Source organism: Narcine bancroftii, chromosome 3 (genome assembly GCF_036971445.1).
Source record: "Narcine bancroftii isolate sNarBan1 chromosome 3, sNarBan1.hap1, whole genome shotgun sequence".
Classification (NCBI taxonomy): domain Eukaryota; kingdom Metazoa; phylum Chordata; class Chondrichthyes; order Torpediniformes; family Narcinidae; genus Narcine; species Narcine bancroftii.
In genome coordinates this window covers 179,658,113-179,730,201 of record NC_091471.1, presented here as the reverse complement: position 1 = coordinate 179,730,201, position 72,089 = coordinate 179,658,113, and the positions used below count along the sequence as shown (strand labels likewise).

The 72,089-nt window shown below is 41.5% G+C and overlaps 1 protein-coding gene across 7 annotated transcripts; it reads left to right on the top strand.

Moving 5' to 3' along the window:
* The first annotated feature begins 20,775 nt into the window (after positions 1-20,775).
* LOC138757902 (heparan sulfate glucosamine 3-O-sulfotransferase 1-like) lies at positions 20,776-68,677 on the top strand. 7 transcript variants are annotated; one of them, XR_011353959.1, is made up of 3 exons: positions 20,822-21,302; positions 54,046-54,181; positions 65,724-68,677. XR_011353959.1 is itself a non-coding variant. In XM_069925995.1 (2 exons), exon 2 carries the CDS (start codon positions 24,044-24,046, stop codon positions 24,977-24,979), a length of 936 nt encoding a protein of 311 aa, XP_069782096.1. In that variant the 5' UTR covers positions 21,021-21,302; positions 23,926-24,043; the 3' UTR covers positions 24,980-25,987. The 7 variants fall into 7 exon arrangements, 4 of the variants coding, with proteins under 4 accessions (XP_069782096.1, XP_069782095.1, XP_069782097.1 ...); XR_011353960.1 differs by lacking the exon at positions 54,046-54,181 and having other exon boundaries at positions 20,776-21,302; XR_011353958.1 differs by lacking the exon at positions 65,724-68,677 and having other exon boundaries at positions 20,776-21,302; positions 54,046-56,664.
* Positions 68,678-72,089: the final 3,412 nt, after the last annotated feature.

Here is a 72,089-nt window from a genome sequence, read left to right as displayed (position 1 = left end):
CACCCTATTTTTTTTTAGCCAAATCTTTAATAAAGGTTTCAGTATGGCATATCATATTGCTGTAACAAATTCAAATTCCAACAAAATATAAATTCATGTATTTCAACCCTGGGAATACACACCATCTGCACTTTATCCCAGCTAGGAGGCTGATCTAAATCCATCAATCTACTGATGAACTTCAAGAGGGCCGCTTCATAATAATTTTTAAAATGTGGTAATTGTAATTCACCCAATGTATACTTCCATGTAAGTCTATGCAATGCCATTCGAGCTCATTTACATTTCCATAAAAAAACTCTCTCACTGCTTTATTCAAATCTTGAAAAAAACTCTTAGAAAGTAAACAAGGTAGTGACTGGAATAAATATTGAATTCGTGGAAAAATATTCATTTTAATACAATTAATGGAAAATCCTTCCACTTAATCAAATCTGCTTTAATCCGTCTTAATATAGGTACATAATTTAAATGATATTATGATTGATAATTTGTATCCATAAACACACCTAAATATTTAATTTTACTTGTCCACCTTAATTTTGTAATTGTTTTAAATTCAGAATAATCTCCCACTCCAACTGGTAAAAATTCACTTTTATCCAAATTAACTTTATATCCCAATAATTCTCCAAATTTCAACAAACACTCTTGCAATTGTTTCAACGACTATTCTGTGCCATCAAATATACCAACACTTCATCTGCAAATAAATTAATTTTATATTCTTCATGCTTAACCCACATCCCTCTAATTTCTTCATTTTGTCTAGTAGCCTGAGCTAACGCTTCAATAACCAATGCAAATAAGGCTGGTGACAATGAGCAGCCCTGTCGAGTTGAACAAGTCAATTTAAATTGTAAAGAAATCTGTCCATTCATCACCACCCTAGCAATCGGGTTTGTATATAAAGCCTTAACCCAACCAATAAGAAAAAGGGCTGAATTTAAATTTCTCTAACAACTTATATAAAAAATCCCACTCAACCCTATCAAAAGCTTTTTCTGCATCGAATGCAACCATGATAGGATGGTTAGATTGCTTTTGATATACATTGACCAAAGTAATTAATCGAAATATATTGTCTGATGCATTTCTATTTTTAATAAAACCTGTTTGATCAATATGTACCAATTTAGGCAAATATTTAGCAAGTCTATTAGCTAATAATTTGCTATAAATTTATAATCCACATTTAATAAAGAAATAGGTCTATACAAAGACACTTTGAATGGATCTCTATCTTTTTTTGGAATAACAGTTATTAAACCACTAGAACATGATTCTGGTAGCTTCTGATCTTCAGTAACTTGATTCAACACCTCTCCAAATTCATTAGCTTTTTCTCGCACATATGATAATCGTAGATTTTGCAGTTAGGATATAATTCATTAGATAAATCCATCGTCCCCTGGAGACTTTCCATTTGGCATTTCCTGAATAGCTTCCTTAATTTCAAAATCCGTAAATGGAGATTCCAATTCCTGAACATAAATTCCATCTAATACCGGTAACTTTAGTTTAGATAAGTAAGAATCAATAAAACCATTTTCCTGCTTCCCTTCAGAAGTATATAATTTTTGATAAAATGAATAAAATTGGTCATTAGTTTCCTGAGGCTTATGTTATTATTGAATTCTTCTTAACAGCATTAATAGTTCAAGATGTCTGTTCAGCTTTCAATTGCCAAGCAAGTAACTTATGAGCTCTTTCCCCAACTCATAATAACATTGATTATATCAATTAATTAAGTGCTCAAACTGATAAGTTTGTAAAGTATTATAACGCAACTTCAACCTCTCCAATGCAAGTTATTTTATCTCTGTTAACCCTTTCTTAAAGTCCTTCTCTAACTCAGCAATCTTACTTTCTAACTCTAAACTTTCTACCATATATTGTTTCTTAACTTTCGTAGAATAACTAATGATCTGCCCACTCAAATAAGCTTTTAAAGCATCCCATATTACAAAATTCCAATTCAAAATGTAATTTTTTATGAATCAAAATCACTACTCCTCTTGCCTTACAATTAAAAGAAGAAGAGAAAACATGACCAACCCAATCCTTTTTCAATTTCAAATGTTCTTTCTCAGTCAAATGTGTTTCTTGTAAAAAAGCATTATCAACTTTATTTTTTTTTATATAGGCCAATATTCTCTTTCTCTTGATTGGATTATTTAACCCCTGCACATTAAAACTTGCAAAGTTCAATTGAGACATCTTTTTTTAAAACTACTAATATAATTATACACTATAAAATAATCCTCCCCTCTATAATTCTTCCAAAATAGAAAAACTCCCTCAAAAAAGAAAAAAAAAAACAAAACAACAAAAAAAAAATACAAAAATAAACCACCCAAAGCTAGTCATACCCTAAAAAACTGGGTATGGTAAACCCACTAGTGGGAAATGACTGTCAAAGTTCTCAGTATCATCCACCCCCCCTCCCCCAGCCAGATACATATTGATGATTTAATCAAACACAATCAAATATATTCCATATATTCAACCCAATGATTCCAAGCCCAATGACTGCTCGGGATCTTCAACATCAAGAAGATTCTGTGTCATCTCTTCTTTCCTTCCATTCTTTCTATACTTTCCATTCTTTCCATTCCCATGTCCATTTCCATTTCCATTCACTCTCCTCTTAGGAGATAACGGAGGAGAAGATCCATTTCTTCACAATTCCGGCAAAGATATGGCAAAAACCAAAGCATCATGATCATTCTTAAAAAATTGAAATTGAAAATTTCCATAGAAAACTTTCAAAATTGCAGGATAACGAAAAGCAAACTTGTAACCTTTTTGCCACAAAACATCTTTAGCTGTATTAAATTCTCGTGATCTTCTAATAACATCTTGACTTAAATCAGCATAAAAGAACACCCTATTATGTTGAGCCATTAATGGAGATCGATTCTGTCTTGCGTTCTGTACTTCCATACGTAAAATCATTTCACGATCTTGATATTTTAAACAACGAATCAAAACTGCTCTCAGTGTTTGTCCTGGAAGTGGTCTTCTTCTCAAAGCTCAATGTGTCCTATCCAATTCCAACCCTTCAGGGAAAAACTCCTTACCCAGCAACTCTGGGATCCGGTGCTTAAAATATTTTATAAGGTCAGCACTTTCCATATCCTCTGGAAAACCAACTATTTTCACATTATTCCTCTGACTTTGATTTTCCAACGAATCAATCTTCTTCATTAAATCTCTTTTCTGAATCCCCCAATCTACAAAAGAGCCTTCCACTTTTTCCATTTTGTCTCTATTATGTTCTACCTGAGTTTGACACTCAGAAAAAGCTGTTTCAATTTTCTTAAAATTATCTTGCACACTGTCTACTGATTGTATACATTTATTAATATCACTTTTAACTAGAGTCATTTCCTGTTTCACAGTTGACATTTCATCACACAAAGTATTCATTTTTATTTTCATCTCCATAAATCCTTGAGTCATTTGAGTTGATACTTGTTTTGACATATTATGCATTTGCTGTATTTGACCAGCAATCCCTTCCAAAACAATAAATACTCAATCCAGTCCAGATTCCACTTCCACTTTTTGAGATTCACCCTCTTTAACAGCAAGCTCCTCCTCCTGGACGTATTCCAATAAGGTAAGTTCCTCTTCCTCAGTCAGCACAGTTCCTTTAACTGAAAGACTGCAAGTCTGGACACCTGACACCGGCACTCCGACCTCTTCGGGACGCCGGTGCTCAGACTCCCCCACAGCTCTAATTTTATCCAGCAGCTCCTGGGCCCACGATGCCACACGCAGGCCAGGCGAAGCCATTGGACATGCAGAGATGTCTTCCAACGCTACCCTGCATGCCACCGGGCTGCCCAGCAAGACCGCGGGCTTGTGGGTCCCCTTATCGGCCATGCCGTCCGCGCGCACGACTTCACGTGGACGGGGGTTGGCAACGGCTGAACTCACTGATGTGCTGGCGCCATCTTGCGGATACAGGATCGGCGCCGGAGTCAAAGTCGGATGGGCTGGAGTCCTCTGAGGCTTGGAGACTCCCAGCGACAACTCCGTGGATTCAGCAATGCAGATAGGCCTCAATTCTTCCGTACTTTTATATGGTAGTTTTTTTCTGAAGCTAAGGTTTGAGCTTTTTCACATTAAATGCCATCATAAAGCACTGTTATTTAAATAACTGTAAATCTTATTTTTAATCACTTTTATACTATTAAAAAACTGGGTATTTAATGATCCAGCTGGGGAGAGGTGGAACACACGTCTTCCTTCTACACCATCTTGCCATGCCCCCTTGATGGTGATGTTATCGAGGTAGGGAAAGGTAGTCTTCAACCCATACTCATTAACCATTCTGTCCATTTTCCTCTGGAAGATAGAAACTCCAATAGTGATACTGAAAGGGACCCTCCGGAATTGATAGAGATGACCGTTATCCCCAAATGCTGTATATGGATGGTCCTCGGAATGGATTGGCAGCTGGTGATAAGCAGCTTCCAGGACAATGGTCGAATAGATCCGATACTGCTCAATATCACTCACCATGTCTGAAATTCGAGGGAGGGGGTATGTGTCCAGGAATATGTACCAATTAACAGTTTGACTATAGTTAATTACTAGCCTGGACTTGTTTTCCCCTTTTACCACTGCCACTGCACTCTCCATGGGCTGGTAGTAGGTTTGATGATAGATGTGTCTCAGAATTTATGAAGTCTCGGTCTGCTCGGTTTGCAGTCTGGGCACAAATTCGGGAAGAGAGGTGGGATCGATATTCAGTGTGGAGAGGCTGCATGTGGGTTCTGATTTTAGAGGCCCTCTGTTCTGAACCACTATAGGGGGGAGGGATCCAGAATATTCCAAGGTGACACAGGAAGTCCAGACCCAAAAGTACTGGAGCACACAATTGGTTAAGTACATACAGGCGTATTTTACAAAATACACCCCCCAAATGACAAATGTACTGTACAATGTTTTTGAAAATAGGTAGAGTACAAATGAGACACAAGGAATAGGCAATAATTAGAAGGATACATCTTTAGGTTGTACTTTTGCACAGTCAGTGAGTCTCTGAAGCTTTCACTAGAGTCTGCGTCGATTAAGCATTTAGTGGTGTGTCCTTTTACCTTCATAGTCACTATGGAATTACTAAGCTGCTGAGGTCAGTCCTTGATCTAGAACTATTGAGGCTAGGACTCCAGAGACTCCATACTCCTCACATGAGTGGTCCCCACCATCCTGGGTTGCCCACAGGTAAAATGGTGTCAGCCTCATGGTGCAGCAAGATAGATGCCCTCATTTCTCCTCTGACAATGAAGGCGCAAATTTGAATTTGTGTCGTGGCAAGATGGCCGCTGAGCGTTTTTGCGTCGTTTTCTCAAAGCCACCCTCCTTTGGCATGTAACACAGCAAGTGGTTTCAGGTGAATTCAGAGCAGATTGCTTGGGACTGGAATTGGATCCATTGATGACTCTAGTCACACTGTGCAGACACAGGTCTTGCCATCACTCTTCATTGATTGTTGGGCCCAAGTCTGACTTCCCCGGGCTTCCCCTCGTGTGGCAAACCCTCGCCCAATGTCCTTTTTGCCACAGCTGGAGAAAACTGACTCTTTAGCCGGTCAACGAGATCGGGGATGTCTCTTGTCACAGAAAAAGCATTCTAGCACAGGAAGAGGCAGCCATTAGAGCTGGGGTAGCAGGAGCAGCCAGTCCTTGGAGGGAGTCACCTGGGTGAGTGAGCTCGCTGGCTTTGTGGTTGTCGTTCTCGAGCTTGGCCTGTTTCAGTGACTTAGCCAGTTCATCATGGCTAGCCCAGGTCCTTCTTACCCAATTCGAGCAGTCGTTGCCTCATGTACCTTGACCAGATTTCCAGTCCATAGCCATTTTGTACCTGCACTCCTTGGCACAGATCCAGCAGGTAGTCATCGATGGTCTCCCCTGGCCGTTGATGATGTAGAGCGAGTCGTTGCCTTACTCGTTTTGCAACTTCATGTACATAACCTTCAAAGCCTCGATGGCAGTGTCACATGTAGTGCAGTCCTACCCTGGAAATGAGTGCAGACCTCTTGAGTTCATTGGTGTGAAGACATCTCTGGTTGCATTCAGGTAGGCCTGGAAGCAGTCTAGCCAGTACTGAGGAGTTCAGCCACACCGGGGAACAGAAGGTCTATCAGAAGCATACCTGGCTTGAGCAGGGCTTCCATCTTTTAGGGAATAAGCTAATAAAATTGTAATGCAAATAAAAGCTCTCACAACTAGAGGGAGAACATATGCTTTTATTAGCTTGAAACTGTGGGTAGAATCCCACAGTGGTCTTCAGAAGGCCTCAGGGTTTAGGCGGGAAACGAGGGGGTGGAGCCAGGAGGTGGAGCCAGCCATCAGTATAACACACTACGAGTGAATCTCAGTTCATTGCACCCTGTGAGAAAAAAAATTGGTTCCTGGGGAGACAAGTGGGCTGCCTAGTTACCATAGAGGTTAATGCAATGCTATAACAGCGCCGGGTTTGAATCTAGCACTGTATGTATGGAAATTGTATCCTCACGTCAGCATGGGTTTCCTCCGGATCCTCTGGTTTCTTCCCACCCTTCAAAAACGTATAGGGATTGGATGATAATTGGTGTCTTTGGGGAACACAGGGTCTTTGGCCGAAAAGGCCTGTTACTGTGCTCTATGTCTAAAGCAATTCAGAGCTGAGTGGCCATGTTGCTGCATTGCCATCCATCTTCCCTTCTAAGTCACTCACTCCAGCAGAAATTTAAGAGCTCTTCATGTAAAGAATCACAGGCGTGAAATCCTGTTTGCATCCTCCCACTTTGTGTGCTCTATGGCAATCCACCATCTGTTTTGTATTACAGGTGCAGGCGTGTAGATTACATGCTCGGTGTTGCTATACACTCATTCTGAGAAGGAACAAATGACTAAATTTATAGCTCTGAAGTCATCAATATGGTCTTATTACCTATAATATATGCTATGTTGTGGAGGAAAATATTTCTATTCCTGTTCTTATTTCATTGGACACCTGGAGCCACCAGCACCTAAGTGAATTTACCAGAATATGTCATCTCCTGGATCATATTCTGCAGTTGATGATGCTTTAAATAATGGATTTGTCTTGTCATTGTAGCTATAACGAATTAGGATGCATTTAGATCTTGATGTATGGGGAAATATGAGTTTATTCATTTTTGTCCGAAGAATGGAAAAGCAAAATATTTATTAAATCTTGAGAAAAGAGTAAATGTTTGGGTATTGAAGAATACTGATAGGCAACTTAAGAAAGCACAAGTAAGCTAGTAAGCAAGTGCACAAGGAAAGTATGGTAATAACATGCTCTTCATTTTAATTTTCATTGACTTGTAATATTCAAACAAACCATTTAATCTATTTTTTTACATTCATGTAACATACAGAGTTTGTATTTATCCCCGTCCCACCGCCCCATCCCCCCCACCTTCATACAACTGAAAGTACAGTCAATTAAATTATATTAAAAAGTTTTTTAAAAACTTAAAACAAAACTGAAATAAACATGTCACCTGCGTCATGTCCCACTTCTTTGATCACATTCATTTCACAGCTGGGCAGGATTGCTACAATATCCCTATTACAGAGAAGGGCAGGGAACTAATCAATCTGAGTGCCAATATATTTCAAGTAAGGTTACCACACCTTAACGAATCTATTGTATTTCTTCTTTACATTGTTCGTGATTTTCTCCAGGGGTCATAAGTTAAGGGTTAGGAGGCAAAAGTTTAGAAGTAACATGAGAGGGTGCTTCTTCACTCAGAAAGTGGAATGACCTTCTGGAAGAGGTGGTTGCAGCAAGGTCATTTTTATCATTTAAGAAAAGGTTGGACAAGTGCATGGATGTGAGGGGATTGGAGGGTTATGGACAGGGAGCAGGTAAGTGGCACTTAAATTGGTATGGAATAGAGGGGCCGAAATGGGCTGTTTCCATACTGTAATTGTAATATGTTTGTATGGTTATATGGAATGCAATTCTGCATTTCCATATTGCATAGTGTGGTATTTATTTGGGAGGCGGACTTCCACGAAATTGCTATACACTTCCTGGCTACTGTCAAGGCAACCTTTACAAACAAAATTTGGTATTTGGACATTCTAACTCTCATGTCCCCAATGTCTCCCAGAAGATACACCTGATTCCTTTGGAAAATCCACTTCCCAGAAATATCTTACCTTTGTACATGGCCAAGTGGAGGTGAGAAATGTTCCCACCTCCATGCCACACCTAAAGCACCATTCTGTAATTTCTGGCTTCGATTTATGTAATTTTTGTGGTGTGAGGTACAACTGGCGCAAGAAATTGTATTGCACAATCCTGTATCTGGCATTGATGACTCCAGTCACACTGTGAAGACATGGGCCTTGCCGTCACTCTTCATTGATTGTTGGGCCCAAGTCTGACTCCCATCTCTCCCCTGACCTGTGTAAGCCTGGTTTTGGGCCTCACTTTGGAATATGTAATACATCTTAGAATTAAATTTATGCAATTATGCAATTCTCGAATTAGAACCTCCATGCTACTACATCTAAGTAGGGTCATAGATGGATCAAATTTTTCACTTATGAAATATATTATTTGCAGATAGCAGAAGAATGTTCTATTAGATAAATCATATTTGTCCCTCAACTGCTAAAATGACATGATCTATCTTAGTTTGTAACAATTCTTGGTACACCTGATCCCCTTCTGGCACCAGGTGTCCAAGATTTTATTCCCCAGAGTCAAAGGAATTAAGTTGTTCTGGGTCGAAGGCATTTTAGTAGATAACCCCACCTTCTATTCAAAGCACTGATTTATTCTTTGCCACATCTGAAGTATAGGATTATCTATTTTCTCTGAAATTAATTTAGTGTCCCATTTGCATACAAACTCACTTGTTATCTTTTCACCTACGGCATGTAGTCCAATTGTGCCCAGGAGGGGGGGCCCATCCCTCAAAGAATGAGGCAATAAACCTTGCCTGGGCTGCCCAGTAAGATGTCAAAGGCCTTTACTGCATCCAAAGCTATGGCTACTCCTGGATCCACGCCAAACTGTGCCAGATGTACTATATTAAGCAATCTACCTATGTGGCTTGCTGATTTTCTCCTTTTTACAAATCCATCTTACACTGGATTTGTTATTTTCGGCAAATGTTCTGCCAACCTATTGGCCAATGCTTTTGCAATAATAATCTGTGTTTAATAATGGGATGGTTCTATATGAGGTGGGATTCAAGGCATCTCTGTCTTTTTTTTTTGGAATCACCATGATGATTGCTGTGGAGAAAGACTCCAGGAGGGTATGTGGCTCTGTCCTTCATAAGAAGGGGCATTAGAAGATCTTTGAACTCTTTATAAAATTTGTTGGGTAAACCATCCTCCGCCGATGATTTAACCACCTGCATAGAGCTCAGAGTCCATGCAATCTCCTGTTTAGAAAAAGGTGCACTCAGCCCTTCTTGCTCTTCCTGATCCAAATTTGGTAGTTCCAATGAAAGCAAGATATCATCTACTTTGGTAGGATCATCCCCAGACTCAAATTTATACAATTTCTTATTAAACCTTCCAAATGTTTAATTTATTTCTTTTGGTTTATATGAGATCTTGCCTACCCCTGTCTGAATTGCATTGATTGTTCTTGAGGCCTCTTCTGCCCTCATCTGCCAGGGCAAGACTTTTGTCACTTTCAGGTGTTCCCACGAAGATCATGCACCAGCAGTCGCAGCTGAGGGAGTGCAGCTGGTATAAGTCCACAGAGTGGACGCCTTTCTGGCACTTGAACATACCAGCTGACTGATAGTCGTCTACCAGTGAATGCCAGCTCCTCGGGAGAGTGGCCTAGTCCCGCCCACACTGCCTTGATGTCATGGCAGTGCATCGGGCTGAAGCGGAACACAGAATCGGGAGCATGGAGGACAGAGGGGAAATGTTTATGGGGATGTTGTCAGCCTGTGTCTGCGTCCAGGATGAGATACGCAAATTCCTTGGCAAGGGCATGAAATATTTTGAGGTTCTTATCAGCTCCATGCGATCTGAACAGCGCTTAAGTGAGATTAGAGGACGATTCCTGCAAAGATCGTTGGCCAGCAGGCAGCAGATGGAAGTGTAAAGGCTTGCAGAGTGTAGGCACTGCAGACTGATGCAGATGCAAATGCTGCCTTTCAGTCAACTGGCTGAATGGAGGTTGAACAGATCCCAGGGGGCTGGATTCTGGAGTAATGTCCTCACCAATTTTGATGATGATGAGTGGAGGAGACACTTCCATATGACGCAGGGCACCTTCAACTTCGTGCTGGAACTCATTGAATTTCACCTGCAGCCTCATAGACCAGATGCGCAGCATCCATTGGTGCTGGGAATTTGACTGGCTGTGGCCCTGTGGAGGTATGCAACCCCTTGTGAGTATCAATCCATCAGTGCCATCTTCGGGCTAGGTGTCCACACTGTGTGCATGGTGGTACGGCAGGTGACAGGAGCCTTGAAGGGCATCCTCGGTAAGTGTTTCATCTCCCTGCCAAGTGGAACAAGCCTCCAGGAGACAATTGACGGCTTTGTGGAAAGGGGTTCCCAATGTGGGCTGGCGCCATTGATGGGTCGCATATTCCCATTATCACCCCCAGCATGGCCTACTACAATCGTGAAGGGTGGCACTCCGTGGTTCTGCAGGTGGTTGTTGACCACAATTTCTGGTGAGTTAGAGCCCTGACTTTTTGGTTTTTTTGGCATCTTGCTTGCCCATCTTCACAGGTACAGGCTACTTTATTCATTATGTTGCAGTTTCTCAGTAACTGTAACATGCATGATGCATGCGTGCTTGCCAACTCCCCACTGTGCAGAAAGGCGGAGGAGCAGGCTGGATATCTCTTTGCAGGTGACGTGAGTGATAACCCTTACATGCTCCTCACAGTGATGTTGTTTATGCCTCATGGGTAAACAGGCAGGTCGGTGAACTAACAGCATCTCTGCACTTTTGTGCCCACAGGTGTCCAAAAATGTTGATGCAGAGGAGGTCCTAGCTCATCTTGTGGCCAATGCAGCATATCTCCTTAGACCCTGGCTGATGAAGGGCTTCATACAGCATTGAGTACTGAATGCAGACCAACAAAAATTTAACAAGGCATTGAATTCCACTAGGATAGTGGTGGAGCATCCCTTTGGCCGTCTAAAAGGCCGCTTGATGTTGCAACTGCCTTTGTCCCAGATGTTGTCTTTGCCTGCTGTGTGCTGCACAATATATGTGGGCTCAACAAGGAGAACTTTTTGCATTGGTTCGAGTAGATTCCCCTGCACCCAATACCCAGAACTGTAATGATCCCCAACCCCCTGGAGTACAGGTCATACGTTCAGCGATTACGATTATGTCCATCCTGTAGGGGAGTGGATCTTAGGGGTTGCCCGTGCAATGCAGGTATGTCCCTCACACCCACCAACCCCCACCCCTCACCTCCAACCCTTGCCCAAAGGCTGTGACGGGAGCCAGCTGCATGGCCCCAGATTACAGGCTTGGATTATTGCGTGATCAGAACAGTGACAAAGTAGATGAGACTTTTATGTTTTTTTGAAACTTAAATTTAAAAAAACTTGTTCAATAACACTTGTACAGATTCATATATACCTGAGGTAGATAACGCGCCTTAAACGTTAAACTTATTGCAACAGACTTATTTTGTTGAATGGAATGGAGAAAAGACAGCGCGTGGGTTGAGAGTTGATGGGCAAAAGTTTAGGAGTAACATGAGGGGGACTTCTTTACTCAGAGAGTGGTTACTGTGTGGAATGGGCTTCCGAGAAAGGTGGTGGAGGCAGGGTCAATTTTGTCATTTAAGAAAGAGTTGGATAAGTATATGGATGGGAGGGGGGAAGGAGGAATATGGGCAGAGTGCTGGTAAGTGGCATTAGAGGAAGGGGGTATCTGGGTGATGAGGGCAGTAATAATGCATGAGACAGTGGTCTGATGCTTCCTGATATAGTCCTGCTCAAGGGATAAGTAAGAGGTGTCTGAAGACTTCTTTCTATTCCTGATGAATAATTTCAGCCTGAAATGTTAACTAACCATTGTCATCCATGGATACAACCTGAACAATTGAGTTCCTTCAGTTTTTGGGGTGTTGCTGGTAAATTTAAACCCCATTACCCAGAATTATTTACAGGTTCTTCCTGATTTAATGATGCTGAAATATGGATGCCCCATACATATGAACAAACATTTGGGAAACCGAATTAATGAAGGTTCATTGTCAAGTACAAACATATAGCGTGCAGATCCACCAATTGGTCTGGATCGAGCTGAGCAGAACTGGAAGTGCTAAGCAGACTCATTCACACTTCCCAAACCTGCTCACTCTCAACTCATTCTGTGATTTTTCTTCCACACTCTCTTTTTATTTTATTCCTGACTTGCGAGAAGGTTGAGTTACAAACTTTTCTCAGCATCATAATCTTGTCTTAATCTGGGGATTTCCCATAAATGTTAAATGTTTGTTCAAACGAGCATTTTATTTCTGCAAATTAAGTCACCTCAGCTCGGGTGCTTCCATTGCCTGCCTCATTAGGCCAGCACACAGATATCGGTGTCATTGGTCAATATCACTGTCCATGGTCCATGGTCCTGTCCAACTTTTCCATGCAGCTTGATCACCATCACCTTCTCTCTCTCTCTGGTTGCCTCTGATCATCAATATATTGGTGGAGTTTTTCTCAATTCCTTCGTGTTTTAAGGGCCTTTACATGCTGAATCATTTTATTTCAATAAGCTCCTGGTTCATCACAACCTTGCAATGACTCCAGAAGGGAGTTGCATTGCTCACCCCATCAGAAGCTGAGGCCACTTAAGGTCTTATCGAGAGTGTGAACAGTATGTCAACCCAAGTTTTTCTTGTCTCTCTTTTGACCTTAGCTGAGGAGGTTTTAATGATCTGGTTGATTTTCCTGGCATTTTCTGAACTTTTAGAGCTGGTAAGTTACATAGAATCTCTGCCAGATCCCTAGCAATTTAAAGATTTTCTTCATCACCTTGCCTGCACAGTGTTCTCCCTGATCCGAATCTACCTGGGCTGGAATGACAGGGAGGATTTCCTGACCGAGAACTTGTGCCACTCTTCCAGTTGCACATTCTCTTATTGGGAATGCCTCTAGCCAGCAGGGGAAGGGATCCATGATCACTTATCTGTAGCTTCTCCCTATTATATAGGCAGGCAATGCTAGGCATAACTTTTTCCATTTAAAGGCACATTTCCACATGCCAACTTTGAGGTCCAGAGCTTACCAATCTACCTCATCATTTTTCACTGAAGTTCTTCCCATTCCCAATGAGTGCCACCCCCTGACCCCCCACATTGGACATCATCCCATTTACCCCTGAACCTGCCCCAGATTTCTGACTAATTCATCATGTACTGCTTTCATTAATCTTTCAGTTTCCCACACATATCTTTCTGTAATTGCCGCAGCTGTTCCTTGTATCTATCATTCTGCTTACATGCCATCTTGCTGCTCTCTCTATTTGTCCCTTCAGTAGCTCTGCTATTTGTGCACTATTTACCTCTTGTTGTGCCACACAACTAGTTCCCTCATGCAAATTCAGGTCATACAATGATGAGCACCTCATCTTCCCTGCTCTTCAATTCCCATTTCCATTGCTGCAAATGTTGCTCAGCCCAATTCTATTCTCCTTCTCCTATTCAACCTTCTCTTTATGTAGTATGTATTCAATGAGTTATTGCCTTTGCATAACTGAGTTCATTATACTGTTATATTCCTTTTTGTGTAGAAAGTTAAATATTCCTGCACTATTATCCCTGTGGCACCTTGACTCAATGGGTTTCTCTTACACGCACATGCGCAAACACACACGCGCGCAAACACACACACACACACACACAGAAGTTCATATGAAGACCACAGTCAGTACAAATTGGAAATAACGTCACCTCCTCACTCACCATCAACATAGGTGCACCTTAAGGATGCGTACTTAGCCCACTACCCCCCTACTCACTCTATACCTATGATTCTATGGGTAGGCACAATTCACATTGTATCCACAAATGTCATCAGGATCACCGATGGCAATGAGGAAGTGTACAGGAGGGAGGTAGAACAGCTCATTTGATTAGAGTCACAACAATGTGAGCAAAACTAAGGAGATAATTGTGGACTTCAGGAGGAAATCAGGAGAACATGAGCCAGTCCTGATCAAGAGATCAACAGTGGAGAAGGTTAAGAACCAAATTCCTGGGTGCCAACTTCTCTAAGGATCTCTCTTGGAGCCTCCATGTCGATGCAATCCCGAAGAAGGGAGGAGTTTGAGCAGATCTGTTTTGTCACCAAAGACTCTCGAAAATTCTATAGGTGCTCTATGGAGAACATTCTGTCTGGTTGCATCACTGTCTGGTATGGAGGTGCCAACTCTCAGTACAGGAAACAAAAACCATTGTTGGCTTGACCTGTGACATCATGGGCATCAGTCTTTACTCTATCAAAAACGTCTACAAGAGGCAGTGTCTTTAGCAACAGCCTCTATTCTCATGGACCCACACCAGCCTGGCCATGACCTCTTTACTCTGCTACCATCAGGAAAAAGGTACAGCAGTCAGAAGACTAAGACTTAGCGGCACAAGGAAAGCTTCTTCCCCACTGCCATCAGGTTTCTGAATGATCAATGGACCACAAACATTACCTTACTTTGCTTTTTTCTTTTTCTTGCACGTTTTGTTAATTTATTTTGCAATATGGTTTATATAAAAGCTTGCACTGCGAGGCTGCCCCAAAAGAACAAATTTCGAGACATGTTCATGGCTATAAATTCTAATTCTGATTCTACTATTACACTATATATTGGATGCCTCTAATGAGAAATAAATTTCTTTATGTATCATTCAATGGGTGGTATAATAAATAATTCTTGATAAATGGTTTGATGCTTTCTTATACATTAACCATAGTAGAAATTTCCTCTAAATTTATCTCACTATAGGTTCAAAGTAACAGTTCTATCTCATATATCATTCCCCAGTCTGCTGGAAGAACTCTATAGGTTGAGTGGCATCAGTCAGAGAAAAAAGATTTGTCAATGCTTCATGAAGTTGTAAAATCTTTTTTCTCCCTCTGATGCTTCCCAAGCCATTGATTTCCTCCAGCAGATATTTTTTTTGACCAGATTCCAGCATCTGTGGTCTCTTATGTCTCTAGTACATAGAATATGCGAGCACACTCCACAACAAAGTCATTTTCCCTGCCTCTTACCCATAACCCTCTATTTTTATTGCATTCACCTGCCTACCTTTAGAGTCTTTTGAATGTCCCAATTCTACCAGCCTCAATACTACCCCTTCCAACGCATTCCAGGCACCCACCACTCTCAGTGTAAAGAAAATTTACATCTGACATCTTCCCTAAACTTTCCTTCACTCACTTCAAACAGATTCAGATTAACACTTGCAGATTAAAATATCTTCTGCTGTAGTTACTGTCCTAGTTGCTGTTCAATCTATACTTGCAAATGGAGTGTTTAGTATGACATTTTAGACCCTATATTGGTACAGTTATTTGAAATGGAAAGTCTAGCTCCAATATTGATAAAGGTTTGAATATCCAGAAGCAATATCAAGGTGATAATCACATCTTTGATCATTTTTATTTTTGATCTTGTCATGAATGTGTGCTTATTCCAAGTGGCATTTGAATCATATGTAGGCCGTGACCTTGAAGGACCTTGATAAAAGTGTTTGATTTTGTGCAACAATTCCACCAGCTGTAAAACTCATATTTCTGGAACTAATGTAAAGATGATCAGCTTAATTGTGTTTCACAATTTACAATGGAGAAATCTGAATTTGGAACCAGTAGTTTATTAATCTCCAACCATAATCAATGCACCATATCATTCTGATGGTATAAAAGATGTGAGCACCACTTTGTGGCTTCCAGCTGTTCATGTAGTGCTTGAGCTGTTAGTGTTCCTGGCACAGATATCACAGAGAAGCAGCATTATATTTTGAATAGGAACTTCAAATGAAAGCTGGAAATGCTCTGTAGATCAGGAAGAACCTGTAAAGGAAGAACAGAAGTAACATATAAAAAAAGTTATTTACAACACTGTAGAAGCCGATTCCAGCCATTAAAACCTGTGCAATTTTGGAGGATGGGAGGAAACCGGAGCAATTGGGGAAAGGCCAGGCAGGTCTCAAAAAAAATGTACAAACTCCTTTCCGACAACACCAGATTCGAACCCGTCTCATTGGCCTGTATTAGAATCACACTAACCACTTGATTAACCATTCCGATCCTTCATCTGTTCTTATGAAGGTCATTCATCTGAAACATTGATTCTATACCTCTCTCCATGCATGCTGCCTCACCTGTTAAGTCTTTCCATCATTTTCAAGTTTTGCATCAATTTCTATCATCTCTAGTTTATTTTCACTCTTTGAACAGAAACATGCTGACTAGCATCTTGGTATTCCAGTAAGCAAACGGTAGAGTATCTGCTGACTAGACAGGTTTCTGTGGGAACTGACAAAAACACAGCACAAAAACACAGCTGCTTTGTGACATCTTTAAAACCCTCAAGATGATTCCAACATAGTGATCATATTCCAACATTATGTACAGACTGTGGGCTCCTAGATTATGTTTAATAATATTATGAACATTACAAGCACCAGTTATATTTCTCCACTGGTCCTTCACCAGCCAGATTCATCTGGAGAGCAAGCACATGGCACAGTGAATAGATCTGCTGCCCCACAGGTCCAGTGATTCAATTTCAAGTTCAAGTTCAAATTTATTGTCAGAGTACAAACGTGACATCTCACACAACCCAGAGATTCTTTCTTCCTGTGGGCCATACAGAATTTCTACTTATTGGTAATGTAAACTGCACTCAAATAAAAGATACATAAAAAAAAGCGAAATGTAAACTAAGGAAATGTAAACATACTGACTGCAATACAGAAAACAATATATATGTTCAGTCATAAATAATGTGGAATGTAAAGGTGCTTAAATGAGTCTCTGATTGTCTATTGTTTAAGGGTATAATGGAGGAAGGGAACCTGGTGATACAGGTTTTGAGGCACCTATACCATTTCCTCAGATTTTAGATTTATTTATTTATTTATTGTCAGAGAATATTCATGATACACTACAACCCTGAAATTCCTTTTTCCTGCGAGTGCAACAGAATTACCATTAATTGGTAGTGCAAAAAAATGAACTGTACACAGTGTAAAATGTAAAAAAAGAACTGTAAACAAACTGTGAAATACAGAGAGAACAAAAATAATGAATAAAGTGCACAAGTAAGAGTCCTTAAATTAGTCTCTGATCGAGTTTGTTGTTGAGGACTCTGATGGTGGAGGGTTAGCAGCAGTTCTTGAACCTGGTGGTACAAGTTTTGTGGCATCTATACCTCTTTCCTGAAGGCAGCAGCGAGAAAAATTCTTGTGCTGGGTGGTGAGGGTCTTTGATGATTGCTGCTGCTCTCTGATGGCAGCACTCCCTATAGATTTGGTCCATAGTGTGGAGGATTTTGCCTGTGATATCCTGAGCTGAAGGCAGGTCTTTCCCATACCAGACCATGATACAGCCAGTCAGTGCACTTTCCACTACATCTCTAGAAATTTTCTAGGGATTCTGATGTCATACCAAACCCCTGCAATCTCTTGACGAGGTAGAGGTGCTGACATGGTTTCTTCACGATGCCATTGGTGTGTTGAGTCCAGGAATGATCCTCTGAAATAGTGACTCCCAAGAACTTGAATTTGCACACCCTCTTCATCTCTAATTCCCCAAAGATCACTGGATTGTATACCTCTGTCTTTCCTTGCTGGAATTTAACAATCAGCTCCTTCATTTTGGTGACATTAAGTGCAAGGTTGTTGTTGGTGCACCATCAGTCAAGTTTTCAACCTCCATCCTTTATGCTGACTCATTCCCTTCCTTTATACAACCCACTACCGTGGTATCATCAGCAAATTTGTAGATGCTGCTATTGTTGTACAGAGCCACACAGTCGTAGGTGTAAATTGAGTAGATTAGGGGGCTAAGAACACAGGCCTATGGTGCTCCGGTACTTATGGAGATTGTGGAGGAGAAGTTCTTATCAATTTTCACAGATTTGGTTTAGAGATGAGGAGATCCATGATCCAATTACACTGTGGGGTGTTAACTCCCAGGTCTTGGAGTTTGCTGATCAGTTTTGAGGGGATGATGGTATTAAATACCAACTGAGGTATACATCTTTGCTCTCCAGGTGTTCTAGGGATTTGTGTAGAGCTTCTTTGGCTTGGCTTTGTGGATGAAGATTTATGGAGGGGGTAAATGTCCATGTCAGCTGCAGGCTCGTTTGTGGCTGACAAGTCCAATGCGGGACAGGCAGACACGTTTGCAGCAGTTGCAGGGGAAAATTGGTTGGTTGGGGTTGGGTGTTGGAGTTTTTCCTCCTTTGTCTTTTGTCAGTGAGGTGGGCTCTGCGGTCTTCTTCAAAGGAGGTTGCTGCCTGCCGAACTGTGAGGCGCCAAGATGTACGGTTTGAGGTGACATCAGCCCACTGGTGGTGGTCAATGTGGCAGGCACCAAGAGATTTCTTTAGGCAGTCCTTGTACCTCTTCTTTGGTGCACCTCTGTAACGGTGGCCAATGGAGAGCTCGCCATATAACACGATCTTGGGAAGGTGATGGTCCTCCATTCTGGAGACGAGACCCACCCAGCGCAGTTGGATCTTCAGCAGCGTGGACTCGATGCTGTCGACCTCTGCCATCTCGAGTACTTCGATGTTAGGGATGAAGTCGCTCCAATGAATGTTGAGGATGGAGCGGAGACAACGCTGGTGGAAGCGTTCTAGGAGCCGTAGGTGATGCCGGTAGAGGACACATGATTCGGAGCCGAACAGGAGTGTGGGTATGACAACGGCTCTGTATACGCTTATCTTTGTGAGGTTTTTCAGTTGGTTGTTTTTCCAGACTCTTTTGTGTAGTCTTCCAAAGGCGCTATTTGCTGGCATTTGCCATAGACCTGTTACTGCAGTAGGCGAGCTGGAATGTATCCATGTCACTGCTTAGACAGGAGCTGATATACTTCATCACCAAAACTCTTTCAAAACTCTTCATCACTGTTGATATGTGTTGTTGGTTGACAGTCATTAAGGCAGGTTACTAATGGTAGTAGTAGGAACAAAGCATGTCCTACAGGGTGTGGATCCTTGATAATTGCTGCTCTCTGACAACAATGTTGCACATAGATTTCCTCGATGGTTGAGAGAGTTTTGCCTGTGATGTACTGGGCTGCATCCATCACCTTCTGCAGGGCTTTCTGCCCAAAATATTGGTAACCCCGTTCAGCTGTCACCATACTTTCCACTACTCATCTATGGAAATTTGCCAAGGTTTCCAATGTCATAACAAACCTCTGCAAACTCCTGAGGAAGAAGAGGCATTCTAGTGTTTTCTTCACAATTACATTAGTGTGATGGGTCCAGGAAAGATCCTCCAAGATAGTGATTCCCACAGAGTTAAATTTGCTCACCCTCTCCACCTCTCTTCCCCCAATGATCACTGGATCTTACAGCCTTGGTTTTCCTTTCCTAAAATCTACAATCCAATGAGGTAAGGAAATATTTGGCAGCAAATCTAACACTCCTTGGAAAGACAGACCCAGGCCTCTACTGATTTAGGGCCATGTACATTCCTTTCCTGGAAACCATTGTGTTAATAGCAACAGAGTGGGCAAAAGCATCTGTTTCTGATAACATTTAAAAACCTCTGTTGCAGTCTTACAAAGATCTCTGGTTTAACCACTTTGTTCTGACCTCTTCGGGGTTATACTTAAGTGCCAACTCCATGTGGTGCGAGTTGATTTATTTTAAAAAAGACTTTCACGTGATCCGAATTTACATTGGTTGAGGTTAAGGTACAAAATATAAACAACGCTGCAGATGCTGAAAATCCGAAATAAAGGAAAGACGGGTGCTGGGTTCCCAGGTGAAATGTTGACTATTCCTTTCTCCCACAGACGCTGGTTTCCTCCACGCTTTGTTGTTTTGTTTTTTTTGCTGACACACTCAACAGCTCAGGCAGCATCTGCAGAGAAAGAAACAATTCATGTTTCATGTCGATGTCTTTTCATTCGAACGAGAGTTGGATCTGCTTCATGTATTTGTCCCAGTGCAAAACGTCAATAGCGGGCGAGTGAGCACCGATGAGATGAGCTGGTGGGTTTGGCGGGGGGGGGGGGGGGTGCGCAGGGGGTCCGCTGAGGCTGGGGTTTAAGCTGAAGACGCACGGGAGAATGCGAATGCTGGAATCGAAGCCAAGCACTGGAACTCTGAAGCCTTTCATCTGGATAAGTTCCTCCAGCAGGTTGAATTTGGGTTTTAAGATTTTTTTTTCGGGGTGGGGGGCGGTTGATGAATAGAATCACTCTTTACTGCAATTTTGCTGCGAATAATTCTGCGAACTGACAGGGGAGACGTGAACTGCCAGACATCCCACGGCCAAGTCTGCAGCCAGCAAAGGTGAGACAGGGATGAGAAATCCAGAGGGTGTAGTCCCGTAGAACGGTACAAATGCACCTTTTATAGGTTGGGAGAGCTGGCCGGGTTGGGGGGGGGGGGGGGGGGAGGGAAATATCCTATCAACAGCCCTCTTAAAGCAGGGACAATCGCAAGAATTGCAACTTGGGCGACCCCACGAACGGGCGCAGCTGGTACAGGAAAGCCTTGACCACAGATTTGTGCGAGGGAGTGCGCTCCTGTAGTTTGCGTTGAAGTCAACAACTCCCGCCACGAGCTTGTCGGCCCGAATCTCACGGCTGATTCGGCCGAAGATTGGAGCTGGGGGGCGCAAGCCTCCAGCGAGAGGGTGGGAACGGCAAGGAGTGAACTGGAGCGGGACCGGGAGGGGAGGAGTGTCCGGCTGACGCAAGGAAGGAGTGTCGGTGAGAATCTACGGGCGGAACCTGCCGAGTTGCAACCCGCCAATGAGAGAGCGCAAGCGTTGGCTGCCTGTCTTATTAATACGGCAGGCTTCTTGGCCGTCCTTACAGCGAGCTGTTCCAGTGTACGTCGTGGTTGTGCCTGAGTTCTTGGTGTGATCGCGTCGTTCCTGCTCCCCCCGCCCCCCTCCAAGAGAATTGGAGAATAAGGGAGAAAGAGCGCACGGGGGAGTAGATTGCACTTCAACACCATACGTCGGGAACGATAGTCGTAAGGGAACGACTGCAGCCAGTAGGACACATCTTAATGCCCACGGGTATAAAAGACTCGATTTAGGATCGTGGCGTTTGAAGTAGACTTCTTCACAGGTAATATTGGAGGAAAATTGTTTCCCCTTTTCCGTCCCTGCTATGCGTTATTTTCTCTTAAATTAGGCCATTTCGTGATTTGTGGAAAGGAAACCAGCAGGTGACAAGAGTTGTTTCGAGTTTGCTCTGCGAAGTATTGCTTGGTTTCGATATTTTCTCTTTTTCACAGCAAAGGCATGTTCAAAGGGTTTTGATTAATTCGAATCTAACCAATCGGATATGTTAACCACTTTAAGTCTGCAGTTTCATGTTGCTCCAACATGAAGGGGAACTTGATTCGTCCCACCTTAAAACGGGGCAAATGCGCGTTTTTGCTTTTCAAAACACAGATAATGCTGGAAATACTCAACGTCCGTTGGAATAGGAGTCGGGCCAGATTCATCTCGCCACCGTGCTCAGCCTCATATGAGCCGTCCTTGCGATAGAGGTGTTTCTGTCCAATCTTTGAAAGAGTTGCCTGTAGGGTTTCTGGATCCCAGAAATGACCGATTAATTTTTGCTACTTAAATGACTCTTCTTAAATGCATTTATAGCATCAGTTTGTACCAAAGTAAGATAGGGTTTTCACAAAATTTTATGAAGCTATCTTAACTTTTAACGTGCTATCAACTTGACCTGCATCGATGCATCTTGGGGGGGGGGGGGGGGGGGGAGAGAAACAAATCCGAAGTACTACTTCCTCTTAAGTTTATTTTTAAAAAGTGTGTGGTTATAAGTTTTCTCTTATATCCTACACCTGCGACCAGCAGGTGTCCAAGTTTGTTGGGGAGGGTGGCCAGTTGCCATGACCCCTTGTCATAATGGTCTTACGTTTGATGGAGGGATATGGGGGCGTCCAAGCTCAGTTCGTGACCAATCCGCCAGAATGAGGAGGATTTTTACGTTCACAGCAGAATCGGGAAAGCAGAATCAGCGGGCCTCCTCGTTCTTATCGATTGCAGCAGTGCATGTGAAATCGCAATGAAAACAAGGCGACATTCTTTAGTTAACTGTGGCCGTTTCGGCTCTGTCGTGAATATTGCGTTGATGTCTGAAGTGGTGTGCAGAGTTGCAAGAACTTGGTCAGATTACCGTATTGAGCGGGGATTGAGATTGATCCCCTGCTATCTCGTCTTTCAACTGTACACAAAGACTCTCCGAAACATTGTCACTGTACTTAAAACTCCTGAGTCGATTACGTTGCACTTTCCTTCCGTAAATAACCAAATAAACCGAACTGCATTCACTCTTCGTGACTTGCTTGCATTCTCTAGAATGCTTAGAAGTCGAAGTTTAAAACCGACACTCTACAAGGTGTGTGACAGAGCGCGTCTATCCACTCGCCGCCACCAATAAATCCCAGAACAGGCAGAGATATGCCTAATTTATCTCATGAGAGGACACGGTCGCTTTATTTCCTTGAGCACCTTGCCACTCATTTCCCCTCGAGGCTGCAGGATCTGTCGCCGTCCACTTACATTAGTTCGCCCACATATATTTTACACGGACGTTTGCCGTCGGTGGTTCTTAACATGGAGCAGACTTTAAAACGCACTCGGCGTGACATGTCGTGCCTTCTGCGTTTGGAATCACAATGGATCGCTCGTCTCGATTTCAGTGAAGCTGATGACAGATGCACATCAATTGGCATAAAGGTCTGAAGAGGTTGGTACTGTAAGCAGTCCGTTTTCCCGTTACTTTGTTCTGTTAGCCCGACCTGTCTTCTGTTCGATTCTCTCTTGCTGGGAATCCCGTTTCTGGTCCCATTTAAATTTTAAAAAAAGGAAATACTAATTTACCAGCGCCGTATTCCGAATTTGTTCCTTGAGCATAAATCAAGATTTTATCGTTCACCACCTCTCTGGATTAAGTACAATGAAAGGGAGATGATTTTTTAAAAAAATGACTTTCTTCCGAAGTGTGAAGCGTGTGTCAATACAAAGGATCTTTCGGTGGGCGATATGCCTCGGAATTGCAAGTGTTTTGGGGTTGCGAGGGAGGGGGCACAAAATATTGTCGTTTTTAGCTTGTCTTTGAATAGAGGGTCTAAAACCAAACGTAAGAGGATCGACTCAGCTTTTTGTACGTGGCTCCGCCTTCTGCACCCCAAAATCAAATTGGTTGTGAATTGAACAATAGCCCTGTCGTTGCACAGGAGGCATTTTTACTTTTAATGCATGGTTTATATTGAGGGAGGGGGGGGGGGGTGCTGATATATTCCGCCAGTATTCGCGTTTCTGGGGAAGGCTTTCGGTTTGGAAGGACACAGCGAATCACTCGGTATCCCGCCAGGCTGAGTCTGAGGAAGGGTCCGCAACCGAAAGCCCACGGGTGACTGGAGTTGTTTTGCATTTTCACAGCGGATGGTTTCTGTATCTCCAGCATTTCTCCTTTCGATTTCCATTTGGAGTCACGTGCTCGCCTGCTCAATTTGTTTCCGCCCTGCGGAGCTGTTCAATTGCCCGTTGGAAGTCGCGCCCGGTTGAAAGGACGGGAGCTTTATGGTGCAAAAAGAGCAAGCAAGTTACTTTTTGCAGGTGGCGGGAGTGGTGCAGGCGATCGAGAACGGTTAACCTGTTAAAATGGTTCGTATGGCCCATTAACCGCGAGAGACGTATAAACCCACATTTGTTTCTCTTTTTAGTGAACATTGGCTCCAGAAGATTCTCAGTATACTGCGAAGGCTCTCTGTGCAGTCCAATGTGGAGCTTACTCCCTACTACCTCCGCTGGTGTAATAAATCCAGACTGAAGTCTTCCGTTATGGCTACATTATGCCTCGGGCTCTTTCTGTTCCTGTTCCATCCAGCGGTTGTGCCCCCGAGACCAGCTTTTGACTTTAACCGCGCACTGGAGTCCGACTCTCGACGCTACGTGTTCCAAAGTCATCACATCTTTGAGCCAAATGGATTTCCCAATGGCACGATGCAGCGACTCCCCCAGACCGTAATTATCGGCGTGCGGAAAGGTGGCACCCGGGCGTTACTGGAAATGTTGAACCTCCATCCGGAGGTCACCGCGGCCCAGAGTGAGATCCACTTCTTCGACTGGGAAGGGAATTACCAGAAGGGTCTCCAGTGGTACAGCAAACAGATGCCATTCTCTTACCCCAACCAGACCACGGTTGAAAAGACGCCGGCCTATTTCACTTCACCCAAAGTGCCTGAAAGAATCTACAACATGAACTCATCCATTCGACTCCTCCTCATTCTGCGGGATCCGTCCGAGAGGGTTATATCGGACTACACTCAGGTATTACATAATCGGATACAAAAGCACAAGCCGTTTAAACCGGTGGAGGAGATGCTCATCAGAGATGGCCAGATCAATCTTGACTACAAGGCAATCGACCGAAGCTTATACTATATCCATATTCAAAACTGGCTGAAATATTTCCCCCTCAGCCAAATACACATCGTGGACGGCGACAAGTTGATCAGAAACCCTTTTTCTGAATTAGAAAAAGTGGAGAAATTCCTGAGACTCTCCCCGCGGATTAACATCTCCAATTTTTACTTCAACAAAACGAAAGGGTTTTACTGCCTCCGAGATGGCGAGAAGGAGAAGTGTTTGCACGAGTCGAAAGGGAGAACCCATCCTCAAGTCGATCCTGTTGTGCTCGATAAGTTGTACTCCTTCTTTAGTGAACCGAATCAGAAATTCTTCAACTTGGTCGGCAGGACATTCGATTGGCACTGAATGAATACGTGCGCAGATTTCAGTTGAACATTGGGGATTTTTTTCTAAACTTAATTATATGTAATGTACAAAATGATAATGAAACGGTAATTTAAGTGCGTTTCCTTAGAGTAAGTAACTAGACATGTAAGTATATCGATCTTCATTCAGAGCTAGCTCTATTTTTCTACATTGTCGCAACAATGCTCCAGTTTCTGACACGAGTCATCGTTGTTTTCTCGGGTGTAACTCTAACAGAGATATCAATATGTTCAGTGAAGTTGGGGAAACGAAGGAGAATTGTGTATATTCTTTATTCGGCGAAAATGTATCGATCTATAGTCGTTCGGCGGAATGCCAGATGGTCATAGAGGCACGTGAAGGGCGATGACAGGGTAGGTAGGTGTCTCCTCGAATAGGAAGCACTCAAGCCAGGGGACAGAATTACAATTACAGAATATAACCTTGGAACCTGGCACAGAAGAGGAGAAGAAGCCTGAGACAGATGAGCAAAGATCAGATGGTAGGGGAGGCTTGAAGTCCTGTTTGACCCATACATGTTCTTGTGTTCTATGAAAAACAAAGCCCTGACTATGATGTATAACGTTGCAATACCATAAATATATATAGTCCATGTTTATACTTTACAAATATATCTGTATCCCCAAAGAGTGCAATACTTGAGTTATTATTCAAAAAGTGGTGCATATTTGCTGCTATTGTCTGCGGCATGAAGCACCACCTACAAATGGATAGTAAAAGTTGCAATGGTGAGAGTGTGGCAAGTACATTAATAAACTGAGAGCAGCATTTATATATTTGCTACTAGTTCCAACATTGTTTCATTTTTAATTTTATTTTTAATTTATTTTCTGCAGGAAGGGGATAACTATATGAAAGTTTTGTATTTGAATATTCATGCTATCTTGTTTTTGGATACTGTCAGTTTTTTGTAAACTACGGATTTTTCTGCTAATATTGTACTAACTAGACCTAATGCTATAAAATAAAGCAGCAGTGTTTGTTACATTGATATCTCACATTTTATTTATCTTCAGGTGTTTTGGCCAGTTATTCTCAAATTAGACAAAATTCAATGTAAGTTAGAGCTGAGTTAAATTGCAAGTAAACCATGGTTGGAAATTGTGACTACTTTCATCAAAGAGCAGCTTTCATAAAACACTAAAATTATATCCAATCCTTCATCCTGCCCAATCATGTTTTTTTTTAAATATCTTTGCTTTAAAACATTCTACTATTTAATTAGCAACTTCCAACTCACTTCAGGACCCAGCTGCATTTTAGATATCTTCCATCTCCTCCTTCCTCGGTCATAATCACCACATCTCCAACTAATGCAATAATTCTCTTGTACAATAACATGTCTGGAACTTGGAAAAAAAGAGCTAGATTTTAAGTTGAAAAGTGTTCAGACACACTCGAATCATGATGGACAAAATGGACCAGATCATTCAAGCTCACTCCAAGTTCCTTAAACATACCTATTGCCATGATGCGGAGTGAACACCTTTCTCCTCACAACTATCTGGAAGGTAGCAATTTGATATCATTATCCAGGAATCCTGGACAAATCCCAGGTCAATCATTGAAGTCTTATTAAAGTGTATGTTTTTGCACATTTCTTTGAGTTCCCCTTGGGAAGTTTTTCCATTCCAACCTTTTGATTGCTCTCCTAAGGTAAACTAGTTCAGCTCATCTGTATGTGGGAAATATCCCGATCTAAAGAAAGATTCAAGGCTTGGTTTAATCCTGGAACAAAAGACATCATTAATGTCGTAGGATCTTCTGAATGTTCCCTGGTACACCATGTCATCACTAATAACCTACCGTGACATCCTGAACAAGCCACAGCAGGCATTTAATTTCTACTGTTAAATATGTAAACAAATAGTAATCCAGTCCACTAATGTGTCCAATTTAAGAAACGGAAAGTGACATTTTTTTCTGTTTTCAAACTAAATATAAACCTAAACAATTGTAGGTTTTTATTGGAACAAGGCTTATCATTAAACATTTGTGTGCAATTTTACTTGTCCAGGTGATTTACAGTATAAAATTCATATTTATGAAATCTCACATCAAATAAATATATTCTCTTTTGCTTTTTCCCCATTATATGCTTATTTTACAATGCATGAATATGAAGTTGCATGTGATCTAGATTACAAGCAGTCACAGGAAAAGGATATCACTGAGACAAGCATTGACCATCTCCATTTGCTTTATGAATTCAGTGCTTTGCTGAACCATTTCAAACACATCCACATTATTGTTCTGGAAGTCACAAATATGCTAGATGAGGTTTCCCTCTTGGACTACAGTATTGTGGATAGGTTTTGAACAGCAATCCAGTAGTTTCACATCACCATTATTGATGACAGGTTTTAATACAAGTGACACAGCATTTTAAATTTAGATTTAATTATTTAAATTTAAATGCTCCAGCTGGGATGGTGGGATTCAAATTTGTGTTTAGATCAGTATAACTCAGCTATTATGCTCGTATACATATCAGAGTTTAAGTACTCTTTTAACTCATGTCACCGTTTAATTAGATCTCAGAAGAAAATTTCAATTAATTACTATATTTTTAACATATGGAGTAGAATATTGCTTCCAAATATATCCTTTTATTCCATATTTAATATAAATTTTAATCCCTAAAGCTTCACATAAAAGTGGGGTATCTTTAACATCCCAACCATGTCTAAAAACAAGCTTAGTCAGGCTTCACTATATCAGACCATTAGAAGATCCACTTGATACATATATCCATAAATGCCAGAGTCTGCTGTAACTAAGTCCTTCATGTTATTTCTGTTATCATCTTATTTTTATCGTTGTTAAATTACTGATACAATTATTGAAGAATAATCCATTGAGGCTGCACTCCAATTATCAGGAATAGTTAAAAAATTATTTTCCTGCTAATTACATTGAATTCTGCTTTCAAGAAATACTATCTTGATGCATTCTATCAATAAATTATAAAATAATATTTAATCAGTTGCATTTTTACATTTTTCTAAACCTATTGTATAGAAAAAGTAATGCTCTGTTTTGCAAATATTATGGAAAGGCCTTGTACAATATCTAAATTGCAATGCTTTGATCAGTTGGATCATGTAAAAAAAATTCTGTTTTACAAATAATATGGAGAGAACATTTCAATATCCAAATTGCAAAGTTCACTGCTCAATGAGCACAGCCCTTTTAACTTTTCACATTTTGTATTTTAATTGAAGACTTAAATGCATTGAGATATGCCACCATATCAAATATACTACATAAATGCAATAAAATTACAAAATATGAGACCACTCCATTGGTCATAAAGCATCCGTGGAGCAATAAATACATTCAATGTTTTGGAGAAATGATATTTTATTAGTCCTGAAAATATCTAAAAACAGGAGATTAAATGGATAGGCAGGGGGAAAAGACAGACCCAAGAGAAATAAATGAAAGGAAAAGTTTGTATTGGGATCAAAGGCAGGGGTAACTAAAATACATAAATGAATCAGGATGCATGACAAGATCAGCATATAAACAGAGCATAGGTCCAGGGGAGATGTGGGAGGACAGAAGCATCAAATTCTGAAATTGAGTCGAGTTAATAATTTGCAGAGTAGTTCCACACTATTTTCCAGATACAATTTGCAAGAAGTTCCACACCTTTTGCTACATTTGCATTAGGAATTCATCTCTGTGGGTAATTTCTAAAATTGAGGTGTCGCATAAAAGGATACGTCATTCTGAAACATCAGCAAGAAAGGAAATGGTGTTGAAAGATGTTCCGTGTGCACAAACCGATTACATAATACCCCAGGCTCATGTGCCACAGTGCAGGAGGGTGAGGTGAGGGCAGAGGGAGCAAAGTGAGGGTGGAGTGAAAAATTAAATGGTCAACCCATGCTTGTAGAGTAAACTGAATGTTTCATGTGTGATTGTTGAATCTGCATTTAGCTTCCTTATGAGTAGGAAACATGAAAGAGGTGTCTGGGATCTGGAATAGGAGGTTAAAAAGTCAGATGTTCTATGTACTATACATGGAAATATTACGTGAAAAGTAGAGGCTGTTGAATTATGTTGACATGTTTTCTTTTTAGAAAACTGCAAGGGAAAGGGGTTGAGATGTTTGGTGGTAATAATACACTGGATGTGACAGAAATGGTGGATGATAAAAATCTGCTGAATTTTGACAGTGGTGGAATTTAAAAAGAGGGCTGGAGGAATATTGTGGCTCTTTGAAGGTCCAGCGAGAAAAGGTAAAAGAAGCGAGACAAATATATTTAGGGGCATTATCAGGCTAATTCTCAGCTGAAGATACATGAAGGCTCAATATGAAAAATTTCATAGATAGATATGGACAATCATGCAGAACAAAAATGAATTCTTGCAAAAAGTCGAGTAGATTTTGTGCAGATAGTGAGGGAGTTTCTGGGCTTACTGAACAGAAGACCATAAGACACAAGAGCAGAAATATCCATTCAGCCCATTGAGTTTGCCCCAGTATTTATTCATGAGTTGATCCAGTTTCAACTCAGCCCCACTGCCCAGCCTTCTTCCCATAACCTTTGATGCCCTGGCATATTAAAAAAAAACCTCTGCCTTGAATAGACCCAATTACCCAGCCACCACAACTCCCTGTGGCAACATATGCCACAGATTTACCACCCCCTGGCTCAAAAGATTCCTATGCATTTCAGTTCTAAGTGGACACCCTTCAATCCTGAAGTTGTGCCCCCTTGTCCTGGACATTCTCACTATGGGAAACAACCTATGTAAATCTACTCTGCCCATGCCTTTCAGTATTTGAAATGTTTCAATGCAATTCTCCCCTCATTCTCCTAAATTCAAATGAATCCAGACCAAGAGGTGTCAAATGCTCCTCATATGATAACCTGGGGTATAACCAGGTTTCCAAAGATAGGTTAAGCGAGCACATAGCACAACAATGCATACCAAATAACTTTAAATTCATTATACATTATTATTTTGTATTTAATATCAAAACACAAGGAAGATACAATTTTAAAGGAAGTGCATGATTGTTACTTTGTATTTAAAATCAAAACATAATAAAAACATGCATATTGTTTAATTATTTTACATTTTAAAAGTAAAATTAAAACAAGATGAAGCAATGTGAAAAATGTATGAAGCAACTACAATAGCCTTGGCTTCATTCTAGTAAAGTTATATATTACTTTATTGTAATCTACCTCAGTAACCAAATGTCTTTCAATGGAGACCAAAACGAATCCAACCAATCCATCCTCACCCATTGTAGTAGAATGAAGTTTTGACTTTAAGTGTTTGAGCCGGCTAAAGGATCGTCCGCAACTGTGCTAGTTATTGGTAAGATCTGAAAAATCTGGTACAATATGGACAGGTTAGGATAAATGGAACATATCGTTGGCAATCATGAATTTTACTACGTTAGTTATAGCCTGGTTCTCGACACTTGAATTTGCCTTACTGCAAGTGCTCATTCTCTCTTTGTACATGCCTAACTATAATTTGATGTTCTGTCCATGCTATATTATTTTTATCGCATTTACACCTTTTATCACTAACCTCATTTTGAAAGCCAAGGAGAAAGTAAAATCTCTCCGGAGCTATTCCTCCCAACCATGCTCAACATTCCTTCAAATTCTTAGAATATTAGGCTATATTATATATTTACAAAGGTGTAGCTGGCCCACGGTCAAGTAACACCACAGACAGAGGGAAATTTGCAGTTTTACACAACAAATTTTCTGTCAACAAAAATATGTTTTTCCCATAGTTTAGACAGTTCTAAAACACCTTTCTTTGATAGCCTTTTCAGCGGAAATGCTTCCTTTTCAAATTATAACCAGCTTTAAATACAAGCGTCTCATAAAAATTATAATGGACGGTAGCCTACTACTAGATGATTGTAAATTCTATGCAGGTGCTTTATGAGGTGGCTGTGTTGTACCAGAAGTTCATGAAGCAATTATATGTTTTGTTTATGTCACAGCAGACAGTATCAGTGTGTGACAAGAATATATTATATTTTGATTTGGGGCAATGACCCTTGGTTCATCTTTGACTTTCGGTTATCTACAAACGAGCTGCGTAAATGCACGCTCATTTCTCTTTCCTCACGCAAAATATTTCATTACCTAGCTATGATATACATAATTATATTCTACATTCATTAATTTCAAGTTTCAGGAAGAGTGCCATTATGTATGAAGCACACATATATCTGGGGTTGTGACTTGTCACGTGAATAAAGATGAGGTTCCACGGGATCATCCAGCGTTAGAGAGGAGATGATGACGTAACGGTTTGTTTTAGTTTCCCAGATGCCGGGCTGCCAGCGGCCACCAGAGCATCACAGGAGACTGAGCACACAGTTCAAAACACCAGGAAGTTGGTCGAATAAAGAATGAATCCAGAAAGTTCCCCCAAGGCCTTGCAATAAAGTTATAAAAAAAGAGGTTTAACTTTCATCACACAAGGGAAGTAAAGATTTAAAAATTGTTGAAAAGGTGCCACTTTTGAAGAATACTCTCGGGGGAGCAGTTGCTCCCCGTGCTTCCCCTCTAGCCACGCCACTGACGATAACGCTTTTGTTCTAGGAATCATCCCAGTGAACCTCCTTTGAATTCTCTCCAACATCAGCATATCCTTTCTTAAATGAGAAGGCCAGAACTGCTCACAATACTCTAAATGAGGTCTCACCAGTGCCTTGTAAAGCCTCAACATCACATTCCTGCCCTTATATTCTATTCCTCTTGAAATGAGCGTCAGCATTGCATTTGCCTTCTTCACCACTACCTCAACATGCAAGTTTACCTTCAGGCTATCCTGCACGAAGATTCCCAGGTCCCTTCGTGCCTGGATATTTTTAATTTTCTCCCCTTTAAAAAAAATAGTCTGCCTGTTTATTTTTTCTGCCAAAGTGCATGACTATACACTTTCCAACACTATATTTCATTTCCTGTTTTTCTGCCCATTCTCATGTCTCAGTCCTTCAGCAGCTTCTGTGTTTCCTCAACACTACCTGCTCCTCTACCTGCTTTCTTATTATCTGAAAACTTGGGCACAAATCCATACATTCCATAATTAATATACAACATATAAAGAAGTGGTCCAAACACTGATCGAACATCATTAGTAACCAGCAGCCAATCAGAATATGATACTTGTTTTTCAATTCTCAGCTTCCTTCCAATGAGCCAAAGCTCTACCTGTGCGAGTATGTTTCCCATCATTCCATGGGCTCATATCTTGTTGAGTAGCCTCATGTGCCATACCTTGTCAAAGGCCTTCTGAAAATCCAAATACACAACATCCATTGCAACTTCTTGCAATGTCATTTCTTCGAAGAATTCCGATAGGTTTGACAAGCACGATTTTCCCTAAAGGATTTTCCCTAAAGCCTATCCTGTCATGTGCCTCTAAGGGCTCCTTAACCTTATTCTTTACAATCAATGCCAACATCTTCCCAACCACTGATGTCTGGCTAACTGGTCTATTATATCCTTTCTGCTGGCTCATTCCCTTTTTGAGTTGAGGGGTGAAATTTTAAGATTTTCCAGTCCTCCAGAACCATGCCAGAATTTATTGATTCCTGAAAGATCATTACCAATGCCTCCACTATCTCTACTGCTTCCTCCTTCAGGACCCAAGGTTACATCCATCTGGTCTGGGAGTCTTATCCACCCTTAGACAGAACTAATGCCCAAAAATGGAGACAGTGAAGATGAGAAAGAGAAGAGTTAATGTGATACAAAAGAAAGGCAACATTAAGGAATTATTAGAGACATTAGAAGGATCACAGAAATTGATTGATTGAAAAGGACCAAATGTGAAGAAAACATTGAGTTACACTTGGAAGAATTAATTCCATGAGGGAAGGACAAACTGAAATAATAAAATAGACCTGTTTGTAGAGCCTGGCAAGCTAATCTAAGTAAGCTGTTCTGGATTAGAGCATTTGAGTTTGGAAGGCAACATAAGGTAGATCTGCAGAGGAGGTCAGTGATTGAATAAGAAACCAAGGCTTGGTGTTTGATTGAGGTGTGGAGGTGGTATCAGTGCAGGCAGGTGTATGAGGTGTATGTTCATAAAAGTAACCACTATGCCAAACCTGTCACCAAGCTTCATAATAGGACTAACCTTGGGTCTAAAAGAATGGGCATGAATGTTAAGTGCCAGACAGTGGAGTAAATAGAACAGAGAAGTTTGAGATGGTCTTGTGAAATTAGCAGTTGGCCATGAAAATTTTGATTTTTGTTTTATTTTTATTCAGAGACAGCACGGTAACAAAGGTCTTCTGGCCCATGAGCCTATGCTTCCAAAATACACCCATGTGAACAATTAATAATAACTACTAACCCTTGACCTCTTTGGAATGTGAGAGGAAACTGGAGCACACAGATGAAACTAACATGGACACGAGAACGTACAAACTCCTGACAGTGGTGGATTTAAATCTGGGTCTTTTGCACTGTAATTACCGTGGCACTAATTGATTTCTAGGAAACCTAAGAGGACGGGTGTGGAGAGGTTTGGACAGAGGGTTCCAGACAAGATGAAACTTCTGAGAGGATAAATGTTTACTATTCAGGCAGAATGCACCCAGCAATGGAAGTAAAAACAGGGAAGTAGAGAGTGATGGGAAAAAGCTGACACGTGACAGATAATCTTGGGTCAGAGAAGATCGTGAAATGGGCAGTCAATGGAAGTCAGCCTGAAGAAAACTGAGGTCCTCCATCAGCCAGCTCCCCACCATGACTACCAGTCATAACAAATACAGGTGTTGAAATGAAGAAATAAAGGAAAATTTTGGAGGTGTTTAGCAAGCATGGTACTCCTTTGCATCAGTAAATAGTTGGCACTGAAAATCATTTACATTCAACTATCATAACCTCAACCGTTCACGAATCTTCTGATACTTTCCTATCTTTCTTGAAACATATAAACCTTAAAAATAAAACTACCAAAGTCAAACAGCTACTTATAATATTTGATAGAATTGTTTGGAGTAATATGGAAGGAACAAATCAGTTTTGAGGCTCAAACAATAAGAGTTTGCATTAGTGACTCACAGCCACCAATGGCAATTCTTCTTCTTTTCATTTTCCTTCTTCTTCTTTGGCTTGGCTTCGCGGACGAAGATTTATGGAGGGGGTAAATGTCCACGTCAGCTGCAGGCTCGTTTGTGGCTGACAAGTCCGATGCGGGACAGGCAGACATGGTTGCAGCGGTTGCAGGGGAAAATTGGTGGGTTGGGGTTGGGTGTTGGGTTTTTCCTCCTTTGCCTTTTGTCAGTGAGGTGGGCTCTGCGGTCTTCTTCAAAGGAGGTTGCTGCCCGCCAAACTGTGAGGCGCCAAGATGCACGGTTTGAGGCGATATCAGCCCACTGGCAGTGGTCAATGTGGCAGGCACCAAGAGATTTCTTTAGGCACTCCTTGTACCTTTTCTTTGGTACACCTCTGTCACGATGGCCAGTGGAGAGCTCGCCATATAACACGATCTTGGGAAGGCGATGGTCCTCCATTCTGGAGATGTGACCCACCCAGCGCAGCTGGATCTTCAGCAGCGTGGACTCGATGCTGTCGACCTCTGCCATCTCGAGTACTTCGACGTTAGGGATGAAAGTGCTCCAATGAATGTTGAGGATGGAGCGGAGACAACGCTGGTGGAAGCGTTCTAGGAGCCGTAGGTGATGCCGGTAGAGGACCCATGATTCGGAGACGAACAGGAGTGTGGGTATGACAACGGCTCTGTATACGCTTATCTTTGTGAGGTTTTTCAGTTGGTTGTTTTTCCAGACTCTTTTGTGTAGTCTTCCAAAGGCGTTATTTGCCTTGGCGAGTCTGTTGTCTATCTCGTTGTCGATCCTTGCATCTGATGAAATGGTGCAGCCGAGATAGGTAAACTGGTTGACCGTTTCGAGTTTTGTGTGCCGATGGAGATGACTGATCATGTGAGTTCTGTGAAAGACAGCAAAAGATAGTCTGCTGGGTCGATAAATTCACAGTACAAACTCTAGGAATGGATAGATGCTCACTTGTTCTGTGGAAGTATTCAGGGAATTGATGACAATGAATTAAAAAATGTCTCACAACTCCCTGAACGTCTCCACACACCAGTGTATAGAAATTTTATAGTTGGCTGGACTAGTGTACCCCATTTTCAGTAAACAAGAACAGTTTATTTGGGGAAGAAATATCAAAGACTGTTATGACTACAGATGAAACCAGTGCAGTACACCAAATTATTCTTTTCCATTTAAATAATGGAGGTTTTTTTTTTCAGCAATGAAATTCCATAAAATACAAGATGTTGAACTCTATAAAACACAAGCAGATTTCATTGCTCTTTCCTTCCTTCTAACTACCCCTCTTTATATTGTTGACACAAGAGACTGTAGATATCAGAATCTGAAGCAAAAAGCAAACTGCTGGAGAAACTCAGTAGGTGTTGAGCAACATCCGTGGAAGAGGAAGGAATGGTCAATGTTCAGGTCAAATGTCAGCATTTTACCACACATCTAAATTTGGGGTAATTTTCAGGAGCCAATTAACTAATCTAAAATATTTTGACAGTTCCTTTTCTGACCTGCTGAGTTTCTCCAGCAAACTGTTTTGCACCCCTCCTTAGATTTATGATTGAACAGGTTAACCAGTTTATGATAAATGGTTTAACCCATCCTATGAAATAGTGGAGACAGGAACTTCAGACAAATTCATCAAGATTTTGTACTTTAAAAATCAGCCCTTTTGCCTTCATACCAAAATTGACTTCAGCAGCATTCAGTATGTCATTTATTATCCTAAATACTGAAAGACTGCAGATCAAATGGACGCACAATCCAGAGTGAGATGCCAATGGTTTAATGGTGGTAGTTTTGCTTTTCTCATATTACTCTGCAACTGAGGTTATTTGGTTTATGCCGTTTCTCAGAGCATTCCTGTCAGCTTCACTTATTTCTCTTTATCTTACCCTCTTTCACATGCCCAACAATTCTCCCCTGACCCTTATCACGCACCTAGTCTTGGAGAAACCTTCAGTAGTCAAATAACCTATCAACTAACACTTGTTTTTTAGAATGTGAAAGAAAACTGGAGCACCCAAAGGAATACCAGGGAGAACATATAAACTCCATATGTACAGAACCAGAGGGCAAATGCAAATTCATCTCCCTCCACTATCAGATCTATCTGGACTCTGTTTATACCACCATTCTCATCTTCTTTCCAGATTCCAGCACTGGCTGCTTCTTATCTTCTAATTACCTTCTCCTCCCAGTGTGACTTATCTTCCTCCACCTGGCATTTTTGTTAATTTTGCCTCTCTCCCTTGTCCCTTTGTCTGGCATAACACCATAAAACCATAAGATATAGAAGCAGAAGTAGGCCAATTCAGCTCACCAAGTTCATTCTCTCACAACCCCACTCCCCGACCTTCTCCCCATAACCTTTTATACCGTGACTATTCAGATAGCTATCAACCTCTTCCTTCAATACACCAAATCCCAGAGGTGTACCACTCTCGGGCTAAAGAAATTCCTTCACCTCTCTTTTTTTTAAATGAGCGGCCTTCTATACTGAAGTTGTGCTCTCTTGTTCTTGACTTCCCTACCATAGGAAAGAACTTTGCCATGCCTACACTTCCTAGGCCTTTCAACATTTGAAATGCTTCTCTGAGTCCAATCTTCTGCATCTGTCTTACTTCACCACTACCTGTCCCTTGTGTCCTGTCCTCTACTCTAGCTTCTGTACTACATTTCAGCAGTCTTGAAAAAATGTCAACCATTCTTTTCTTCCCACTGATGCGGCCTAACTTGCTGAGTTGCTCCAGCAGAGTGTGTTTAACTTTAGATACCAGCATCTGCAATCTTCCATAGCACTTGAAACTCACAGAAGTTGAACTAATTTAGCTAGTTAATGCTGCTATTCTGAACCTTAAATGACTCTACGTATGCTGCTGTGCTTTGAGTTATTCCAAAACAGTTCTTCATTATCAGGAACACAAAGTTTGGAATAATACTGATGAAAGAACCTATTGGTGAGAAATGCAGTATCTGTGAATGAAACAAAATCACCACTGCACAGAGCCACTAGAAGGTGCAAAAATAATTTTCAAAATGCTTGAGAGTTCATAGATCTCATAGATCTATAGAGGTAGTCATAAGATAACTCACACTGAGCCATGCCATCAGCTCTGGCTCACTTTGCAGAGCTCTTCCCCATGAATTATGAGACAATGTGTTGAAGTCCCACTCTAGATGTTTGAATGCAGCCATCTATACTGCCACTACATTCCAGCATTAAAAAATAGTGTATGATGAAACATGATATTTTAGGCTGAGATAAAAGACTAAAAGGCCCTGTTGATTGACTCAAGTGGGTTTAAAAGTTCTGGTGCTGTGATTTACAAGATGAGCAAAGGCTCCAACAATTTCCCAGTCAATTTTTATCTGTCAGTCAATATCACTCAAACAGGTCATTTAGTCATGAACTTGTTGCAGTCTGTGGGAGCCTACTGAGTACAGCTTGGCCACAATATTAAACCAATGACTACCCTTCCAAAGTACTTGATGTATACTGAAAGAGGATTCGGAAGTGCAGTATATTTGTGCAAAATTTCTGTTATTTTTTTCTGAGGGAGTGTCACACTTTTGGAGGTCCTATCTTTTGAATGAAATATTGAAATTTGACCCTGCCTTCTCTGAAGATAAACATATATATCCCATGGATCCTTTTAAGATAAAACCTGGAGAGTGAGATGCCTTATACTTGACCTTCAACTCATATCAATAACATGGGCAATGTGGTTATTATCACAATTATTGGAAAGATTGCTGCATTTTTTCCTATTTTAAAGGAGTGGATATACTTTAAAATGATTTAATTGGCTATAAAGTACTTTAGAAAACCAGTAGGCCAATGAAATCCTAAATACCGTCCAATGATATGTCAATATGTAAATGTGAAAATTAGAGGATAGCAGGAGATTTTATTTATAAATGGGATGCTAACTTAGTTTCGGAAAAAGCCCTACTATTAAAACGTAATTAATGTAATCAGCAGATTGGAATTAAGGTGTGGTCATTACCAACAACACCCTGACTCAAAATGGATTAATACCATCAGTATTGGATAACAAGTTCCTGGACACCTGGTCTCAGAAAGGGAGAAGGTGTATCGAGGACTATTATGAGAAGAGGCAACTTATGTCATTGGATCAGTTAAAAAATATGTATGGTTTGTTAAATAATTCTCTTCTCTGTTATCTTTAACTGAGATCTTGCTTAAGGGACAAATTAGGTTTGTCAATGACTTTACCGAAGTGCAGCGAATTGGAGACTCTGATTCGAAAGGGGATTATAAATAAATTTATTTAAACAGTGCATTTCTTATTTCCTGAAAAGGGGTTACATAAATCAAGACAGAGGTGGAAATCAGACTTGGACATGATAATTGGAGAATAGCACTAGTGAATCTCCACGTAATATAAGCAGCTCATTCATCTGCTTCGTTGGCGGGACAGAGACGTTCATGTTCAGCTGGTAGGCATTTCCACCAACAAACCCCCTCTCCTACTGGCTGATTTTTCGAGCATTAAACTGTGCCTATTACCCTCATGCCCCCTGCTAAGACTCATTCTGGCACTGACTCTGCTACACTCTTTTCTCTTTCCTGATCTACACAGGTTCTCCTCTGCCCCAACTAGTTCCATCAGTCTATCACACACATTCTATTCACTGGGATTCCAGGTGGGTTCCATCTGCCCAATATCCCTTCCTTATCTGCTTTCATTTTTCACCTTCCTTCCTTACTGGATCTCTGCATCTGCTGCCTTTCATATCTCCATTTATCACTTTCCAGCCTCAGACTCTGCCAACAGCCTTCCCATCTCCTCCATCCCATCTCCATCTCCATCTCCATGGCATCTCCATCCCATCTCCATATCCATCCCATCCCCATCTCCATCTCCATCCCATCTCCATCTCCATCTCCCACTTAATGCACTTTGTTCCCTCTATGTTTCTTTCTGTTTGTTGTCTGACTTCCCCCTATCACCCACTTGCCATTGTCTTCCAAATCCACCCCTCCTCCATCTGGCTCCATCTGCCTTTCATTCTTTTTCCTCACTGTTCTACCCATACGTTGCCAGTCCCTGCTTCACCCCTCCCTTTCATCTCTTTATCCTGACTGCTTTCCAATTCCATTCTCAATCCTGAAACATTGACCATCCCTTTGCCTCCACAAATGCTGCTCTACCTATTGAATCCTTCTATCAGCTTGTTCCTTTCAAGTTCAAGTTCTAGTGTATTTATCATCCGATTGTACAAGTACAACTCGATGAAACAGTGTTCTCCGGTCCTTGGTGCCACACACTGCAAACACACACACACACAGACATAACACATAAGCAGAAAAATGATACATATGTACAGTACAAATATACAATTATTAAAATAAATGAATATTATTGTTAAATAAATTGTGGAGTCATGGAGGGTTTGTATGAGCAGTTCATCAGTTTCACTTCCTGCGAGATGAAGGTGTTTCTCAGCCTGGTTGTTCTAGCTCTAATATTCCTGTATCTCTTTCCTGATGGGAATACCTGTAAGATGCTGTGTGCTGGGTGATCCCGGTCCTCAGTGATTTTGCAAGCCCTTTTTAGACAATGATCTTAGTAAATCACGTTGATGTGGGGGAGGCAGATCCTAATGATCTTCTCTGCTGCTCTTATGGTCCTATGGGTTGACCTCCGATCTAATGGTCTACTGCAACATTTCCACACTGTGATCCAGCTGGTCAGGACACTTTTGATAGAGCATGTGAGAAAGTTCATAGAATTGTGGCAAATAACCTTGCCTGTCTCAGTCATTTCTGGAAGTGCAGTCCCTGTTGTGCCTTGCAGACAAGTGAGGAGATGTTATGTGTCCAAGATAGGTCATTTCTGAAATGGACTCCAAGGAACTTGGTGCTCTCAACTCTCTCCACTACTGAGCTATTAATGTGTAGTGGAGGGTGGTCATCCCTGGATATCCTAAAGTCCATAATCATCACCTTTGATTTGTTCATGTCAAGACTTAAGTTGTTATTCTTGCATAATTTCACTAGATTTCCCACTTCTTCTCCATAGTGTGACACATTTTTGGTGCTGATGAGGCCAAATTCTGTTGTGTCATCTGCCACATTGATGACTCTCTTGGAGCTGGATCTGGTGACCTAGTCATGGGTCAATAGCGTGAACAGGACCGGACTGAGCACACAGCCAAGATGTGCACCAGTGCTCAGTGTGATGGTGCTCAACTTCCTGCTTTCAACCTGGAGAGACTGTGGTCTTTCCATTAGGAAATCCGGAATTCAAGGTTGTCCTTTGTCGCCAGCTCTATTTGCGTTTGTCATCAAACCATTAGCTCAAGCTATAAGGCAGAATGAGAATATTAGAAGAATAAGAATAGCAGATGATGAATATAAGATTAATTTATTGGCTGATGATGTTTTGATATATTTAACTAATCTGGAACGATCTTTAATTTATTTGCAAGAATGTTTAGAGCAATTTGGTGTATTGTGAGGATATAAGGTGAATTGGGACAAAAGTGAAATATTGCCAATTTCTGATGCAAATTATGATCAGTGTAGACAAATTAATACATTTTGTTGGACTGATAAAGTTAAGTATTTGGGTATAATGATTGATGTAAATATTCAATCATTGTATAGCTTAAATTATGTACTGTTAATGAGAAAGATTAAGGCTGATTTAATTAAGTGGAAGGATTTACTTTTGTCATTAGTAGGTCGAGTAAATTGTATTAAGATGAATGTTTTACGTGAATTCAGTATCTTTTTCAGACAATTCCTTGTCTACTTTCGAAATTTTTTTTCAGGATTTAAATAAAGTAGTACGAGAATTTTTATGGAAGGGGAAGTTAGCTAGAGTAGCGATAAATAAATTGACTTGGAAATATACCTTTGGAGGTTTACAATTGCCTCATTTTCAAAATTATTACGAAGCAGCTCAATTAAGATTTATTCATCGCATGTTGAAAAAAAAGGAAGTCCGGAATTCAGTTGAGAGGGGTGTCAGTCCCAGCAAGGACAGCTTCTTTTCCAGCCTCTGGTGAATGATCATCTAAAATGTCGAGCAGCAGCCTAGTGTATGAGGTGTCATTGTCATGCACAACACAAGAAAAACATACAGAGGGTTGTGAACTCAGCCAGCTCCATCATGGGCAACAGATTTAACTCCAATGAGCATATCTACAACTGGGGGGTATCTTAAGAAAGCAGCCTCTATTCTCAAGGACCTTCACCACCCAGGCCATGCCCGGCCTTCAGCTACCATTAGGAAGGAGGTACAGGAGCCTGAAAATGAACATCCAATGGTACAAAAACAGCTTCTTGCCCTCTTGCTATCAGATTCCTAAATGGGAAACGAACCACAGACACTACCTCACTTATTGTACACTAACTTATTTATTTTAAAATGTAATTAATAGCAATGTTTGCACTGTAACATTGCCAAAAAACAACAAATTTTGTGACATGTTCATGACAATAAATTCTGAGTCTGATCCTGCTGTCTTGTGGGCTTTTGCTTCAGATTCAGTATCCAGATTCTCTTGTTAAGATTTGTTTATTTGCTGTGAGACTTTTGGTAACTAAGATCTATTTGTAATAAATATTGGCTGATTGAATGGTTGCCATTGAAATTTCAAAAGAATTTGCATCATCTTTTCAGGTGAGGGCACAAGGCACTGGTGAATTCCCCAGTTGTTTTAACTAAATGTTTTCTTGGTCTGAATTCCCACAACTCATCTGTCGGAATCCCATCTGTTCCTGCTCATGTTTACTCATTTTTTTGCTCTATATTTTCTTCCAACTATTGCCTCGGCTCCCCTTTTCACCTTCCCGTTCTTCTGACCCTGCTGCAGTCAGTCATTCTTGGGGTAAAACAAATCATGCACTCCTATGGAAAGGCATGATTACTTCGGCTTCCTCTGCTCTGAGATGGCAAAAAGATTGATTGCATTATGAGTGGAAAACTAGGCTAGATTTGCCTTCCAGTCGTATTCACTGAATTCCTGTCATGTAACAGAAATGAAAATGCTATGTATTGACAGACCGAGTGAGAGGTGTCTGGGAGACACATTTAATAGGACAGGGACTCAGAACCTTTCCAGAATCCTGGAGGGGCAACTATATTAGATTTTTTAATTTAGATTTAAAAACCATTTAAAATATATCCATAACACACAGAGTTCCTGACCATTGGCTGTCGTAATAAAAGCAAGGGAAATTTAAACTAGCAGTGTAAGTAGAGAGGTTTGTTCAAACAACAATAGATGAGACTGAATGTCTTGGCATTTGCTTTGTACTCTGTGAGGTACTCAAAGTACTTGATGTTTTTTAAGTTGATGATAAGTGGGTAATAAGGTAAGTAACATTTCAATATTCAACATTAACCAAACACAGCACTTTATGTGTTGGTCCTCATACTTCTACAAACATTTGTAAAGATTCTATGATTAGAGGCTAAGACAGATAAAGCGTCAGTGTTACCTATGGGTATGAGATGGTATGATAGGTCATCCAGCTTGAAAACAGATCTTTCAGTACACTGTTAGCACTGACCATCAAGTACCCATTTCATATTAATCCTACATTCGTAAGCAAATCAAGCTTGCTGGAGGACCTAGCAAGTCAGAGATCATTACTGTTGGGGGCAGGGGTTGGAGGAAAAGTTAGAGGGGGGAAAAGTACAAGAGTGGGTAAAGAAGAGATAGAAATAGTGAAATCAGATGGGGGTGGGAAGGTCACCTAAAGTTGAGAAAAGAATGTCATTGCCATTAGGTTTAAGGCTGTCTAGGAGGAATATGATATATTGTTTCTTCATATTTACATTTGAACTCTTGATAAAAGGTCTGGACCCAAACAGTTAACAGACCATTTCTACCCATGAATGTTGTTTGACCTGCTGAATTCCTCTGGCAATTTTTTTGTCTGCTCAAGATTCCACCATCATCTGCAACGTTTTTGGTTCTCTACTTTTCTAGCTCTGATGTGTTCTATCATAACTTTAGAAATTTATTTCATTTCCTAAACAAGATGATAACTCTTGGCAATGTTGGCAATGAGGGTTTCATTTGTTGCACATACGTTATGCATGGAGACATTCAGAGAGGTACTTGATTCCTCTATTATTTCCTCATGTTGCCTGGCACACATAAATTATACAGAATGAATTCCATGTTGCTCATGTAAAACAGTAAATATATCATTATATATTAGCTTGAACGTCTCAGAATGCTTTGCATCCAATGCAATGAATTTGTTTATATTTTAACATCTAATACAGCAACCAAATTTAAACATGAAAATATGTCACAAGGAACCATTAAAGAAAAAGTGGTCAGGTTACTTTTGATGGAGCTTCTTGAGAACAAAATGTCGGTTGGGACATGATTTTTAAAAATTGTTCCTTTTCTGCTTTGAATCAGTAGTCCCTGATGTTTCAGAATCCTCTCTGATTTTGCATCTTGGCAGTCCTGTGTTGCCGGCTTTATGCCACCTCTGCCCTGAACAACATACCTTTTGGTTTCGTGTTATTAAAGTTTACATCTCTTTTGAAGGAAGTTACCTGCTCTCGGTATAATTCTAAGGCCTCATTATTTGTGATATCAGTGGGAAAAATTGGAATGGAGAAAAAAGATGGAGCACAAGGTACAATTATGTAGTGCTAAGCACAACATAATTACTGGACCAGCGACCCAGGTTCGAATCTGGTGCTGTATGTAAGGAATTTATATGTTCTCCTCGTGACCTGTGTAGGTTTTCTCCAGCTGCTGTAGTTTCCTCCTACCCTCCAAATTGTGCAGGTTTGATAAGTTAATTAATTGGCTGTAATTGGGTGCCACAGATTTCATGGGCCAGCAGGCCCTTCTACTGTGCTGAATAATTTAAATTAAAATTAAAAGCATATAAATGAGGGAACAAATGGAGATAAAATGATGGTCTCAGAGGAAATAAAAGAAGTTTGGAAATTGTTTCAGATCTTTCATATAAATAAAATATTGTCGCGTGTTTGAGCAAGTGCAGCGAAGAGACTGAGAGCACAACTGCTTTCATTTGAATCTCTCGTTGCAGCCTTAAGCCCCTTCTTGGTCCCGCCCCTAACATCTCGACGCTTGCATCCCAATGACACAAGCGTGTATGCAACCTTCCGGACTGGACTGGAAGAGATGGTCCCACAATGCCATCCTTGCCGTTGCTGCCTCGCTGACCACACGTGACAAGCGTGGCCGGTTCGCCGCTATAAGAATGTGCATCGCCACAACATTTTCTTAAAATTTCAGAGGGATTGATTATTTTTAACCATTAATTAAACATTAATTTAGACTATTATTAATGCTTCAACTCAGACCTATTTCACGTAACAGTGTAAAATATACAGACAGCTTTCTAAAATGATAAATCCTGTGGGTACAAGAAATTGAAAGAAAATCAAGGCTTATTCAAGGCTGCTTGTTACAAAATAAAAGCAGATTTCTTGTCTCAATTTATTAACCATCTGAGCTTCTTTCTTCTTGAATTATGATGATTGGTGCAAGCCTTCATTAGACAACTTGTCATATATTCATTCCTTAATTGTCATAAATAACAGCTCCAAGGGTGAAACATTGATTTGCATTGTAGGATTGAATATTTGCATGACACACTCTAATGCAATAGTTGATGGTGAAGTGAAAGAGACTATTATTTATAAAGATCTATCAACAAAAGATTTGAATGGAAAAATTGATCTAATAACCAGTCAGTGGTTAGAAATCTTGGATGAAATATAATCCAGTGCAACCAGGAATTCAATATGTTTTATTTGATTGCTGGTCCTTGCTTAATATTCAGCTTTATATTAAGCAATTTGATGTTACTATTTTGCTACCTGGTCTCTGAATATTGTGGTGGTACAAGCCTTCATTTAGAATCATGGAATTGTTAGAACATAGAAGGTGGCCTTTTGGCCCATTGCATCAATATTGACTCTGTGAAATAATCCTTCAATCCCATTCCTCTGCTCTTCCCTGATAGATCTGCAAGTTTCCTTTTCATAGGAAGTAACCATGATTCATATTAAATATTTGTGTAACATTTTTTGGATAATTGGTTTAAAATATATTATGAATTGTGCTTTGCAATTATAACAACAAAGGTTTTTTAATGTTAATCTTGGTTTTCATTTCCTTTGATTCTTTTAATTATAGTATTCTGGTATTTTCTTGTATTATCTTGTTTTGATTGAAGGAAGCTTCACAAGCAAGAATTTCTTGCATCTCTTGCAACATTTCTATAAAGTTTGAAAAGGATCTCCTTTCATAACCTTATGGAGCTGAGTCAGATTATGCAGAGTTTCATGGTGACCATCGAACACAAACAATGGTCTGATCTTGCTATGTTCCTAGCTAGCATTAGTGTCCAGATTAATAAATTCGCTGAGGCAACCGGGAATCATTTTGTTTCAATGGGGTTTTTTTTAACCATTTTTATCAGTTTTTCTGATTACTGCAAACATTAAAATAAAAAAAGTAGTCTGATTTTCCGCCACAGGTGTAAGGTGATTTTAAACTATAGATACTGATTTAGAAGCTGTACCATATTGTAAAGTTTTACTTTTGTGTGCTCTATGATAGAACTTTACCAGCAAAGCCTGATGTAAAAGGGATGTGATACTCCATGCATATAACATGCACACACAAAGAGGCAGTTTAACATGTGCAGTGATGGAAAAACTCACCAGTCACATACCTGTTAACTTCGTTCTTACCTGTGGCTGACCCTGTGTATGTGGTTGGTTTGATAGCTTTTCAGTTTGCCAGCTGTCAAAACAGTTTCATGCATTCACATCTGCAATAGGATTCAAGCATATAAAAAAAATTAAAAATATACAATTAAAATTGTCCAAAATACTTTAACAAATTAAAAGACAAAACACAATAATATATTTAGAGCTATTACATGCATTTAAATTAATCAAATGTAATAAAATTCTTTAATTTTTCTTTCATTAGCCCTTCTCCCCAATAGCTGTTCTAACCTGCCGCAGGCACACTGCAACTAGTATACAACAGTGCTGTCAGCACCCATCCTTGAGCAGAACTTTGGGACCTCAGAACTTTTACAGAATTGCTGGCAAATGGTTGCAGTTCCAAGGGGAACTGCTTGCTTTAAGCAGAGGGTCTGCGCCAACATTGCCAATCACAGATGGATCCAAATTCACAAAATTGATTTCACAAAGCTCAGTCAAACCTCATTAATTGTTCATGGAGTGCATGCAGTTAGAAAGCTGTCAGATAACATGAAGCAATCACAGCGAGGCAAATAAAAGCTTTAAAATATTAAAATGCTTTAAATATATCAATGATATATATATTTTAGCAGAGGTCCACATGAGGGCATGAAATTGTTAAGAAAGAAATGCAAATACAGCAGATTTAATTTAAAAGGTAAGTGATATAGAAGGCCAGTTTACCAGGAAAGGGTTAGAAATGCTACCAGAGAAGGGTACAGTAATGACAATGTGAGTGTGAAAACAGGAAATGGGCAGTGGAAGGTAAAGTGCATAAAGTGAGGTGATCAAATTCAATTTTGTCATGACCATTTTCCTTTTCTCTTACACCTTCTGAGTTGTTGTAGTGTGACCTTCACTCTTACATTCTGCATTTCTCCTGGAATTAACTCTACTTTTGTTCACTCAAGTTCAAAAGGTGCAAACTTGATTGCACCTGACATTGTGGTAGTTTAGTGCAGTACATTTGTCACAACATTGTAAATGCTCTGATAACAGTCAGAAATCGAATTGTTTGACTCCTCTTTGAACTTCTCAACTGCAGAGCAGCAGTCAATGCAATATTCTGCATCATCTTACTCCTGTACTTTGAACCTCTAACTCATTTGAGCTATTCACACTTGAGTTTGTTCTGAGATAGTTAAAATTTTATTTTTTTAAAATTTATTCATAACAGGCCAAATCAGCCCGACAAGTCCATGCTACCCAATACATTGTGACAAAACCATCTCCAATGATAATGTCTCTTCCTCACTCTAGAACTTTCCTTGCTCCAGAACTTTCCTTCTATAAATTCCCCAAGGATTCTCTTGAATCCTTGCTATACCTCAACTACATTAAGTTCCTTAATAGATTCAAGAAAGACGTAGGACTATCTTGCAAATATGGTCCATTTACTATATGGAAACTCTCTGTCTGCCTCTCTATAATTTCAATGTGTAATTGGACCTCTGGGTGAGATATTTTAAGTGGGCTTATCATTCCACTCATTTTGGATCTCCCGGAGTTTGCGCTGAAGATGGCTGCATGCGCGACGGAAGGCTTGTTTCTTCTCTGGACAGGACGGCTTTGTAAGGTGAGCCTGGTGGGCAGCTCGCTTCTTTGCCAGCAGCTCCTGGATTTCCTGGCTGTTTTCGTCAAACCAGTCCTTGTTTTTCCTGGAGGAGAAGCCCAGTACCTCTTCAGTGGATTGCAGTATGGTAGCCTTCAACTGATCCCAGAGGGTTTCAGGGGACGGGTCCGTGAGGCGGGTTGCAACGTCGAGCTTTGCTTTGAGGTTTGCCTGGAAGTTTCCTCTCGCTTCGTCTGACTGCAGTTTTCCAACATTGAACCTCTTTCTGGGGGCTTTATTGTTCCTGGGCTTTGGCTTGAAGTGAAGGTTGAGCTTGCAGCGAACCAGCCGGTGGTCAGTGTGGCATTCCGCGCTAGGCATGACCCTGGTGTGGAGCACATCTTGTTTGTCACTTTCTCGCACCAGGATGTAGTCCAGGAGGTGCCAGTGTTTGGATCGGGGATGCATCCAGGTGGTCTTAAGGCTGTCCCTCTGCTGAAAAAGGGTGTTTGTAATGACAAGCCGCTGTTCTGCGCAGAGCTCCAACAGGAGGCGCCCATTGTCGTTGCACTTGCCGACACCATGCTTGCCCAGGATTCCTGGCCAGGTTTCTGAGTCTTTGCCGACACGAGCGTTGAAGTCGCCCAGGATGACAACCTTGTCGGCTGTAGGGGTACGTTGGATGAGGTTGCGCAGGTCGGTGTAGAACTTGTTCTTTTCTGCTGGTTCCGCCTGGAGGGTTGGAGCATAGACACTGATGAGGGTGATGTGACGCTTTGTTTTGAAGTGGGAGTCGCATGGACATGATTCGGTCCGAGAGGCCTGTCGGAAGGTTTTCGAGTTTGGAGGCAATGAAGCTCTTGACCATGAAGCCTACACCAGATAGGCGTCGTTCATCTGAAGGCTTGCCAGACCAGTAGAGTGTGTAGCCCGCGCCGCGTTCTTGGAGGCTGCCTACATCTGCCAGGCGGACTTCACTGAGAGCGGCTATGTCGATGTCAAGTCTGAGGAGTTCATGTGCAATGAGGGCAGACCGACGTTCAGGTCGGTGGCTGTCAGTCTTGTCTAGCATGGTTCTGATGTTCCAGCATGCTAGCTTGAGTTTGTGAGCATCTTTTGAGGGGGAGGACGTGGAGGGGGAGGACGTGGAGGGGGAGGACGTGGAGGGGGAGGATGTGGAGGGGGAGGACGTGGACCTGTCCTCGGGCCTGCGCAAAGGAGCTTTTAGGTGGAGTGCAGTGCGCGCAGTACTGGCCCCACCCTTTACACCCATGGTTCGTGTGCCGTGGCCAAGCAAGCTGGGACGTGGCAGCGAGGTCCTTGGGTCGTAGGTTTTATATCGGAGTGGCCTTCTCCTATGCAGGTTTCTTACCCGGGCTGGAGGGGCCTGCCTCCCCTCCTAGGTCGGTCCATACTGCCCGGACCGGGGCCGAGGCCGCCGCAGTTCACCCTGTGCCTGGACTGGGGCCACCGCCTCCCACTCCCTGCCCGGACCGGGGCCTCCGCCTGCCTAAATGAGTGGTGGACTAGCCTCGCCAAACGAACACAGCTCAGCGCGGACATTGGCGACTTCAGGGGTTTCTACGAGGCTCTAAAGGCTGTGTACGGCCCCTCACCCCAAGTCCAAAGCCCGCTGCGCAGCTCAGACGGCAAAGTCCTCCTCAGCGACAAGATCTCCATCCTCAACCGATGGTCAGAACACTTCCAATCTCTTTTCAGTACCAACCGCTCAGTCCAAGATTCCGCCCTGCTCCAGCTCCCTCAACAGCCCCTAAGGCTAGAGCTGGATGAGGTTCCCACCCTGGATGAGACATATAAGGCAATCGAACAACTGAAAAGTGGCAAAGCAGCAGGTATGGATGGAATCCCCCCAGAAGTCTGGAAGGCTGGCGGCAAAACTCTGCATGCCAAACTGCATGAGTTTTTCAAGCTTTGTTGGGACCAAGGTAAACTGCCTCAGGATCTTCGTGATGCCACCATCATCACCCTGTACAAAAACAAAGGCGAGAAATCAGACTGCTCAAACTACAGGGGAATCACGTTGCTCTCCATTGCAGGCAAAATCTTCGCTAGGATTCTACTAAATAGAATAATACCTAGTGTCGCTGAGAATATTCTCCCAGAATCACAGTGCGGCTTTCGCGCAAACAGAGGAACCACTGACATGGTCTTTGCCCTCAGACAGCTCCAAGAAAAGTGCAGAGAACAAAACAAAGGACTCTACATCACCTTTGTTGACCTCACCAAAGCCTTCGACACCGTGAGCAGGAAAGGGCTTTGGCAAATACTAGAGCGCATCGGATGTCCCCCAAAGTTCCTCAACATGATTATCCAACTGCACGAAAACCAACAAGGTCGGGTCAGATACAGCAATGAGCTCTCTGAACCCTTCTCCATTAACAATGGCGTGAAGCAAGGCTGTGTTCTCGCACCAACCCTCTTTTCAATCTTCTTCAGCATGATGCTGAACCAAGCCATGAAAGACCCCAACAATGAAGACGCTGTTTACATCCGGTACCGCACGGATGGCAGTCTCTTCAATCTGAGGCGCCTGCAAGCTCACACCAAGACACAAGAGAAACTTGTCCGTGAACTACTCTTTGCAGATGATGCCGCTTTAGTTGCCCATTCAGAGCCAGCTCTTCAGCGCTTGACGTCCTGCTTTGCGGAAACTGCCAAAATGTTTGGCCTGGAAGTCAGCCTGAAGAAAACTGAGGTCCTCCATCAGCCAGCTCCCCACCATGACTACCAGCCCCCCCACATCTCCATCGGGCACACAAAACTCAAAACGGTCAACCAGTTTACCTATCTCGGCTGCACCATTTCATCAGATGCAAGGATCGACAATGAGATAGACAACAGACTCGCCAAGGCAAATAGCGCCTTTGGAAGACTACACAATAGAGTCTGGAAAAACAACCAACTGAAAAACCTCACAAAGATAAGCGTATACAGAGCAGTTGTCATACCCACACTCCTGTTCGGCTCCGAATCATGGGTCCTCTACCGGCACCACCTACGGCTCCTAGAACGCTTCCACCAGCGTTGTCTCCGCTCCATCCTCAACATCCATTGGAGCGCTCACACCCCTAACGTCGAGGTACTCGAGATGGCAGAGGTCGACAGCATCGAGTCCACGCTGCTGAAGATCCAGCTGCGCTGGATGGGTCACGTCTCCAGAATGGAGGACCATCGCCTTCCCAAGATCGTATTATATGGCGAGCTCTCCACTGGCCACCGTGACAGAGGTGCACCAAAGAAAAGGTACAAGGACTGCCTAAAGAAATCTCTTGGTGCCTGCCACATTGACCACCGCCAGTGGGCTGATAACGCCTCAAACCGTGCATCTTGGCGCCTCACAGTTTGGCGGGCAGCAGCCTCCTTTGAAGAAGACCACAGAGCCCACCTCACTGACAAAAGGCAAAGGAGGAAAAACCCAACACCCAACCCCAACCAACCAATTTTCCCTTGCAACCGCTGCAATCGTGTCTGCCTGTCCCGCATCGGACTGGTCAGCCACAAACGAGCCTGCAGCTGACGTGGACTTTTTTTACCCCCTCCATAAATCTTCGTCCGCGAAGCCAAGCCAAAGAAGAAAATCATTCCACGAACTACCAGATGAACTTGTAAGAGTGCAATGTTGGTTCAATGGCAAAAGTTCCAAGACAACTAGAAACCAAACACTGCTGTACAGTTTTTATTCATACAAGTCCTCTTCTAAAGCAGTCTCTTGGGCTGGCATGGTGATGTAGCTGAGAGAATTGCTGCCTCCCAGCTCCAGCGACCTGCGATGAATTCTGACCTGTGGTGCTGTCGATGCAGAATTTCTTCCAAGTGTTCTAATTTCCTCCCTCGTACCAAAGACATACAGGTTGGTAGATTAACTGACCAATGTAAATTGTTTCCAATCTTCAAGTAAGTATGCTGATAACAATAGAATCTGAGGTGAGTTGAGGGGAAGCTGCAAAAGTAAAATGTGATGGGTGCCTGAAGGCTGGCCTAAACCTTGTAGACCAAAGGGCTTGCTTCTGCATGAGATTGAAGGTGACTAACTCTTGCTTTGGTTTTGTGCTTTTTGAGGTGGCTGATAAGGAGAATGTGGCAGCTACAAATATCTTCCATTGTTAGAGTGGGCCCGTGGGTAATCTGCAAGATGGCACAATCCTTCAATCTCAAATGCAAGGCATCCATGAGCTCTGAATGCATGGACACAAGGTTTTCAACATTGTCTTGAATGCTCTTCTCCACTTCAAGCAGCCATAGGCTGGAGATCATCAGGAGACCATGTTTGTTCAAGAAGACTTTGAGCACACCCTTGAAACCTTTCAGTGAAAAGAGTTCAGAAGGATTATGCCTACATGGACGCAGACGTGTCCACATATGTATGTCTATCTGAACTCTGAACAGATACACAACCACAAGCATATGATGTTCCCCTCACCCTCTTCCATGGCAATGGTCCCACTCAATGGTCCCAATCCTTGCCCTGATCCTCACTCTATTTCAGCCTCATTTTTCTCCTTCTCTCCTAACTCCTCTCTCCTTTCCCTTCCTCTTAGATATTTGTTCTTTCACTCCCCTCCTACCTTCAGCCTGTCCCCATTCTTCTCACATATCTCTATCAACCTTTCTCCGATCTCCAGTATCAGCCACTTGTTCTCCCTTCCCCCCACCCAACCTCAGCCCCACCCCAGACTCCATCACTCATTTTTTTAAGGTCTTAGGTCTGGATTGTCAGTTGTCCTCCACCCTGTTCAAGGAGCCATGCTGCCTGAAGGCTGTGGTGTAGCTCAGACATGCCCCCACCACCCCCTCCCCCCAATTCTCTTCCACAGTGTTCAGTTCTTGACCCATTGCTGGCAGAGGTAAGTCTTCCAATGCTCTCAACTTATTTTGCTGATTAAAGGAGGAAGATTTATCTTGAATGAGCAGGAATCTTTCAATCACATGCTCTGTCAAAGAGCATGTACAAAAACATTAAACCCATAACTTCTCTGTCTCCTGCTTTGACCCGAAATCCATGGGACCTCTGATATCTATGCTGTCTTTAAACACACAAAGCATTTGTCTCCGAATGTGTGTCTCACCTCCAGGAGTGTAGGGAAAGGCAGGAGACAGAGAATTAATTAATAGCATAAGAACTGGTTATCATTATCTACAAACCAACAAAAACGTATGTGAATATGTGAGAGAAGTAGAGAATCTATTTTTTTAAGATAACAGATGAAAATAGTGGGACTTTTGGATATTTCTACTGTTCTGCTCTTTTTTAACAGCTGGTCAACAATACAATTTGGCTCACTTACTCAAGATAGAACTAGAATTTCAAAACTCTGTTCAGCATTTGTATTGCTAAAAATTAAATCAGAAAAAAAAACTTCACATTTTTTTGTCTCATAGTCTAATAGTGTGTCTGCTTAATTATTTTATGAACGTCCAAAAATATCTTATAAGTAACTTCAAGGTAATAACTACCCAGCAGATCAGTATTTTGGGAAGTGGATGGTAGGGAGAATTAAAAATGACCCTTCTGACTTCCCACACCCCATTTCCTATCCCGGCATGGCCTAATGCACTGCCAAACCAAAGCCACCTGCAAAATGGAAAAATGACACGGGGGCATGGTTAGCATATCAATTAGTGCAATGCTGTTACAGCACCAGCGTCTCACTTCAAATCTGGTGCTGGCTGAAAGGAGTTTGTACATTCTCCCTGTGTCTAGATGGGTTTCCTCTAGGTGCTCTGGTTTCTTTCCACTGGTCAAAACATGCTGGGATTGTAGGTCAATTGGGTATAATTGGGCGGCATGGGCTCATGGGCTGAAATAACCTGTTACCGTGCTGTATGTTTAAATTTAAATTTAAATACCTAATATTCTGTCTAGCAGTCTCTACCAGATGACATTAAGATTGACTTCTCCAGTTTATGTTAGGCTCTCTCTATCTCTCACTCTCTCTCTCTCTCTCACTCTCTCTCTCTCTCTCTCTCTCTCTCTCTCTCTCTCTCTTTCCCTATCCCTGTGTCCATTCCTCCAGCTCCCCATCCCCTTCTCACTCCATTCAGAGACATACCACCTCTCCCTATCACTTCTCAGCAGTTTTCTCTTCTGCCTCTTACCCATATCCACCGATGACCACCTGCATATTGGCCTGTGCTTCCCCCCATTTCCCCTTCTTCCCTCCTCCCCTACCTTTTATTCAGGTGTTTGCCTGCTTTCTGCTCATACCTTGATCAATGGCTCCTGTCCAAACCATTGGTTATATACCTTTGCTTCCTATGGATGCTGCATGACCTGGTGAGTTCCTCCAATTTTTGTGATTGGACTACAATCATAGTTTATGCAGACTTTTCTGTTTAATGTTTGCCTTTGGAATGTATGCTAAAGGCACACCTGGTTGACGGAATGAAAGTTCATCCTAAACCAAATGTGGGAAATTGCCAAGGGAGTGTTCGCAAAAGATGATGTGAGGATAAAGGAAAACTGGCAGGGGGTGGATGTGCCACCCTGAATACCTCACAACTGCCCCATCAGTCAGGTTGCACTTAACATGACTGACTTCCGACCTATCATATCTCTAATGTCAGCAAGAATTCTTTCAACTCAAGGAAATGTCTTTTTAAAAAGGCTTCAATGTAATTTTTTTGTCTATTTCCTTTACAGATACTGATTAACCTTCACTTTGCTGAAAAGCTAACTGGGCCAGAGGTGTGGAACCTCCATCAGAAGTCTTTGCATTTAGATACAGTTGGTCTTTTCAGATCAGGCATTGGAATTAATGAAGCTCCAATGCAATGAGGTAACTGGACTATTCTGGGAAAACACTCCATCTTCAATCCCATTCTCTTCCTCAGAATTAGGATTTCTCCATTATTTCTATTCCATTTCTATTCTGCGCTGACTGGACAGCGGCATCAGGAAAAACCAGGGGAGGTGGCATTTGTGTCATCGTCAGTTCATTATGGTGCACAAACATGATAATTATGTCCCTGTCCTGCTCCCCCAACCTGGAACATCTGGCGATAAAGTACCACACATTTTACCTGCCGAGGGAGATCATCACCATCATACTGGTCACAGTGTACATTATGGCCCAGGCTAATGTCAGGCTGGCACTGGAGGAAATGAACACTGTGATTAACAGCCATGAGACAACACATCCTGATCATTGGAGAAGGCTTCAATCAAGCCAAACTGAAGAAGCCTCTGAAATACTAACACCAGTGCACATGACCACTGCTACACCACCATGAAGAATGCTTACCAAGCCATAACATGATAGCACTGATCACCTGGCTGAACTTGTACTCCCGGTGTACAAATAGAGATTGAGGACCACAGCACCAGTAGTGAAGACAGAGAAAGTATGGTTGAGGGAGGCAGAGGAGCAACTGGAGGACTTATTGGAACTTATTCAAGAACTCATCCATAGATTTGAATGAATATGCAACAGATGTGATCGACTTCAACAAGACCTGCATGAATGAGTGTGTTCCCCATCCAGAAGCCTTGGATGAAGCAAAGAATTCTCAACTGCTGAGGGCGCGAACAAGGGCATTTAAGGGCGTGGATCTAGATCTCTACAAAAGGTCCAGGTATGACCTGCAGAAAGCCATCTCTGAAGCAAAGTGGCAATTCCAGAGGAAGCTAGAGACAGAGACAGATATACACCAGCTATGGCAGGGATTGCAGGCCATTGCAGCCTACAAAGGGAAGGCAAACACAATAGATGACTGTGATGCTTCATTACTCAATGAGCTGATCACCTTCTATTCCCGCTTTGAGATGAAGAACTAAACAATGCCTACTAGAATCCCTGCAAAGGCTGAGGACCCTGTGACATCTATCTCTGATGATGTTAGAACATCATCCAAGAGAGTGGATCCTCACAAGGTGTCAGGCCCTGACAGTGTACCTGGCAGGGTACTGAAAATCTGTGCTAACCAACTAGCCAGAGTATTCATGGACATTTTCTACCTCTCTTTGCTGCAGTCAGAGGTTCCCACCTGCTTCAAAAGGACATCAATCATCCCAGTGCCCAAGAAGAGTAGAGTGAGCTGCCTCTATGATGACCGTCCATTTGAACATTAACATCTACTCCTGATGAAATGTTTTGAGAGGCTGGTTATGGCCAGAATTAACATGCATATAAGCAAAGGTTTGGACCCACTGCAATTCACCTATCGTCACAATCACTCCACAGTGGATGCAATATCGCTGGGTCTCCACTCAGCTCTGGATCATTTCGAAAACAGCAATTCATACATATGGCTGCTCTTCATCGACTACAGCTCGACCTTCAATACCATTATTTCCTCATTGTTGGTCAAGAAGGTACAAACTCTGGGCCTCTGTATCCCACTCTGCAACTAGATCCTTGATTTTTTTCATCGGAAAACCACAGGCAGTATGAAATCGAAACAGTGTCCCCTCCTCACTGATTATCAACACAGGCACACCCCAAGGATGTGTGCTTAGCCCACTGCTCTACTCATTATACACTCTTGACTGTGTGGCCAGGCACAATTCCATTGCTATCTAAAAGTTTGCTGATGACACCACAGTTGTCAGCAGAATCACGAACGGCAATGAGAAAGCGGACAGGAGGGAGACAGATCAGCTTGTTGAGTGGTGCATCGTCAACAACTTTGCGCTCAACGTTTGCAAAACCAAGGAGATGATTGTGGACATCAGAAGAACATCAGGGGAACACGACCCAGTCCTCATTGAGGGCTCAGTAGTGAAGAGGGTCAAGTGCTTCAAATTCCTGGGTGTCAAAATCTCCAAGAATCCACCCTGGAGCCTCCATGTCGATGCAATTATGTATCAGGCTCACCAGCAGCTGTACATTGGGAAGTGTTTGAGGAGATTCAGTATGTCAATGAACACTCTCACCATGGAGAATATTCTGGCTAGTGGCATCAGTGTCTGGTATGGAGGCGCCTACTCTCAGGACAAAAATAAACTCCAGAGGGTTGTTAACTCGACATCACAGGCACCAGACTTCATGCCATTGAGGACATCTACACGAGGCGGTGTCTTAAAAAAAGCAGCCTCTATCCTCAAAGACTCCACCACCCAGGCCACGCCCTCTTCACTCTGCTACCATCGGGAAAAAGGGTAAAGGAGCCTACAGACCCAGTGGCACAAGGACAGCTTCTTCCCCGCTGCCACTATTTTTTTAATGTTATAAGATGGTTTATATGAACGTTTGCACTATGACCCTGCCATAAAACTGAATTTCGTGACTTGTTTATGACAATAAATTCTCATTCTGATTCATTTCTTTCTTTTTGCATTCCTTTGATGTGATGTCTGATTCCATAATTGTTGTTGTATCTACATGGCACAAAAGATTTAACTCAGTGCTTCTAAACCTTTTTCTTTCCACTCACATCCCACTTTAAGTAATCCCTATGCCATGGGTGCTCTGTGATTGTTAAGGGATTGTTTAAGGTGGGATGTGAGTGGGAAGGGAAGGTTGAGAACCACTGTTCTAGACCCAATTGTTACTGAAATATTTTACTTGAGAAAAATTGTCATTGGCCCATTTCCTTTGGAGTTACGAAACCGCGCACATAACGAGTCAATTAGGTACAATTAAAAATGTGGTTTTCAAACCTTTTCTTTCCACCCACATACCACCTTAGGCAATCTTTTACTAATCACAGAGCACCCTATGGCATAGGTATTACTTAAAGTGGTATGTGAGTGGAAAGAAAAAGATTGAGACCCACTGGTTTAACTGAACTGAAAACAATGTTATTGCCTTACATCAACCAATAAACAGTTTTTAAAAAAACCTCCAAATCAAAGTGAAGCTATTGGTTTTATTAAATAATGTAATGCTCCATTTTGTCACCCAACACCAAAATTAGGTTCTCCCTCATTCAATGTAGCATACCCAATCTATAAGACAGTGTGTAACTTCAGAACCAGTCATTTGTATTCTTAATTATCCATTCCAACAAGCCATTTGAGGAAAATAGAAAATATAACATCAGTTAGTATTGAATCATCAGTAGTTTAATAATCTATACTCATGCCTCTGGTTCCCTGATGCAATTTTCACTGCAATCTTTAAAGTAAAATCTGAGTGGAAAACATCAACCCTTGAGGATGAGCTGAATTCAGTACTACAGTTGATCAGCTATTGCACTCTACCATCCTACATGCTCTCATTGCAATATTTAAAATAAAGTTACAGGGTTTCAGTGGCATGGCTCTTTGATGTGGCAACATGCTGAGTGATGGAGTGTTAAGAATTGGGATCAAGCTCAAATTGCCCCATACAGAGAACTCCCCTTGTTCGTTTACCAAGGCAAGCAGCAGAAAGGAAATATTTACATTTCTGTATCTAATCTTGATTCAGTTGATTAAATTGTTTTATTTACATTTTTGAACATGACCTTGAAGTTCAATTGGCTTTCCAACAAGCTTCATGTTGAACCCTCTCCAGGAAATGTGGCATTTTATTGAGCTGGTAATGAGGAAATTATAGGTTTTTTTTTTAAATGTTGGTCTGCAAGTTTAATTTAGTCGAATGGATGAAAATCAAAGAACCACAGTACCTGAATCTCTGACTCAAGTTGAGTGTTATGGTTCATTGCCAGAAGAAACAATAATTAAACAAAAGTACTTTCCTTGTACTTGGACAGACTTCATCCAAGACATTGAATCTATGCTGAGTAATACTGAAACAATGAAGGGCCCCTCGGTTGTTAACTAATTCAAAGACAAAAACTACCATGGTCAGTCCAAGTATTTACACTGAGAAAGTATAACCATTGAAGATATTTGACTGACGTCTTTAAAATGATGAAGATTTGCATTTGACCCATGCATCTGAATTTGATGGCTTGGCGAGAATCAGGGATTGTAGGTATAATCTATGTAAAGCAGAAATAGTTTAGCAGTCAAGAAGTTTTTCTTTTCTTCCTGGATTAAGTTACCAGGCCTTACACCAATTACAGAATTGACGCCAATGATCAAAAGAGAAGAGAAGGTAAAACACAGGATTCTGTTGACACTGTGGTTAAGTGAAAAAAAACACATAAATGCTGGAGAAACTCAGCAGGTCAAACAGTGCCTTTATGTAACAAAGGTGAAGATACCTCACCAACGTTTCGAGCTTGAGCCCTTCATCAAGGTGTGGGGGAGCATGAGAGATGTCTGAACAAAAGGGGGAGGGGGGTGGTGAGGGTGGGAGATGATAGGTGGAGGGCTGGAGGGGACACTGCAGGAAGTGGGGAGGAGTCTAGGCTAGGTGGAGAGAGAAAGGAAGTAGGAACTGGAATAACTAGTTAAAGGTGGGGGGGGGAAGGGGGGGAAAAGGTAAGCTGATTAGTGGAATGAAGTGAACTCAATGTTCATGCCCTGGGGTTGTAGAGTGCCCAGACGAAAGAGAGGAGAATGTGTTTCCAATTGAATATGGCTTCAGGGTAACTCGGGTATTGGGGAATTTGTGCTAAATTACTCTGGTCCCATGGAACTTCATTGTCAGTGAAGAAACTGTGCTTTTATTTTGGACTTTGCATCTGTCCCAGGTGATTATATGACTGACAGTTCGAAGGGGAATGGGTTTAGAGGAGTGGGGTGTTGGTAAATCAGAGTCACCAAGTTTTGGTATGTGTTTGTTGCATTTTTACTAATTTCTTATGTTTTAATATTCCTTATGCTTGGAGCCCATCACTAGAGCTTAGCCCTAATCTTCTGCAGTTGATGAATGATTTTTTTTCATATTTCCATGGTTTTCACATTCCCTTTTCCTCTAGATCATCATTATATTGAATCATCTTGACAGAAAACCAACCTTATGCTTGCAACTCCTTTCAGAAGACTTGGATGGAGACCAATTAGTGGTCCAACTTGCCAAATGGCACATGGTGTTCCATTTTCAAGTTATTACGGTGGTGGACATGGTTAAATTTAATGCCCATTATCGCCATCTGGAATATATGGCGGCTCATGAAATTCGAAAGTTACTGTAAAGCTATTGTTATTGGGAACTAATTTTGTTTTCATTTAAATGGGGCGGCACGGCTAGTGTAACAGTTAGTGCAATGATGTTACAACTGCACTGACTGGGGTTCATATCCAGCGCTGTCTGTAAGGAGTTTGTACGTTCTCCCCATGTCTGCATGGGAAACCTCCGGGTGTCCAATTACCTCCCACCTTTCAAAACATAGATCAATTGGGTGTAATTGGGCTGCGCGAACTTTTGGGCAAGACAGGCCTGTTACTGTGCTGCATGTCTAAATTAAATTACATTTTAAAAAGTTAAATTGAAATGTAATTCTATAAAAAAAAATTCTGGATTTAAAATGTTGCTAGATAATGCCAGTTAAATGTTGAAAAAAGGAAATCATTATTTTTATTCTGTGGTAGAGTATAACTGAATGAGGTTTGGCAATGATTTTTGTTGATCTACCAAGAATGATTCATAAATAAGGAGAGGAGAGAACTTTCAACAGCTTGTGTAGGCTAGCAAGTATCAGACATGTCAGAAATATCAGCTGCCGATCTGAATCAGTTTTGAACCCATGTGGATTTCTGGAATTAGTCCAATCAGCATAATTTGAACAAGCTTAAAGCATGAACTGTGCTAAACATCGCAAGTTTGTCCATTAAGCAACAAGTGCCATCTCCTGCAAATCTCAAGCATATAAACACCAACAAAACCTTGTAAGTTTGTTGCTTTTTAGCTGACCAATGAGAAGCAAAGCTCCAATATAATGCCGTAAGTGAGAATACAGTATCTGAGCATGTTAGTGGGTGATAAATCATCAGTATTGTGGAAAGAGAATTTTCAACTGAATTTTTCAATAATAGGAAATAAATGGGATGCACACTTTTCCAGAAGCTCCACAAATGCCCCAGCATTCCTCAAGCAAGCTGGAGGATCATTAGAGCACGAGTAACCACTTGGATGCAACAGAGCTGGATGGCCTGCAACCCAACTTATTTCTCAATTGACGTAACTCTGCTCAAGCTATTCTTGTGTATTTTAAAGCACTTAAAGTTATATCATCAATCATATTCATTTGACTTGAAAAGAGCAAAAGGACTTATACACTGAACATCATTTCAAGATGGCTGCGCATGAGGTTGCAGCGGCCACTTCAGCTTGATCGGGAAATTCTCATCAAAATACAAAGCACAAACCGGATTTTCAAATTAGCAGATCAGGTTGGGAAGAATCTGTGTAGTTTAAACCTACTGAAGTATAGCATGGAAGGTTGTCGGAAGCACTGGCAGAGAAGGCAGAAGCATGGAAAACGGGATGGCATCGGGGTTAGATTGAGAGTTAACCCCTTCAGACCTGTGCACCCAATGATCCAACTCTCAAATGTAAGATCGCTGGAGAAGAAAATTGATAACCTGAGGCTCATCTGAACCAGAGAGAACTGCAGGGCTGCTGTGCTCTTGGTGATTACAGAAATGAGGGTCCAGTACACCATTCCAGACTCAGCAATCCAGTTGATAGCCTTATCTCCTTCAGGGCAAACAGAGAGACTGCTGCTTCTAGCAAGACTTGAGGAGGGGGAAACTGTGCATTTAAATCAATGATAACTGGCACACTAATCTCTCTGTTGTGAAGACCTTCTTCTCCTGGTGAAATGCAGACCCTTTTACCTGATCATGGAATTCTCGGCCACACTGATTGCCACAGTCTAAATTCCATCTTCAGCTTATGAGGGTGAAACCATGAAGGAGCTTTACAGAGCTATCTGCGAACCCCAGACTTCCCACCTTGACAGTGCCATGATTGCTGAAGGCTTCAATGATGCCAACCTGAAAATAGACTTACCACAGTTTCAACAGCATGTAAACTTCACCACCAGAGGAGAGAACTCCCTCGATCGGAGTACACCAACATACCTGATGCACACAAGGCTGCACCTCATCCCCACCTTAATTACTCAGATCACATATCTGTCCTGGTAACCCCGGCATACAAACTGATGGCAAAGCAAATGAGGTCATTTTGTAGGGAGATCAGGATGTGGCCGGGTAAGGCCACAGCAGCACAGCAAGACTGTTTTGAGACCATGGACTGGAGCTGTTTCAGGGAGGCAGTCACCTACGACAGTCATGTAAACATAGAGCAGTAGACGAGCTCAGTGACTGGTTACATCAGCAAATGCATTGAGGATGTCACCAAAATCAAATGCTTCACAATCAGGGTTCACCAGAAACCATGGTTGAATTCAGAGGTCCAAGCTCTTCTCAGAGCTTGTGACATTGCCTTTACTTAACTAACTTGTTCACTTAACTCGTGACCTATCGTGGACACTCAACATCTCCTCACTTGTCAGGAAGGCACAAAAGTGATTGAACTTCCTGATAAGACTGAAGCAGGCATGGCTACTGGCTATCATTATGTCAACCTTCTAAAGGAGCTCTATTAAAAGTGTCCTGCCCAGCTGCATCACAGTGTGGTACAGTTTCTGAACAGAAATGGATCAAAAGTCAATCCACAGGACAATAAGGAGACTCCCTCCACTCCCCACCCCACCACCGATATGATCTACTAGGAGGGCGTACAAAATTATTGAGGACCTCTTCAACCCTGTACACAGCATCTTTCAGCTGCTCTCATTGGAGAAGAGGTACAAGAGTATCAAAGCCAGCACCACCAGGCTGAGGAACAGCTTTTTCCCATGGGCAGTGAGAATGCTGAATGACCAAAGGAACTGCTCACACTAACCATCCGAGACTCTCATATGTACAAACTATTTATTTTTTGAGATGAAGTACTTGTCCTGCATATGTATTGTTTGTTTTTATGTGTGCTTTGTCTGGTTGTATGTCTGCATGTTTTACACCAAGAAGCAGAGAATGCTGTTTGGTTGGGTTGTACTTGTAGAATCAGATGACAATAAACTTGACTTGAATGTGATGGACCATCCAAAGTTGGAACATCACAGAGGACACTTGTTAAAAGCACCAAAGCACATCTACTGAATGATTGAATCTCTGAAGTAATTTGGACGTCGCTTAGGGTGACTCGAAATCCAAGCACGGAGACACTTGAGGAGAACATTTAAAGAAGAGCAGAAGGAGGTCATCCAACTCTTAGAGCCAATATTGGATTTCCAAACTTCAGGGAATCGAGTTGAGGTCCAGACTCTGCAGGTCTGGAGCAATGGGAACAATGGGGTGAGGTGTCACCAGTCTTGTCAGGTGCAAAACTGACTGTGGTATCTAAATGAATAATGCCTTAGAGCTTTTCCACTTGGCATTGCATTTTGGATTGTGCTTCAAGGCCACAATAATTATGTTTCCTCAATATTTATTAGCTCACCAATGTTCATACATTTCGTATATCCAATTTGCCATTCACTTCTCACCTCACAAAGAAGGTTATCAGAATTTCCAAAGATAGCAGGATGTCAGGCACCTCTTCCTCTTTACTTTCTTTTTAAATTTTGTTTACTCTCCATTCTAACTTTTTGTTTATCTTTCTTAATCCACTCATTTATGTTGAGGTTTTTCCTTTTCTCCCTTTGTAATTCACTGGGTAAAAAGATGGCAGTAATGAAGTTCACAAGGACCAAGTGCATTGTTGACTTCACCATGTTGTAATTACTTTGCATTGCCTCATACTGCAATGCAATGTGCCATTTGTAGGCTGAGGGAAAAGTGTCACTCACCATGAGCCAAGTAAGTGATTAGAGGGCATTCCTTTAGCAACTTGCCATGATAGTTCTTAACAATGGCATTCTGACAAGGATAATACATTGAATTTAAAAAAATAGACAAGTATAAGATTATTGAATACAACATAGTTGTATCACCATATGAGTCACTCCCCATCACGAATGAGAATAAAACAATTTTTATCTTCCTATATAACTTCCAACACTACACTTTGATAATAAATTTCTCTCCATCTCCCCTAAAGTTGCTATCTCTGGCCAACACATTTCAGTGGGTATCTGCAATGACATTCAGCGTTGATACAGAATCTTCTTGTGTAAACCTAGATAGGGAGTGTTTGCAATCTGTTCAACCATGGAATAACAGCAAGAATTAACCCTCTTTTCCAACAGCGATGATGTAGGCTCATCTTTCAAACTAGGCCAACTGGATCTCAGACAGAAGGAAGAACTCAAATATTTTTGAAAAGCAATACATTGCAGATGCTGAATATCTGCAATGATACAATAAACACTGATTAATCAACCATCCATGCAGGATTGATGACAAGCAAAACAGAAAAAGTATTTTAGGTTGATGATCTTTTATCAGACCATCACTATCTTCCAAGAAATAGAGAACACACTTATCCATAAGGCTTATGCCAATCATTTGTCTTGGACAAGAAAGAATTAAGTGACACAAATCGCAAAGCAAATTATGCTTCTTAAAGGTTATGGTTTGCTTTCATGTCTTCTGAGATTTTAATATTTTGTCGCCCATAAATGTAGAACCAGAAGCCACCTGGTCAGCTGAAGGAATAAATTGAAGAGAAATCTTTCTTAACATGGAACATGGAGGATCCATGGAATTGTATATACTTCTGGGCCATGAAGACTCAGACACAGTCCATTCAAAAGAGTTGCTGAAAACATTTGCATATCATGAAAATCAATGAATATTGGGAAAAAGAGAGAAAAAAATGGGGCTTTTTCATAGCCATAGTTTTGATAAATAACATAATTGGCTTGGGGAGGGTGGGGGTCTGATTACTTTCTCTGGCTCCTCTTTCTTGTGCTCTTTTTATTGTTGAGTTTTGTGTGGAATATGCCATATGAATTTGGTTTGGAGAATGTATTATTTTGCTGACATTTATTTTCAGAAACTGACTATGCATTACTAATGGGAAATAATAGCCTGACACTGTTCTGTGAACTAGCCCTCAGACACCGAACTCTGGAAATGGGCAGGCAACCTTGCATTAGGAACACCTGAAAAGGTATTAGGGCTGCACTATCTCTTATCGAAGGCTTTTAAGGTGCTTATTGACAAATCAGCTTAAATATTGCTGTTGTTTGCAAAACATCTAAGTCAGGGCTTAAGAAAGAATCCATGATTGTCAGTGTGACCTGAATAAACAGGACACAAGAATTCAGTCCAGTGGTAGCCAAGCTGTTACATTCCTTTACAGATTTAAAAAAGAAACAAAAAAGTCTTGTCAGGCAGAGATGAATGATATTAGTCAGCAATGAGATAATATAAATTAGGGCTGTAAAATGAAGAGCAGTAGAAAGCATAAATCCACAATTCATCCATAGGGAAATGTGAGAAGCTACAGATGCTGGCATCTGGAGCAAAAAAAAAACAATCGACTGGAGGAACTCAGCATTTTGGGAAGCAGCAGTCTTGTTGAAGGGTTCTGGTCCATTTCGTCATACTGATGCTGTTCAACCCTCCAAGATGATCCAGCAGATTGTTCTTTGCACAACTAGTCCATTCCCATTTGACTTGCAGAAGGGACTTCATAAAATTTATGGTGCAAAATCACAAAACAGTGTCCAACCAAGGTATGGCCCCACCAGTGCTATCTGCCTCACACATACACACAGCCTAACTTCACACTCATAATAGCTGATGCCAGTTGAAGGCAGAAAATGCTATACCCACAGTCTTGTGGGGTTCTAGTCAGAGTTCTTCTCTTCCCTTGAACTAGACATTCTTCCTTACCATGCTGGAAGGCCACGAAGATGACCACCAATTGAAATTTATGAGGAAAATATTTTTTTTTAAATTTAAAGTAGAAAAAAAATGATATTCTGTCAGAGCTCAATGATCACAGGCAGTTTGCTTGTTTGTATGACACAGAATTGGGAATACAATGTTTGACAATGTTACATGAAGTTCAGTATATGACTGTAAATAACTCATATTGCAGCTATGAAGAACCTTGGTAAAATCATGCACTTTTAATTGATATATTTGCATTTCAGTCACACAATAAGGGTTACTGAGCTGAATCCTGGCATGGATGGATTTTCCTTTTGAGTAGTGGTTGGGTTGGTTTTCGTGCAGTTGGATAATCATGTTGAGGAACTTTGGGGGGCATCCGATGCGCTCTAGTATTTGCCAAAGCCCTTTCCTGCTCACGGTGTCGAAGGTTTGGTGAGGTCAACAAAGGTGATGTAGAGTCCTTTGTTTTGTTCTCTGCACTTTTCTTGGAGCTGTCTGAGGGCAAAGACCATGTCAGTAGTTCCTCTGTTTGTGCGAAAGCCGCACTGTGATTCTGGGAGAATATTCTCGGCGACACTAGGTATTATTCTATTTAGGAGAATCCTAGCGAAGATTTTGCCTGCAATGGAGAGCAGCGTGATTCCCCTGTAGTTTGAGCAATCTGATTTCTCGCCTTTGTTTTTGTACAGGTTGATGATGGTGGCATCACGAAGGTCCTGAGGGAGTTTTCCTTGGTCCCAACAAAGCTTGAAAAACTCATGCAGTTTGACATGCAGAGTTTTGCCGCCAGCCTTCCAGACCTCTGGGGGGATTCCATCCATATCTGCTGCTTTGCCACTTTTCAGTTGTTCGATTGCCTTATATGTCTCATCCTGGGTGAGGACCTCATCCAGCTCTAGCCTTAGGGGCTGTTGAGGGTGCTGGAGCAGGGCGGAATCTTGGACTGAGCGGTTGGCACTGAAAAGAGATTGGAAGTGTTCTGACCATCGGTTGAGGATGGAGATCTTGTCGCTGAGGAGGACTTTGCCGTCTGAGCTGCGCGAAAACCAACAAGGTCGGGTCAGATACAGCAATGAGCTCTCTGAACCCTTCTCCATTAACAATGGCGTGAGGCAAGTCTGTGTTGCCGCACCAACCCTCTTTTCAATCTTCTTCAGCATGATGCTGAACCAAGCCATGAAAGACCTTAACAATGAAGACGCTGTTTACATCCGGTACCACGCGGATGGCAGTCTCTTCAATCTGAGGCGCCTGCAAGCTCACACCAAGACACAAGAGAAACTTGTCCGTGAACTACACTTTGCAGACGATGCCGCTTTAGTTGCCCATTCAGAGCCAGCTCTTCAGCGCGTGACGTCCTGTTTTGCGGAAACTGCCAAAATGTTTGGCCTGGAAGTCAGCCTGAAGAAAACTGAGGTCCTCCATCAGCCAGCTCCCCACCATGACTACCATCCCCCCCCCCCCCCCCAACATCTCCATCGGGCACACAAAACTCAAAATGGTCAACCAGTTTACCTATCTCGGCTGCACCATTTCACCAGATGCAAGGATCGACAACGAGATAGACAACAGACTCGCCAAGGTAAATAGCGCCTTTGGAGGACTACACAAAAGAGTCTGGAAAAACAACCAACTGAAAATCCTCACAAAGATAAGCGTATACAGAGCCGTTGTCATACCCACACTCCTGTTCGGCTCCAAATCATGGGTCCTCTACCGGCATCACCTACGGCTCCTAGAACACTTCCACCAGCGTTGTCTCCACTCCATCCTCAACATTCATTGGAGCGCTTTCATCCCTAACGTCGAAGTACTCGAGATGGCAGAGGTTGACAGCATCGAGTCCACGCTGCTGAAGATCCAGCTGCGCTGGATGGGTCACGTCTCCAGAATGGAGGACCATCGCCTTCCCAAGATCGTGTTATATGGCGAGCTCTCCACTTGCCACCGTGACAGATGTGCACCAAAGAAGAGGTACAAGGACTGCCTAAAGAAATCTCTTGGTGCCTGCCACATTGACCACCGCCAGTGGGCTGATATCGCCTCAAACCGTACATCTTGTCGCCTCACAGTTTGGCGGGCAGCAACCTCCTTTGAAGAAGACCGCAGAGCCCACCTCACTAACAAAAGGCAAAGGAGGAAAAACCCAACACCCAACCCCAACCAACCAATTTTCCCCTGCAACCGCTGCAACCGTGTCTGCCTGTCCCGCATCGGACTTGTCAGCCACAAACGAGCCTGCAGCTGACGTGGACATTTACCCCCTCCATAAATCTTCGTCTGCGTAGCCAAGCCAAAGAAAGAAGAAAGAAAGTGGTTGGGTGCAATGGATATATTTTCCCCAAAGTCAGAAGAATGCAAAGATATCTCATTTAACTGTTTAAGATTGTGAAGAAACACAATTGAATAGACTCAGAGAGAGGTGCAGCAAGGAAACAAACTCTTCAGTGCATTGAGTCTGCACCAACCATCAACCACCTAATCCTACATTAATCACAGTTTTTTTCCATTCTCCCTTCATTTTCAGCAACTCTCCTCTAAGACATACAAGCCAATTTGTAGTGGCCATGTAACTGGACTGGGATGTTGGAGGAAACTGGAAAAAATGCATACAATCACAAGGAGAACATATAAACTTTAAACTGTTCTCATGATCATAACTCATCCTGGACCTCCAGCACTGTGAGACAGCATCTCTGCCATCTTGGCTACTTGTGGTGGCCTAAAATAACAAGCAATGGTTCTGGAACCTCTTTTTACATTGGAGAGTTGAGAATAAAAGGTAAAGAGAAGTGTTTTGGCTTGGGTTAGTGTTAAGATTTCGGTGTTTAAATCTGTGGTAAAAGGAAATACGTTTAATTCAAAATATAATGAATTCTTGGAATTCGTCCATTCAGGTGCTCTGTCACTGAAAATGTTCAAGATAGTGATCAAATGATTCCATTGAGGGGGTTGATGGGCTTGAGAGTAGAGAAGGAAGGTGAATTATCGGTCTTAATCTTATCAAATGATCAGAATCAGGATTTATTGTCATGAACAAGTCATGAATGTGGTATTGTAGCTTTTATTGGATAACTATTCAAGAGTAAAAGGGAAAAATGGTGGAAGAGTACTAGAATTGAATTGTACAATGCTTAATGAGGTTTGAATTTTGTTTTAAGATGGTGATTTATGTGACTAATATGATGATAGATGTGAAGTTAGTTGATATTTGGTGAAGGTTTATCTCTATAGAGAAAGTTTTTTTGATTTTTTTTTCGTGCTACAATTTTTTTTAAGAATTGATTATTGTTTAAGAATTTTTGATAGATAATGTTACTAACTTTACTAATTTTTTATATTAAGTTTGAGTTAAATATATGTTTCATCTTAACTCCGTTTGTTAAATATATGCATTTAAGTTTGATTTAAATATGTTTTTTAAGTCTGATATCTTAGTATTAATTACTTTTCTTTTTGTTGGTATTTTAATCGGTTATGTTTTTGTTTTTTGGTTTTTTTTGTAAGTGTTTTTTTTCTCACATATATTATTAACTTTATTAATTCTTCACTCTTTATTTGGGGGGGAAAGGGGGGGTTGGACTAATTTGAGTTGGGTTATTAATAATTATTGGGGAGGGTATAGTTTATTTAGATTATTGATACTGTATTGTAATTTTATTATTTTATTCTTAATTTTTTTTAATGTAATCCTGTATGTTATTCAGGTTATAAAATCTTAAATAAAGTTTAAAAAAAAACTGAACAAGTCATGAAATTTGGTGTTTGCAGCAGAATCAGAGTGTAAACGTACTTATTATAACCATTTTACACATTACTATAAATATAAAATAAAACAAATAATAAAGACAATAATAGAGCACGAAAAGTGAGGCAGTGTCTCTGGTTCATTGATTATTCAGGAATCTGATGACACCGGGGAAGAAGCTGTCTTTATGCTGTTGAGTGCTTGTATTTAGACTCCTGTACCTTTTTCTCAGTGGTAACAAAGAGAAGAGGGTGTAGCCTGGGTCATGATAGCACAAGTTCATATATTTGAATGGATTGCTTATGTTCCTATATTTTAAGTTTGTATGGTGTCTTTTAGTCTCTTTCCAAGTTTGTCTAAGTATGAGATAAAGTGGTGTTTCACCTCATCTTGGTCTATTTACTGTTCCTTTAGCACAGTGAATATGAAAAAAAATCAACCCAAAATGCTATTTAAAAATAAATTATGTAATCTTAAAACAACAGAAATGAAATTGGGAAGTGATGAGAATCATGTGAAACAACTGAATTTTAGTGGAAACTCCTTTCAAGTCTTTAGGCAATTAAGTGAACACAGGACAAAAGATAAAAATTGGGTCATATTTCACAATCCAATCGTCCCAGATTTTGCAGTCTGAATTGGTTGATTGGAGCTAATGATTGAAGGCCAATGTAATGGACAGGGGAAAGAAAATTTAAAAAATGATGAGTTCTGCCAGACAGTGAATGTGTTTGGACATTGGGAAGACATAGCTGTAAATGAAATCCATGCCATTGAATAACGAAAGCATCAGTGACCTCTTTCGCTGTTCACATGCGCTGACTTGGTCGAGCAATCCAGCATTTGAAAAGGCATGCGGTCAACAGATTTAAGTATGAAGTGTGGAAAGTAGTGGGAATAATTCCAAAATTTTGTGTGACAAGTTTAGCGTAGCAGTTAGCGCAAATACTATTAGAGTGGCAAAGACCGAACTTGTCAAGAAGACGTATTAGCGACTACACTTCCTGAGAAGCGGGCAATTATGTTAACCTTCTACTGGAGCTCTATTGAGAGCATCCTGGCCAGCTGCATCACCAAATTCTACGATGTCTGCAAAGAAATGGATCAGAGGTCAATCCACAAGACCTTAAGAGTGGCAAAGAGAATCATTGGGGTCTCCTATCCTCCCATTGACATGATCTACTGGGATCATGGTCTGAAGAGGGTGTGCAAAATCATTGAGGACCCCCTTCCACCCCACTCACAGCATCTTTTAGCTGCTCCCATCAGAAAAGCAATACAGGAGTATGAGAGTCAGCACCACCAGGCTGAGGAACAGGTTCTTCTCACAGGCAGTGAGAATGCTGAACAATGAATAGAAATTCTCACAGTTTGTATGTTCTTATCATGACCTGCATGGGTTTCCTTCAGATGCTCCTGTATCCTCCCACTCTCCAAAAACAGATGGGGCTTGTGGATTGATTTGGGTATTTGGGCAACATGGGATCATGGGCCGGACAGGCCTGTTATCATTCTGAACCTCTCAATTTAAGAAATTTAAGAACAAAAAAATTAAAAGGAGGATTTAGAAGTCTGGCCTCACTCTTGGCTTTAAAAAGTGAACTTACACTCTAGCAAATTATTATTGGTAGAACAGAGAGCAGTAGCAACATATTGGACCATTTAAAAGCAGAATTGATTTTTTTCTTTGTTTTTAAGGAACATAAAATGCAACATCTAGTATGATGTTATCTATCATTCTGTTCCCAAGAGTATGTCCTCTTTTTTTTTTTAAACCTTAAAAAGAACTGAAGCATATCAAATTAGACTTATTAGTCTTTTTCTCATGATGGGGCAGTCACAATGAAACGGTAATGAGAGAAGAAGAACTGAATATTACTGCCACATGACAATCTTATCTGATGCAAAATGGAAAATATTAAGTGGTTCCTGCTCCAATGTTCTGAAAGACTCAAGCCCTTCTGTGATTATTTTCTTTTCAGTTAGCCTGGTAACCAAAATGTGAATGCAAAGCATAAACAAACCAAACATAATATTACCAATTACTGTACTTTCCAGAACTTGATTTTCCACCAGATTATAGAATGTATCTCCAAATAGAGGCCTCTTGACATCAGTTAATTACCCTGCTGCTGTTTATTCAGTCCAATTAGTAATCATAATCTTATGTAATAGTTTTATGTGTTTGGGTAATGGAAGGGATATGGGGACAAGAATAAACAGGCCTTGAGCAGATCTCACAATCTATTGGACCAGGTTTTGCAGCCCCTTTGCCAGCAATTCTGCAGCCTTTTTTTCCCAGATTTTTCCCAAATAAATGCCAGAAAGCTTGAGAAGATCTTGTTGGCAAATCTGCCACTCGGCTCTGATAATGAATACAGCACCCAAGGTGGGTAATCGGTTTATGGGTCCAATCATTTGAAATGTGACTCCAATCTGTTGGATGGAGACATTCTTAATTATTTCTGTTTGCATAATTCTTTTTAATGTTTAGATTTAGCAATACCTAAGTGGTTTTAAAATAGTTTTTAATTGTTGATTTCAATTTTTGTTTTTAAATATTTCTGAATGGTGCATTTTCACCTTTGACAGATGGCAATGCTGTGGATATTGATTTATCTTCTATGAAATTTTGCCCTTTTGGTCTGGAGGCTCATTGGGGGATCAGAGGTGAAGAGGAAGAGCAAATTTAGGATCTTGGGAGTCACTATCTTGGAGGATCTTCCCTGGACCTAACACACTCGTGGCATCATGAAGAAAGCACATCAGCGCCTCTACTTTCTCAGGAGTTTGCGGAGGTTTGGTATGACACCAGAAACCCTGGCAAATTTCTACACATGTATGGTGGAAAATGTGCTGACCAGCTACATCATGGTCTGGTACGGGGACACCAATACCCCTGAGTGAAAAGGCGTCCAAAAGTTAGTAGACGCAGCCCAAGGTATTACAGTCAAAAACCCTCCCCAGTTTTGAGAGCATCTACAGGGAACGCTGCCAGCAGAGAGCAGCAGCAATCATCAAAGCTAAGATCTACCGGGACCAATGCCTGAAGAGAGCGCACAAAATCAGTGAACTGGTGCAGACTCGAAAGGCCAACATGGCCTGTTTCCGCTCCGTAAATGGTTATATGGTTATATATGGTTAAAGTCCACTTCACCCAGCACATGCTCTGTTCTCGCTGCTACCATCAGGAAAGAGGTATAGGGGCCACAAGGCTCACACCACCAGGTTCAAGAACACACATTCTTTATTTGTTTACAAGTGTATGTTATGTGCATTTTTTTTCTTGCACTATAAGTAGTAATTC

Coding starts and splice junctions, on each gene's coding strand:
- LOC138757902 (XM_069925994.1), top strand. CDS start 22,915: ATGCACATCAATTGGCATAAAGGTCTGAAGAG. Junction 22,947..23,925: donor TGGCATAAAGGTCTGAAGAG/GTTGGTACTGTA, acceptor TTCTCTTTTTAG/TGAACATTGGCTCCAGAAGA.